The sequence below is a fragment of the Callospermophilus lateralis genome, chromosome 8 (genome assembly GCF_048772815.1).
Source record: "Callospermophilus lateralis isolate mCalLat2 chromosome 8, mCalLat2.hap1, whole genome shotgun sequence".
NCBI lineage: Eukaryota > Metazoa > Chordata > Mammalia > Rodentia > Sciuridae > Callospermophilus > Callospermophilus lateralis.
The window spans coordinates 80,192,230-80,264,318 of NC_135312.1; the positions used below are offsets into that span (position 1 = coordinate 80,192,230).

Sequence of the window (72,089 nt, forward strand, 5' to 3'; positions counted from 1 at the left end):
GAGAATACAGATAACAGAAAGATAATTACTGAAGTAAATGATCAAATAATTCACAATAGACTAAAAAGAGGAGAGGAACAATTGAATCTGTAAAGAGTTGTCCAGCAAATGCCCAGGTGGGAGGGAAATGACCTAGTATGTGAGAAACAGAAAGAACAGTGTGTAAGAACCAAGTACTGTTATGAAGGGTATAAATGTTTGAGTTCACCTTCAAAATTTGAGTTGAAATATGCAAAGTATTTATTTCCATAGATCTCCAAATCTTTTTCTATGGTGCTGATAATAATGCAAATGGATATCTAACATACCATGAAATAAAGAGCCTTCTAGGAGAAGAGACACCAGAACAAGAACAATTGGAGCTGTTTGATGCTGATCACAACCGGATGTACTCCTATGCTGAACTAATAAGAGCATTTGGACTGACTGGTAAGAGGGTTCTAGGGCTGGAACATAGGTATGGTCTAGAACAATGTTCTGTGTTAGAGCCAAAACCCAACAACCCAGTTTTAAATTTTCCCTTTAAATATACTTAGTCTTCCTTTCTACTTGCTATAAGACTTTCAAAATGACACTCTTACACAGTGTAACATTAAAGCTTTAATATTATAAAGGGATAATGTAAGAATGAACTAGAAGGCTACTATTTATTTCGTAGAAATAAGAAGTTCGAGCAATATACATTGCAAGACATCTTAAATACCCTTTGAAACTGAACAGTTTCCTTCATTGCTTTTTTATCTGTTTAGTTTTCATATAATCTATCATGTGAATAATTTGAAAACATTTCCCATAAATATCTAAGAGTGGTTTCTCAATCAGTGATATGAGGAATGACAGACTAATACTAGAGCTGGCATCTGAAAGCTGGTAGAGTAATAGAACACACTTGGCATAAAATAGAATTCCATGTAGCCAAATGCTAATTTACTTTAAAATTGGAGAATGAAGCTGGGCACAGTGGCACACACCTGTAATCCCAACAACTCAGGAGGATTGCAAGTTTGAGGCCAGCCTCAGAAACTTAGTGAGGCCTCAAGCAATTTAGTGAGAACCTATCTCAAATTCAAATTAAAAAAAGAAAAAAGAACAATGAAAATGTATTAAATTGCTATTATTTCCCTCTGACTTAAGGAAACCCAAGCAAAGATGAGCTAAGTACTTCTATTTTGGCAGATGTGACTCTACCTACCCTTCCACTGATGTAACTACATTCTCAGGGATGGCATCCATGTATACTGAAAAGCGCATCACCAGAACATCCACTATGTAATAGGGCCCATATGCCTATACATGCCTGGACACTGCCAATATCTTACATTTGCCAATCCCTTTGACTGCTCTGGATACTACATTCAAGATCTTTAAAGGTCTCTGCTTGATCTTGCTCCTTCCTAAGATATATCAGAGGCATTCTGAGGTGGATTTTGATCTAAACATCTTATCTCTGCCTCCTTCCCAGGCAGACCCTGTATTTCTTATACCTTTCTTCTGCTACATGGAAGATGATTCTGCTGCCGTCCTAGGTTGAGATGTTTTTGAATGCCTACCACCTGTCCATCTGGGGCTTTTCTTTGACTCTATTAAGCAGCTGTCCACATTTCCAGCATGTTCTGTCAACATTGGGAATATGAACTATGCTAAATAAATGGAGTAACAGAATCAATGACTTACACATTTAACACATGCTAAAGGATCCTGTTAGTAACATCAACAATGTATGAGGCAGGCATCCACTGTGGACAAGCAGAGTTTTTCCTGGTACAAGTGAGCTGTGTAAGAATTTTACTTGACCAGTGGGAGGTAAAAAGAGGTACATGTGGCATGACAGTTTAGAGATCACTGAGCTATGCCCCAGAAAATTCACCCAGTGTCATATCCAGAGAGTCACACATCGAGTGCCCCAAGGGAACAAAATGAGCACTCACTGGTAGGGCTCTTTCAGTACCCACTAGAAGCACGGTCTGCACATTCATTGTTTTCAACGAACCTTACAACGTACGTGATATTCAATTGGCACAGATAACAGGTTTTAAAAACAAAATAAACAAACAAACAAAAAAAATGCAGGACATGTTCTCAGTTTAGCATTCTGTACTTTTGGATACTTGCGCTCCAGTGGTTTCCACATTCTGTTAATAACAAAATGCATTACTAAATAGACAGGCACAATCTACGCAACATAAATAGGAAATGGGAATCCAATTTAGTAAATGCCTAACAAAGATAAGAGAAAGCTTGGAAGCAGGACCATGGATGAGAGAACGGGTGGTGCAGAAAAGCAGAGGGACTTGAGTGAATTTCTCCATTGTCTTCATCCTTTTTGAGACCCCAGAAAGAGAAATTGTCATTATCAACTGAATTGATTATGAGAAATGTTATTTATACCTAGAATTTACATGTAGTTTAAATTTCTAAACCTAAAAATGTTTTTATTCTAGGATAAGTAAGAAGATGGAAGTACAAGAAGGAAGAATATATTCAAAGCAGTGGATTAAGTTTATTTTATATCATGTTCTTTCTATATTCTCTCATTTTGGCAAGATGTATTAGGAAAGGTACTTCTGACCAAGTTTCTAAAACTTGTTAGTTCTTTTGAATTTTCTTCAGTTTAAAATAGACAGCTTTTATTTTGTGAAACTCTTTAAAAATTCCATATTACTTCCAGTCTTCACTAAAAAAAAAACCAATATTTTTATTTTGAACTTTTAAAATAAATAATTTCTAAAAATACTACATACACATAAATATATATAAAATTTTATTGATATATATTTTCTCCCATTAATATAAATATCATTAGCATTTTTTTTTCTTTTTCCTTTTTGTTATTGGGGATCAAACCCAGGAGCGCTTAAACACGTAGCCACATACCCACCCATTTTTAGATTTTGAGACAGGGTCTCACCAAGTTGCTTAGGGCCTTGCTTAAACTGCTGGGGCTGGCTTTGAACTTGTGCTTAGTCTCCTGTGCAGGAATTACAGGTGTGTGCCACTATGCCCAGCAGCATTTGCTTTTTCTGATGAAACTTAACTAATTGCCAATGTTGGTATTTTTAAGCATTCATGCCCTGTCACATTCATAAGTTGAATCTATGCTATAGCCAGAAGGCAGACTTGGGCTTGAAAGCAGAACTGATGATTTTTAAGCTATTCATCACCAGTTCCTTTGGTTTGTGAATAAAATGCATAGGCCACTTCAAGATATCACAGCACACGCACACATATCATTGCTAATGTGAAATTTAATGTTACATGAAATTTACCAACGTATGTATATTCGAAAGTTTCCATTTTCAGCTCCAAGTAAAGAATATTCATGAATCTCCTTCAGAGTTCTAACAGGGTGATTAAACCAGAATTGTCATGAACATATGAAATTCACCTTTTCAACATATTATACTTTAATGTAGTTCTGTTCTAAGTACAAGAGTAACAGATCTCTCATTTTAAAAATTAAATCTATGTGAATGAAGTATATTGATAACAAAACTTTTCTTGGTTGCTTGTTTTTTTAATTTAATTTCGATCTAAATGGAAATCTGATCTTGAACATTAGGACTAAGGAATCTGATTTTAGGAGAAATGATCTCTTGAAGTATGGATGACTCTATAGATTCAGTGAAACTCAAATTAGTCCCTCTCTCTGAAGTAGGGAATTATCACTTATTACACAAGATAGGATTACTGAAAAAGCTTAAATTAACTGTGGGAAGTAGCACAGGAATATAATACTTCTAATTCTATAAAATTCAGTGAGAAATTCATGTTTTACTGGTTAATACATAAAAGCACTTTGTAATACCTGAGATATTGTATTACCTGAGATTAATGTTGGTGTTGGACTTCTTTGATAGACAGACATTTTAGCCATCATATTTGAATAACAGTATTTTACATGGAGTTCAGATTTTTCACTCTGAATTCTGATTATACTCTATTGAAAAAAAATCTGGACTTACCACACCACCTATGCAGAGTGTCAGAAATTTTGCAGATTATTATAAGAATTATCTCTTAAATTATGTCTTAATTACCCCAAAGAAAGAGTAGGAATGATACAATTATTGCATGCCTCTTGATTTCCCTATTTTAAAAACTAAGATTATCATTATTTATGTCACTCATCCCCTGGTATAATCACCCCTAATTCAGGAATACAAACACCCAAGTGATTTGGGACCTGTGATGCTTTGCAGGATTTATAGGAAAATGAAAACATGAGTATTTTAATTGTGTGAACTTCTAAGCACGTTTTATTAAAATTTGTCAGAAAAATTATTTTGCTATCTGCCAAAAATATGAATAGCATTTTTTGCAGGAAATATATGTCTTTAAAAGCTAGTTAAAACTCGTACCATCTCAGAAGCAGGACAAGATGTTCTCTAACACATTTAGAGAGGTTTCAACAACAGAATTCCTATGATTCTCAAACTTCATTATATAAGATTTAAAAATTCTCCATTTCAAGTTGTTTTTGATTATACCAAAAGGAAACAGACATTCTCAAATGTGATTTTACATTTACAAACTAGCTGAATTACTTAGCAGCAAGAATAAAAATGAATTAATTGTACTTTTTCAATAAAAGAGATCACTGGATTATCACTTGAAGTCATTCTTCAAATTAGTTGGGTCGTTTTGAAACATTTTCTCTTCAGAGTGAAGACATAGAATTTTAGTTGTATTTTGGGATTTGGTAAGTAGCTGAGTTTTGGAGAGTTTCTAGCTTTCTCCAACCTCAATCATAAATCAATGCTTTAACCCAAACATTAGCTTTTTCCTACCCCTGTGCTTATGTGGTGGAATACTAGAAGTTAAGCTCTAGAGGCAAAGTGTCTTAATTCTCATTTGTGTTGAACATCATAGTCAGCTATGGAGATATTTAAAAAGCTGCAAAAAATCTTTCTAAAAAATAAATGAATAAATCCCTTCTTGAAAATTTTACTTTATTAGAGAATTTAACCCAAGTGTGGAAAATTTAAAATCACTCTCTCTATGAAAACTGTCTAACAATAAGCTTCCTAAGAAAAAATAAAAATAACAATGATCAGTAAATACCTACACTTAACATTCTTAAATCTGGAATAGAATTTTAATATCCATGTTGATGTACTTTGTCAGGTAAATCCCTCTGTTTAATAAAAATACATTCTCACATTTAATACACTGTTTTCACACCCACATACACATACAAAAATTGGGAGACCTGTCTTAGATACATGTTTATAATGAATGTACATAATATTGTGAAATAAAATCTGAATAAAAATTTTATTCCAACAACATTTCTCTATTTTAAATCATGTTTATTGTTTAAGTTTTTATCACAGTGGAGATTAAGTTATAATCATCCAGTCAGTGCCTATTAACTTCATCAAATTCCAAGAAAGTAAAATCAACTCATTCATACACTCTAAGCCCTGTTACCATCCCACCATTCATTGCCTGTGTATTCTTTTGTGCCTTTTAACGGCAACATTATTATAAGATTGTGAAAAGGTATAATAGGCTTATATGTGTAATACCATTTCTTCAAGTATTCAGAGAGCAGTACGTTTGTCTGTATTGTACATTAGAAAACTACTTGTGACATTATTTCTAAGTACGGGAAAGTGGCTCCTGGTGGGAGTGTAATGAAGTTGTATGTCATAGTGTATGACAAGGATTTACAGCATTCTAGAATTTTCATAACTCTTCTGTTAGTGAATGACATTAGGTAAATGTTGCATTTTTCAGATGTCAGTCATAGGATTTCAAACTACAAATAAATAAAGCATACACTCAACAGGTGTAGTGCAAATACTAAGTAAACAGAATGACATGGAAAAAATAATAGTAAATGGTCCAGCAGGGAGGTCCTGATTTTATGATGTCTGTGACTTGCATCCCTGTTCTACATGAATACTGTCACTATTCCATGTCAGTCACAATGACTGGAAAAAGGCTGCCAAAGTGAGGCTGAAGGACCAAGGAGGGAAAGAAGAACTTATCTTTACAAACAAGTGGCTCTATTTCTGTCACCTCTGTATGCCAGCAAATTCTACAACTTCTGCAGACAAAGCAGGTACCAATAATGAGAACCGTTTAATGTTCTGTTTAAAAGAAATAACTGTTGGCACCTATGTACAAGAGAGTGTGGCCCAGAAAAATAAAAGGGATAAAGATGATGTTTCAAAATTAGAACTTTGGGTTTGTAACATCTAAATATTCAAAACTTACATCACAGAAAAGCCATCAGTCACATAAACATTCAAGCAATGGCCTTATTTTAAAATGCCATATACGCAATAATCTCTAGTATTCTGAACAAAAGTCAGAGTTTGCTGCTTTGTCTTCATTATGCATTGAACAAAATGTTACTTGTTAAAATAAAAATAGGAAAAATATAATAAAATTCTTCCAGAGGAAAATTATTAGTAGGGGGAAAATGTGACAACTAATTTATACATTTTTTAATTACACGTTTTCCCCCAGAAGGGTCCATAGTTGGTAAGAAAAGGAAAACAAAACAAAACAAAAAAAGGAAACAAAAAGGACAAAAAACTGTGCCATTTATCTTTTCATTTACTTCCTCTGTATTCAGTTTTGAGTGTTCTCTGATGTAGTGTTCTGAGTTCACACGTCAATGCTACAGGAAAAGCTACAAGAGAGACATCTGGATCCTGACTGTCTTATTACTTCATTCATGAATGTGTTGTACCCTCAACAAATGTAGCAAGCAGCCAGATAAAATTCTCTGAATTAGGACAGGGACATACATACACACACACATACACACACACACACACCCCTCTTAGTAAGAGAAAAGAAACCATTCTTTATCTGTGACACACACATATCAACATTTAAAACTAAGGTCTGATACAGTCACTTAATTAATTTAAATAATTAAGGCTTCTAAAAGGTTCAGTGCCAAAACTTTCTGCATCAGTATTTGAACCAAATACATTTTCGCATTTTTAGGTTTGTGCTTTGTACAGCCATCTTAATTCCACAGAAATTCATTAGTAATATCTGATAAGGAAGTGTTAGAATTGTTTGCTGACATTTTACTTTTAGTAGCTGTTAAACTAATTTCTAGCAATAAAAATTCAATGACTGAACAGATTTGTTTCCATCACCTGAGCTGCTGGCTCATTTCACCTTCTTTTCATGTTTAATATGACCATTTCTTTTGTATTTGCCATTGAGGAGTCCATTGTGGTAATGTCCATTAACAGTGCTATGCTTATTTTTAGGCCACAGACTGGTGATTTTTCTGTAGGTAAATTTGGTCACCCAGGACAAGAGGAAGTAAAACAAGGCAGCACCAAGCAAAAGCACAAAGGCAATATCCAGTAAAAAATACTGACAGAAAGAAATTTGATGGACAGCGGCACGTAGGTGATGGGCTCCATTGTGACGAAGAATGTAATCTATCCAGTAGACAGTCCGATTGACAGGGTGACCTGGTTGATCCTTGTGAATTTCTGAAAGCTTCTGAGCCCTCCGACGGTAGCTGTGGAGTGGGTTAAAAATGCAGAATAATTACGTATATTGAAGGTTCTGTATTTATGGATCTCTCAAATTAAAAATGGGGGAAATAATGAAATTACTATCCTTCAGTGGGTACTTCGTATGTTCCAGGCACTGAATAAGTACTTTAAACACATTATCTTATGCTAACCTGATAAAATACATTTAAACTGGTGAGGCAAATGAAAACCACACACAAAGTAACCTGAATAGGACTATAAACTTGAGATTCCCGTTCAAGTTTTTCTGACTCCTAACCCTATGCTCTTTCCACATTAGAGGCTTTTAATTACTACTAATCAATCAGTGGGTCTGAACCAGCAAGGGCAATATTTACTAGATTCTAAAAGTAAAGGACAGGAAAAAAAATGCAGAACTTGTTGCATCAATTTTTAAGCAATGACTTTCTTTTTTTCTTTAAAGCAATACTGAATGATACTATAAGAATATTATTAAACATATAAAAAGGTTGAAAAATACTACTAATTGCAAAGTCACATATGTATATGTGTGAATATATGTGAGCATGTATGTATGTTTAAAGAAAACACTCTCAAAAGAGTTAATTTTAAAAACAAGCTACAATGGTAAATATAAATATATTTTATATTAATTTAAAAATATGTAACTGCAATAAAATGCATTTCATTCTAATTTAAAAATATCTGAACACAATAAAGTGCATTTTATTTTAACTTAAAAATATGTAAATAAATAGTGACAATCAATGACAAATGGCCAGAGTCCCTTTGTATATGGATCCCTGATTAAAGTTGATATTGTTTTGACATAAGAAATAAAAATTCTGCCTAGAGAGATTAAGAATATATATAATAGAGTATATGGTTCAAGTTGTGCTTTACAGAGAAACAAAAATTTGTACATACATGAAGACCTGATAGGTCAAGAGAAGAGTATGAACTAAATCATAAAGGTGGGAGGCAAGAATATGGCCAAAGTCATTTGGAAAAGGGCATCTAGTACTAGGGATGTTCAGTTGAGTTAGACTTGCTTAACAGTAATCATAATGACAAAATATGTAGCTTAATATGAAAAAAATTCAAAAATGTATTCCAATAAGAATATGAAGATTGCAAAATTAAAACAAAAAACAAAAAAAGCAAATACTGTGATTAAAATGGTCATTCAAGCCAGCATTGAACTATTCCAAGGAATATCTTCGATAAGGCCCTTTGGGAAAAAGGAATTACCTTGTAATTACAGCTCATTACTTTACAAAGTATGTCTTCCGTTAAAAGATGGCCACAGATTAAAGATGCAATTTTAATAGTGATTAACTCCCACCTTTCTTTATAACTTGCCTTAAAATAATAAAAATCACCAGATTCAAAACAAACAAACAAAAATCCCTCAAAACAAGAGAAGCAATGAGTTCATTAAATAAACCCTAAAGACTAGTTAGGGAAGAAGTAAAATATATAATGTCATTTAAATATGATATGCTATAATATCACTTAATTATAAGTAAAAGAAATAAGAAATACTTCTTCAGCAATATTGGTTACTTGGTTTAAAGTAGAATACCTTGGATATGATATTGGTGAAGACCTCTCAATAATTATTGCACATTAAATGTGGTACATGGTCATGTATTTGAAAACAAGAAAGATAATGAATTCAGTTTATATAACGACTTTTAGCAAAGGAAAATACTTTATAAATTATTGTTATTTTATACAGTAAGATATGTTCAAAATATTTCAGTTAAATATTTAAAAACTTCAAGTTATATGCAATTAACTCATTATTTATTAATATGCATACTTTTCTTGGAATGATACAAATGTATTCACTATACAAAATTTAAAATTCTAAAATTGAGCTTCTATGCATACTTTGATATTTTGTAACTATTGTTTAATTTTAATGTGACCTGAGATTAAATCCAGCTTTCTCTGTGATTCATCCTGGCTAATACCTCACAGAACACAGCAGGACTGATTTTGGGTTATAGCTTTAGTGGTAGAGCCACACAAAATTCAACAAAACAAAACAAAACAACCCACTGGACTATTCTAAATTACTGAACTTTTTGTTCTTCTCTTTATAATCTAGTATCAGTAATAACTGCCCCATCCAAAACACTCTTAACTTTTGAGCTTCATTTAAAAATTTACATAGAATATAGACACATTTTTTCCATAAGAACATTATGTTTTGAAATTCATTAGACCATAAGAAGAAAAGTACAGGTTATAGAAGACGAATATACTCTGGATCATAAAACATATTGCTCAAATGCCAGAGCAGTGATTAAGACACTGGGTATTTTAAGGGGTCAGAGCCTAAGGGACACCTCTGAGCCCACATGAAGGCTGCATAATGAATCCCAGTCAAATCCAGAATTTTCTATGCAAGTTGCATCACTTTATATGGAGTAATACTTCTTACAGTTGGTATTCCTTAGAATATGGCAAGGCTTCTCATCTCAAAGTTAAGCCCTGGTTATGAACAGAAAAAGTTACACTCTTCAAGTCTAATGTTATTTGAAATATATGATAAATTCAATATCATTACAATGGGGAAAACTGCTCCTTTGTTTTCAAACTGCACAGGCCATTCTCCACCCTCTGAGACTCATTTGCAAAACTCAGGGCACAATGAAAATTTAAAAAAGAAAAAAAAATTGTGATTCATCATTTACAAAGTAAATAAACCTGAGCATTTCAACAATATCTAGTACTACAGAAAGCCAGCAGCAGCAGGCTGATGTTGTAGTTACAAAAAGTTCTGGCCTCAGAATCCAACAGTCCTGGCTTCAAATTTCTACTCTAATAGCTGTGTGACTGGGCAATGACTGAAGCTCTCTGAGTTTCAAGTGCTTCATTTCTACCATGTAGATGATGAAAACTATGATATATTTAGGATTATAAGCTTTACACTGAAATAAAAGACACAACATTTGACGCACTGTAGGGTGGGGTGTGTGTGAAATCTACTTTAATATTAATTGAAACCTTACCTGGGGTTATTGATAACTTTCACCAATGCTTCATAAAGCTCTCCTTCAGTAACTGTCTTCCACTCTAGCAATATTCCCATGCCTTTTGCCTGTACCCGGGTCATAGTGTCATAATGGTCTCCAAAAAGTGGGATGCCCACTACAGGCACACCATGATACATAGTTTCAAAAATACTGTTCAAACCACCATGGCTCAGGAAGGCTTTAATATTTGAATGCCCTAAAGAATTGAAAAAAAAAAAAAACCTTAAATTATCACTCTAGATGTTTCCAGAAAGTTCTTAAACAGCAATACTACAGTAAATATACATTTAAGATATAAGATTTTCAAAGGCATAATTTAACTGATTCCTGTCTTTAGCAATGAAAACGTTTGCTCTTAACAAAATTACCTGGTTTGTATACATCAATCAAAAGCCATTTTTTAGGTAACTGAAATGTATATCTTTAAGCATTAAAATACAGTACAACTTTCAAACACTGACAACATATGCCTAGAAACACAAATTTCAATGGCCAAGAAAGAATAGGAAGCCAATGAAAGGAGAAATGCCAAATGATATCAAGGTACAACCACATTCTACTAAAAATAGGGATTTCCTTTTTGGCTACTCAAGCATTTATCTATATTAAAGTCAAACACACAGTTTAAAAAAAAATGTAAGGCTGCATTCCAGAAGTCAATTAATTATTTAGTGCTTATCCATGAAAGAACACTGTACAATAATCACCATTTATAACACTCAAGTTCTCCCAGAATCCATGTTTTATAGTACTTGTTTATATACCTAAAGTGTAAAATTGAACCAAGCAGAGGAGGATATTTGTACAAAACCAGTACTAAGAGATGCAACATCATCATGTAACATCTAGTTGTCTTGGGAATACAAGAGATGACTTCTCAAAAATTTGAGTGAGATACTTCAAAACCCAGATTTGTTCTCATATATTAAATAGCCTACATATCATAAAAGGGACCAAAAACTTTCAAAAGAAGTTTATAAAAAATAAACTCCACACTTTGGAAATCTGTTGTTGGCAAAAAAAAAAAAAAAAAAAGAAAGAAAGAAAAAATTGCAGCATACAGAAATATCTTTTAGATATATACACAGCATTCAAAGTAGACTGTGTTTGTGCACCTCAGCCTTAATGGGCTCCCAGAATATTGCCGCCCTAAGTCAAATGGAGTTTGGTCAGGCAGTGTCTATCCCTTACTTGCAAAAATGGCTTCTTATACTGTTAGGCTCAACTAAAGGATCCACAGAAATCCACAGAAGTAGTTTTCAAACTTTCTTTTTAGCAGCAGAACCCTATCTTTGACAAAACAATACCACCAAACCTAGCAGCGAAAAATAAAGCAGAATTGGTGTGCAGAAAGGAGGGGAATATTAAGAGGTAACAGGAGGGGAAAGATACTGATTTGGTTCCTACTTCTCACTCTGGAAGAATCTTCTGATCATAGTTAGAATCCATCAAAGAACATGCAAAGATCATGCCTAGAGTGAAAAGGGGCATTTATCTTAGAGAAGTCAGGGAGATGACTGGAGGACCAGAGAAGACATGGATGCTGGGAGGCCTCCAGGCCTGGGCCATTGAATAGTTACACCTTGCTGTAGGTCACACGTGAAAGAAGTTTAGATGTTACTGATAATAGTGTCACACTTGCTCTGAGACAGCTGATTGTCAAGTTATTTAACTTTCTGGCTTTCTATGGAATTTGAGGTCACAGTAGTAAACACAAAAGGAAAAAAGGAAAAAAAAATGCAAGTATTTCTTACAAGAAAAAAATGACTTATGTTTGTGTCTCAATTTCACCATTTACAGGATATTTTAATGAAGTAGATAAAAAGAACTACATGTATAAAACTCTTTTAATAGTTACAAATTCATATTGCTGGTTTTTAAGAGGATTACTGTGTGGCTTTTAGAAACTTTGTATTAAAAGCTTACTTTTAAGAGTATAATTTAAAATTAAATCCACTTTTATATAATGTTAGGTGTTACCATTCTTAAGTAAATGGTGGCTAATATTGTGAACACTAGTAACTTTTTCTTTATGATTTTCTTTATATATATGTTAAGCCTTAATATAATATAATATTTTCCTAGAAACTTAATAACACTTTTACTATCTGTGCTTATTAAACATAGAATTAAATTATTTAGATTCATATATACCTCAAAGATATGAATAAAATTATTATATTTTAATTTTGAGTTGAGGATCAGAAGCCCAAGAAATAAATAAAACAAAAAAACAAAGTGTTTTACAATGAATCCCACTTTCATGTATAACTATGCCCGTTAAAAAAATAAATAAATGGAAAGGAAACTAGTAGAATAGAGGAAGGGGATTGGGGGAGAAAGGAGATGAGGGAAAGGGTGAGTAATGGGGAAATAAATTAAGCAAACTGTGTTGTATGCAAGTACAAATATGTCACAATTAACCTCCACTATTATGTACAACTATAATGCACCAATAAAAACACTTAAAAATAAAGTGTTTCCAAAATGCCTACTGATTTAAGAAGAAATTCAGACTGATGACCCAATACTGAAATTAAAACAAATCTATTTCTCTAGCTTTCTGCTTCTTTTTGGTTTCACACAAATGAATAATTTTTTAATTTCTCTGAGTTAACAGAGACATCTATAATAAAACTGTAACACCAGTTTGTATTATTTTCATTAGTTTAATTTTACTACTTTTATCTGGCTATCCAAATCAGGTATAGCTTCATTCACTGGTAATTTATGTAGCTTATGAAGTATATTTTCCAGACAATTAAAATTGATGACTGGTCTAAAATTTTAAATTAAAGACCATAGTGATTACATTTCACGTATCATTTTCCAATAAAGGTTTGAAATGTTGGTCTGAAATTTAAGAATTGAGAGACTGGATAAAAACATAATGACTTCATCATAAACTATACGTGTATTTTACAAATTGCTTAAGCATAAAAATTAAACTCTTAACATCCAAGTAAGTACCCACATGTCACTCACCAAGCAGGTCGTTTTGCGGTAACCACTCTATTAGTTTTGTGTTGTTTCCTAGATTCTTTGGTTTAGTTCCAGAAAACCTAAAATGTATACCAGACAATGAATCTCTCAAAAATCAAACCTTACTCATGGTACAGTGTCTCTGGTTAAACTTTAAAGTAAATGTTTCATGATTATTTGTTGATATTTTTATGAATGAAATCATCCAACAGCATCAACAAAAAATTGATTAAGTTTCTTTTTTAACATCTTTCACTGATTGAGGGACAGGTAAGAAATAATTTGGTTCTATAAAGATCTATTTTCCATTGGCTTTTCTCACCTATGTACAGAGATGGTGGGGGAAAACCAACCAAATGATCCTTTACTAGAAGTCATTCCACACTAGTTAGTACTCAGAAGCTGAAAAAAGGAAGAATCACCAGGGGTAGTCACCAGCTCTCATCCTGGACACCCTGAGCCCAAGGGGAAAGGGGCAGGAACTGGAAGAAAGCATAAAGCGCCCCAGGGAAAGGAGGTCTGGAGACCAAAGAATATTAGTAGGCTGTTCCTAATCTGATTTTTTTTTAAAGATAAATCATAAAGGTGCTTAATAACCAGAAAAAAGACAAGAGTCTGAAAAGAACAGGTAAAACTATCCTAAATAAAGAGGCAGCAAGTTTTCTGGGTGAAAACTAATAGAATAAACAATGGTACTGGAATCTGAAAGGAAAAGTTCTGAATAGTTAGAATACAACATGTGTCCATCTCATAGCTCAGCCAGGAGAAGCTGGAAGTCATTCCTACAGAGTTATTATCAATCAAAGGGGAAACCTACATGACTCAGAGTATTTGGAATGACTTGAGACACTTTCTTCTAATTGTGGTTGAAACCATGGGATAGACCATGTTCATTACTATATCTCTATAACCCCACAGCAGTGGCACATCCTAAATAAATATGTGCCAAATAAAGTGTTCAAGTCTGATTTTTAAACATCAGGTTGGGAATTCCAGAGACAGATACCTGTTATCAGGGCCTGCACAAGAAGCTGGAGTTGATCTAGGGGGTTATCTTTTTGTTGTTGTTGTTTATTGAACCCAAGGACACTTAAACACTGAGCCACATCCCTAGCCCATTTTTAAAATTTTATTTAGAGACAGGATCTCACCAAGTTGCTGAGGCTGGCTTTGGTTTGTGATCCTCCTGCCTCAGCCTCCCAATCTGCTGCATTACAGGCGTGTGCCACATCTGATGGTTTGCAGTTCTATCTTAACCAGTATTAACTAGTAAGTTCCTGAGTCTTTAGAGGCCTGGTCTCTTGGATTAAGAAATCAAAAGCATCTATAAAGTGGGAGCCCAAAGGAGTCCAAAAGTCCCTGAAATATTTTATCTATTTAATCAATCATTCTTTTCTGCCTCATTTCAAAACTGATTTGAAGGAGTACATACAGGTATACATGACTAAATTTTAAAATATCATAGAAGAGTAATCGAGGGTAGAAATCTAAGAGAGACATACAAATTAATCTAACCCTCCATAAATCATTACAAATCATATAGGGTAAAACATTATAGACCAGAGGTCTCTTTGTCTATAATAGTCTTATGAATTAATTCTTAAATTTCAATAACCAAGAAACAAAATGAAAACTCAGGAGTTTTCTACTAATCTTGCCAGTGAATCAAATGTAATATGTTTTATGGGATCTGCAGGCCAAATAAGTGGGTACTGAAAATCAACAGCAAAGAAAGAAAATGAATCATTACCTTACCTCCAAATCACTTTTTGAGGCAATCTTCCCAGAGCTCCTGCCAGTTTGTTAGCAATGTCTTCTGACAAATACTTGACACCAGCTCCAAAAGACACCAGGACAAAGCCATGTTCATTAGCACCATTTACCCACCTTTGGAGATCCTGTAAATCAAAACAGGACAGTTAGTTTTATGAAGACCAGTATCATTCTCAGTCAGGGTCATCAATACTTCGGTTTAGAAAAGAGGAAGGTAAAATATATCTTGGAGAAAAGACAGCCTTTTTAACAAATGGTGCTAGGAAAACTCAATAGACTTACATAGAAAAATGAATTTAGATCCCTCTATTTCACCCTGCACAAGACTCAAATTGAAAAGGATCAAAGATTTAGGAAATAGAGCAGAAACTGCACAACTAGTAGAAGATAACATAAGGTCAACACTGCATCATATAGGTACTGATACTGACTTCCTTAACAAGACCCCTAAAGTGTAAGAAACAAAACCAATGATCAATAATGGGATGCCATCAAACTAAAAAGCTTCTGCACAACAAAGGAAGTAATTAAGAGCATGAAGAAAGAGCCTACAGAATGGGAAAAAATCTTGACCAGTTACTTCTCCAATAGGGGATTAATATCCAGAATACATAAAGAACTCAAACCACTTAACACCAAATAAATAAATAAATAGCACAACCAATAACTGGGCAAAAGAACTAAACAGAAACCCCTCAAAGAAAAAAAAAACACAAATGGTCAACAACTATATAAAAAAATATTCAACCTCTCTAGCAATCAGGGAAATGCAAATCAAAATACACTAAGATTTCATCTCATTCCGGTCAAATGGCAATGATCAAGAAAAGGAATAACAGAAATATTAGTCAGTTTGTGGGGGGAAAAGGAACACTAATACATTTTTGTTGAGATTGCAGTCTAATACGACCACTCTGGAAAGTGGTATGGAGATTCCTCAAAAAACTAGTAATGGGAGCTGGGGTTAGGGCTCAGTGGTAAAGAGCTTGCCTAGCGTGTGTGAAGCACTGAGTTCGATTCTCAGCACCACATGGAAATAAATTAATAAAATAAAGGTCCATCAACAACTAAAAGTATATGTAAAACATATTTAAAAATAACTAGGAATGGCACCACCATATGACACAGATATGGCATATATCCAAAAGTCTATTCAGCATTCTATAGGAACACAGCCACACTAATATTTGTAGCAGCACAGTTCACAATAGCTAAATTATGGTATCAACCTAGATGCCTGTCAGTAGATGAATGGATTGAGAAACTGTGATACATACACACACACACACACACACACACACACACATGCACACACACACAATGGAGTTTTACTCAGCCATAAAAAAGAATGAAATTATGGCATTTGCCAGTAAGTAGATGGAAATGGAGAACGGATTTTATGCTAAGTGAAATTAATCAAACTGAGAAATTAGAAAAAACTGTTTTCTCTGACATACAGCAGCTAGAGTGAAATAAGGAAAGTGGGAGGGAAGGATAAGATTACATAAAGAACAAATCAAATACAAATTAATAGATGAGCAAAAGGAAGTCTAGTAGAGTAGAGAAAGGAGAATGGGAGGGGGAGGGAAGACAGGAGAGAAAGAGAGGGGGAAAGTGGGAGAATCATGAACTGAAATCAATTTCAATGCATGTGTGAATTGTCGGGATGCACCCAAGTATTATGTATAACTATAAATTTCTAATAATAAAAAAAAGCTGAAGGTAATTTTCTAAAACAATTAGAAAGTAAAGAAGAGCATATGTTATTTTCCTCTGAGTAATTTCCTTCGCTTAAAATATTTCATCTGACAACACTAACTGAAATAAGGCATACTTTTTTAGCGGGTGGAGGGCGGAGAACCATAAATAATAACAGTTGGAAGTGGTGGCACATGCCCCTAACCACAATGACTTGGGAGGATCATAAGTTTCAAGTGAGCCTCAGCAATTTATTGAAACTCTTTCTCAAAATAAAAAGTAAAAAGGGAATGTGGGCTGGGGTTGTGACTCAGTGGTAGAGTGCTTGCCTAGCATGCATGAGGCACCGGGTTCCATCCCCTGCATCAAATTAAAAAAAAAAAAAAAAAAAACACAAAAAACACTAAATAAACAAATTAAAGGTATTGTGTCCATCTACAACTAAAAATTAAAAAAAAAAAAAATGGATTGGGAATGTGACTTAGTGGTAAAGGGCCCTTGAGTTCAATCCCAGTACCAAAAAACAAAACTAACAAACAAATAAAACAACCTTCCAAACAAAAAAAAAAAATCAGTAGCTAATGACCTAAGATCTCAGAAAATTGAAACTGATATTTGATACATAGTCAGAGACAAATTTTATATTAGGTTATGAAAAAAAGACTTGGATTGAACATGACAAATCAATCATATTGGCAAAAAAATTTAATGCAGCTTTGACATATGCTTTATTTATATTGAAAAAGAAAGCATTTTATTTTATGGGATACCACTTGCTGTATTTCATTCCAGAGGCACCAGCTTATTTTTAAAGACAAGTCATCCTTTTGAATAAATTTTGCCTAAGACATCAAGTCTCAATTCCCCATATAAAAACCAACAGTGCTATAGCACTTTGAAGAATACACAATTCCCCTATAAAGACAACACATCTGCTGTCCACTGACACCACCTAGGCCACACATAGTTAGGAAAACAGGGGCCTGACCCATCTGTGCTCATGTGTGCAGTGAGCTGTCAGTTATCTCTCATGCAGCCTATAGTTGTCCTGCTCTGGATCACGAGTCATTGCATTGGCCCTGTCACCCAGAGTTTACATCTCTTATCATTTTCCAGCATAACTAAACATGTAGCTGAGGAGTACTACTCAATAAAAAGTATTATCACAAAGTAAAATGGAAAGTTAGGCCTAAGTTTTCTTTTTTTTTTTTTTTTCCCTTTTCCTCTGATCACTTAATGGTATTTGCTTTACCTGGCTCTACTACACTCATTCTAAGTAGGAGAAGGGCGAGACCACCTTCTAAGCTCCAGTGGATTAGTGAATACTGTCACTACTGGACTGAAAGTGAAGATGGAAAGGAGGAATAATATCCTAGCTACTGAGAAAGTAAAACAGATTACACTTATTTGGTAGGAAACTTTACTCATTTATAAATATATAAAAGAAATAGAGGCTCTATCAACTTTAGATTAGAGCTATTAACTGCTGCCTCTACCAAGCATATCACATGTACTGAAAATTCAATGGTGTTATCTGTGGATTCAAAGTAAGAAACAAGAACAAATTGATTTAAAAATTTAATTTTATGTACAGTCCTAAGCCAGATGTACTTAAAACACATATAAATGCTTCCTGAAAGAATGATTTGAACACAAATAGTCCTTTATTCCTATGGTTTGTCTTCAAATAATTTATCACCTATGATCTAGTTGTCTAAAGAAGAAACTTTTAGGGTCAATGTTATTTACAAAAAATTTACATTCAAATTTAGTAAGGCTTATGATAATGCTATTTAAATTTTGCTTTACAAAGACTTAAAAAGTCTCTTGAGTTTCAACAAATTCCTCATAAAAGACTTCTTCATTTTTTTTGTTCTTTGTTTTGCATGATATAAGACAAAATCCAAGTGCTTATTTTTCCTCTCATAATCATTAGTCATTACATGAAAATATTTAAGTATTTGGCCTTCGTTGCTATGTAAGGGAACAGAAAAAAAAATGTATTCATCATGGTTTTCTTCAGGAAACATACTCAGTATTTTTAGAAGATGCTAACCTACTTATTTCCTAGGCTGGAGGGAGAAGAGATGAAGGGAAAGGACAGAATAGGGACTCCTAGTTAGTCTGGCTAACACCTGTCTACTCCTGGACACACACCTCTTTCCCTCCATAATCTCATTTCCAACCTAAACACACAAAATCTTAATGTGACAAATGTTTTATGGGAACATTGAAGCGGGTGAGTTTTGGATGTGACTGACAAGGGTGATATTAGGAGGCATTAACAGCTGAGGCTGAGGGGGTCTTAAATTTCCAGAACTCATGGCAAAGGCTTTGGAATTGAAACTTCATTAAAAGTATGTCCTTATCTCTGATGGGCTGGGAGGCCCTAGGTGCCTTCTCTACTATGTATATGTATACAGGATTTTCTGAACTTTAAGACCCCATCAAAATATGTGCCAAAATGTGTTCAATATAAACAAAATAATCTCAGAAATTTAACACTGTTAAATAATAAAGCACTTTAGAATCCCCCGGTCCCCACCCCTCAGAAAGTGTCATATTACAAAAACTGGACTAAATTACTTCATCCATTTACGATATCAACGAATCTGTAAATACTCAAGAAGAAATATGAAATATAAAAAAGCACATGAAAAAATGAACACTTTATTAAAAGAAGGAAACCGGAATAAATGGGAGGGATGTAACACACTCCTGAATAGGAAGTATTAATATTATGAAGATGCTAATATTTTATAAAATTTTTGTAAAATTAAATTTAATACAGTCTCAGCATACACTCCACAATGATGAGTAAAAAATTCATTTAGAAAAGATAACATACAAGAAAGGCCAAGAAATTTTTTGAATGGCCTCTGGGTTTACTATCTAATTTAGCATGTCCCATGATTATTACCTTTTAAATGGCCAATATTTTTTTTTTAGTGATTTTTTTTTAATACTGGGGATTGAAGCCAGGGGCACTCTACCACTAAGCTACATTTGCACCCAGCCCTTTTTATTTTTTGTTTTCAGACAGAGTCTCATCAAATTGCTGAAGTTAGCCTTGAATTTGAGATCTTCCTGCCTCCACTTCCAGAGTCCCTAGGCAGGTGTGCACTACCATTCCCAGCTCTTTCAGTAATTTAACTGTTTCATTTCTTTAGTGTTTTAACCTTTCATGCATCTCGAATTTATTTTAAAGAAAACAAATGATGCTGAGATTCATCTGTTTTCAGCCACTGTTAGCCAGTCCTCTCAGCACCATTTTGTAATATCTCATCCTATCCTCAGCAATGGGAAATGCTACCCTCTCCTTGATTTCTGAGCTTTCTTCTGTTCCACTGATTTACATATCCTTTTATTAATGGTCTAAGTTTTATCTGCTGTTATTTTATAATATATTTTAATATTTGCAGTGTTAGATTTCTCTAGTAGGTATTTATTCTTGCATTTAATACATCTTTTTAAGGATTCTAACTGACCAACTGCCACTTATTAGCAGTATTACTTCCTATGTATATTATGGACATTTTTGTATATACATACCCAGCAAACATTTCATTCAAGAGATGAACTTAGAAATTGCATCCAGTTCTTAAATTTAGCTGTTAGCACTGCATGTACACTGCTCCACTAGATGGCATAGCAGGCACAGAGCAGGGAGGCCTGGGCTTCAACCATCACCAGTCCAAACTCAAAGCACATATCTATGGGTTCAAGGAAAGGATTCTTTCAAAATATAAGTGAAAGCCAAGTGATCAAAGTAATGGGTCAAACTCTGATCAATAAATCATCAACATTCATAAGTATTCTCCCCACTTTGAGACTGAATAATCCCATTCCTATGCTACTTATCACTTCAGATAGCCACCTATACTTTCCTGTAGAGTTCTCTCTCTCTCTCTCTCTCTCTCTCACACACACACACACACACCTATATACATACATACATATATAACAACCTCACAATATGAATGACACCTTCACAATAAAAATACTCATTTTATCTCCTCGTAGGATTAAATGACTTAAGTTCTTTGAAGGAAAAGGTACTACAATAAGGAAACACGGATAATATATATTATATGTATCATAATCAGATACATATATAAAGCATTTGCCTTTTTTTAATGATCATGACCTATATAGAAAATGATTTGTTCTCTAGTGTTGCCAGATGTCTTTTCATAAAATAATAATATGCCCAATATTTTGACTGGGTCACAGGATGAATAAAAACAATGAGAAATACACTATCCTCCCATTGCCCACTACCCTACACATAGCATCATGAAGTACGACAAGGAACTTTACATGCAGAAGGCAAATACTCCAAAAGGGTAAAACTTTCAGGTAAATCTTTGACATGAGGAATGTAAAGAAAGGGAAGATCGGAAAACACAATAAAAGACAGAGTATAAAGTTAGTTCTTGAGACTTTTACAGAGAACCATCATTGGGTGACTCTTTTCTTTTATATACTCAGCCTCTATCCAAACACAGAGACCTCCTATTAATTATGGCTAATGTAAAACACATCCCAATGCCAAAAACGTAAAAACCGCCTTTTAAGAAAAGTACTACAGAACCAATAATGTAATAACTAAAAGCTGGATGGTGAAGGCCCCCACCTCTGTCTTCACTAGACTTAATTCTGAGGACACGAGAATTTTCTAGACGTCACATCTTCAACAGGTGTGAAGCCTGTGGGCAGGCTGGACATCAGTAGTTAGACCCAGATATGTCCTGAGGGCACCCTGTGACCCAAGTCTACTCCTTTCTCTCCCCCCAGAATGGGAACATTGAGAGGGGACCAGCCAGACAAGAAATCAAAAACACTGCATCCTTTGTCAGCCCCATCATTCTGAGGGAAAGAATGCCTGGACTGTGACAGAATCCTACACAGAGGCAGCGATGGCAGAGAAGGGGGCAGGGTGCTGGGGCTGCTTTCCTTGTTCTTAACACAACATCTATGGGCCTCTTTTCCCATTTTAAGTTGTCTGATAAAAAATGTTCTGCTTAGGTTAGGTGAAAAATTTATTTTCATTCTGCAAAATCCAGTAGTTGAGATAACAACATTTTGACATAAAATATTTTTAAAACATCTTGGGATATCAAACGTGATCTTTGACTACTACAAAGATAATTAAGACTTATTAAACAAACACACAAACAAAAATCCTACAGAGAATGTAAAAGTTGCCAATCAAAAGGATCATTATTTTCACCAAAATTTGTTTGACAAGAGAGTTTCCTCAAACCCCAAATCCACAATTTGTTGTGATCACAATGAAGATGGCCTAATCTCTGAGGCCCAGCCTCCTCATCTCTATAACTAAAAATTAGCCTATTCTTTTCCCTAGCTAGGATATCTGATAAACAATATCTGATAAACAATAAATGGGCTAAAATGCTATACACACTGAGAAAAGTAAAAAAAAAGAAAAGTCATATTACACCAAGATATTTTATCTATTATTCTTTCTTTGCCATATTTTAAATTCTTCAGAACAAAGCTGCTTGCAATACAGAAACAAAAAGCAGTAAATACAATGTTTTTATATGTAATATCAAGTCTAGTTGTCAGATTTCCAGAAAATTATTTCTAAGATTATCCAAAGGGTTAAACTATAGCTAACCCAAGAAAGCAATAGAGATCAATGTCAAGGTGATTTCTATTGAGATTCTGCAGTATCTTTTTTCTTTCTCATAGGCTTTTACCTTCTGCCAGTACAGTTACAATTAGAAGAAGTAAGCAAAATTTGAAACCTGCACAAGACTTTGAAGAGAATGAAATTTTCAAGGTTCTTAAGACCTTCAAGACACTGCATACAAGCGGTCAGGATGACCCAAAGACATGGGTATGCAAGGTATTGAGGTACTATGAAAAGTACCCATGGGATGTAAAAAAAAAAAAAAAAAAAAAAAAAAGATAGAAATATTAAATAGAGAAACTTTCACTGGAAAATAAAAAAAAAATTCTATTCGAAAATGAGAGTAAATGAAAATGGAGAGTATGGGGGGGTATTTGCACGTTTACTTAAAATAAGAATAGGGGAGGCAGGGGGAGAGATAAAGATGAAGAAGGAGGAGATCCACATTTCTACAAAGATCCTGGAACATTCTTTACTTAATATACCATCAGGCTAACTGTCAAAGTTCTATCAAATGATCACTTATCAAATAGTGCCCCAGAAAAGTCGGTGGGTTTCTAATTTCATTCATTAATTTAACACTAAACATCTGCTGTGCATAATACTGGATACTCTTCCAAGTACATGGAGCAAAACAAATAATAAATGACTAAAACTTCCTGTCTTTGAAGAGTTCACATCCTTTTTTAGGGGTAGGGGGGAGACATTGGGAATTTAACCCAGGGTTGCTTTACTGAGTTATATACCTGGTCCTTTCTATTTTTTCTTTCGAGACAGGTTCTCACTAAGTTGCTGAGGCTGGTCTTAAACTTATGATCCTCCTATTTCAGCCTCCTGAATTGCTGGGATTACAGGTGTGTACCACCATACCCAGCAAAGTTCACATTCTTAGCAATGTGGCCATACCTATATTTCCACCTGGAGTACACTGGGTTCTGGCATTTTATTCTTCATTCCCAAGATACAGCCTGTCTGGATGTGCCTAACACTTCCTCTTCACATCACAGCTCTTTACCAGAGGCCCTTGGTTCTCCCTGTAGACCTACCCTCTCACAGGATTTTGAACTTACTATCTTGCTGTAGTAATGCTAGCATATAGATATAATGTACAAGACCCACCCACGCCCAGCTTATGAGACTCAGTACTTATTTCTTTTAGTAAAACAAGAAAGCTAATAGTAATTTGAATCCTTAAACAAAATAAAAACAATAAGTCTATTGCTGTAATTTTCCATTCAGTGAATTGGATTAATAAGACTATCTTTCCCTTAGAATTTAAGAGCAATTATTGGTACACTTAAAACAAGTTTCCTTTTAAAATGCAAGTTTAGCTAATAAATTATGTGACCTGACTATAAGAAGACAGGCCAATCTTTCTGCCTTCCTTCTTTTCTTCTAGGGGAAAAAAAAAACTGACACATTTTCCCTAATCATCATAATGTAAAGTCACAGGGACATAAAGATTAATGAAGAATATTTGCATAGCTTCAAATTTTGAGTAATTAGCAAAGTAAAATTAGTAACTCAACAGAGAGTAAGCCTAGTGTCATAACACCTTAGTCAAAATGGACATTCTCAATAATGAATCAAGTCAAGACCATCGACCCCCTGATCAGATGCATGCCTTCTGTAGTATTCCTGCCAAGAACACATAACCTGAATCCAATCATGAGGAATGGAAGATAAGTCCAAACGGAAGGACATTCTATCAAATAATAGTCCATACTCTGGAATCCAAAGTGTCAAAGTCATGAGAATCAAAAAAAAGCAACGAATAAACATTTATGAAGAAAGGGCTGAAAGACACACACCTGGTTCTGAACTGAAGTCTTTCCTTATAAAGGACATTATTTAAAAATGGCAAAATTCCAATGAGGTGTGAGAGTTAGGTGGTAGGTATGTACCATAGTTAATTTCCTTATTTCGATATCCCATATTGTGGTTATGTACAAAAACATTCTTGTGTGTACAAAACGCATACTAATGTGTTTGAGGGGTATAAGACCTCATATAGGAAAATTACTTTCAGATGATTCAGGTAAAAATAATAATAATAACTATATGGGCACGGTAGTTCACATCTATAATCCCAACAACTCAGGAGCTAAGGCGGGAGAATTTCAAGTTCGAGGCCAGCCTCCACAATTTATTGAGACCCTCAGCAACAGGATGAAATCTTGTCACAAAATAGAAAAACTGGGGATGTAGTTTAAAAGCACCCCAGGGTTCAATCCCCAGCACCAAAAATCAAAACAAACGTAAAGAATACTTAAATTATATTTGCAAATTTTCTGTATATTTCATATTGCTTAATAATCTATTTTGCAGATTGCTATATTTTATAGCTTACAAAGATCTATGTACCTTATAAAGAGAAAATAAAAGAAATACAGCTTTTTATTTTTTTGTAGATATATATAATAACTTTATCTTATTTATTTTTTTATGTGGTGCTGAGGATTAAACCTAGTGTCTCACACATGCTAGGCAAGTGCTCAATCCCAGCTCAGAAATACAGTTTCTAATGACAATTCCATGCATTACCATTGATTTAAAAACCAAATACTCAGGATTTGGGACAAAAAATAAAATTTTATTTCACTGCAGAAAATATTTCTAGGTAATCTATTTTTATTTATTTTTAGATTTAAACTTCATCTACACTTCAGCATCTGAGTAACACATTTAACTAACTGCACTTTTTTTTTTTTAACAGTCTAGATACAGGAAACTGATAAGTAGTCTTTGGTAAAAGCAATGTAGGATACATATATTACTAATCATTCCTGAAAATTACAAAAGCCATAGCAAAAGACACAGGAATTACATTGTATAGCAGACTATTTTCCCCAAAAATAGCTAAGGCATATTTCCAGTCCCTCATGTGCTTTTAGAACGTCTGCATCAGGAGGGGCTGCTACATCCATACCTGGGCAAGCTGGTGACTTCTCTGAGCAACAGAGAACAGCAGGAGTAACAAAGGATACAGCTGCCACCTGTTTCTGTTGTTCTTGGAACATCCACCCTAGGGAGCCAACTACCATGCTGCCAGCAAATCTAAGCCACATGGAAAGGCAAAGAATAGGTGTAAAAGCCCTGGCCAGGGTCTCAGCCAACAGCTTGTGTCAGCCACCAACCACATGACTGAAGGAGCCTGATGATGATCCCACCCTACAGTTGTTGAGCCCCAGATGATGTGGAATTCAAAAAAAATCTTTCCCCTGTTCCCTGTTGGAATTTCTCACCTATGGGCATGATAAATGGTTGTTTAAATATCATTTGGGTTTTTACAGCTCTAGGAACTGAGAGTCTCAATGTATCTTCATTTGGATCCTTTCTCAAGAGTCACAAATGTATTTTAAAAGCAGGGCTAAGAGCAACCATTCTTGCTCACAAGAGATAAGGGAGAATAGGAAGTAACTAACAGTAGCTGAACATATTACTTTGTGACTTTAAACTCATTTATGTTATATCTTCTAAGAGGAAAAAAAAAAAGAGTGGATAACAGTGAGGCCCATTGATACCAAAAAAACTAGTTCTAAGGCATGTACCTGTGGTCCTGAACAATACTTCAATAAACAAAATGCAAAAACCTGGTATTTTTCCAAAATAATGCTGGAACAACATTCCCTTTTGAAGTCTACTGATATTGCCAACAGGGAGAGAGTACAGTGCCCTTTTAATCTGTTGGCATATTCATTTTCATCAATAATCCAATCACAGTTGAACAAAGCTTATTGTCCACCTTCTATGTGCCAGGCACTAGACGCCAGGCAAATAAAAGAACAAGATATGGTTTCCTGCCCAGAAGTTCATAGTCCAATTCAGACTCCTGCCCACATAAACACTGTCTTTTCTCCACTCACTGCTTGCATGTGGGGAAATGGAGACCCTGGAAATAAGTAATAAACTTTAAATAGCACATTTACATTAAATATCTGGATATGTTATCTTTTTTTTTTAACTTCAGGGTGGCATTCTCAAAGAGTTTGACAAAAAGCAACAAAAGGTTGTACACTAATATTTTCAAAACCAATTAGAAAAATATTGATAATCAGCTCAATGAAATAAATTGTCAAAATTCTTTGGCAACTAAAGAAGCCTTTCATAAATAAAAACAATTCTCTTTTTTCTAATATTATAATCTAGCTATTTGGAGTTTCTAGATTATAAACCTGTATAGAGAAAAATAGTAAGTGCAGAATTTGGCTAAAGCTAGTCAAATTCATATGATTTGCAAGGTAAAGTACTCAAATAGATCTTTCCAGGTGAATGACAGTCCCTGAGTCAGATTATCCCAAATGCCTAATAATGTATAATGTTAGGTAAAGATCCAAATCCATAAAAACATATCTTAAGACCTCATGAATATTCCATTAGCTCTAGTGTTCCTATCTGACCAACTTGAATAGTGTATGTAGGCAAGAAGGCAGGAGAAGTCTCATTCACTTTCTTGAGGTGAGTGACTACACAGATCAGAACACTAGGAATGTTCTGCCCTTTCTCTTCCATCTCCCTCCCCCTGTAAATAGCCTATTTCTACAATGATTGATTCAGGAAGTAAACTTCTACTATGCAGCAAGGTCAATGACCCAGAAGGGCATGGCCAGTGGTGCATTAATCCTGGGATGAGTATCTGATCATCCAGGGAAAGCATTCCTACCTTGGGCAGAAACTTGCAAAGCCCTGGTAACAGCCTGCGAGGCTGTACACGTCCATCTTCTACCTTACATAAAGACAACTTAAAAATAAATCTCTCTTTCTGCTTGGACAGACAACAGACAGATGAAAACTAGAGAAAAATCCCAGTGCAATTCAGCAATGGCTATATAAATGAAGAATAAACATCAGTTACAAAACCCAGTTAGCTGGGCGTGGTGGTGCACACCTGTAATCAGAGGTTTGGAAGGCTGAGGCAGGAGGATTGTGAGTTCAAAGTCAGCCTCAGCAACTTTATGAGGCCCTGAGAAACTTGGCAAGATGCTATCTCTAGCTAAAAAAATAAATAAATAAAAATAAAGGGCTGGGGTTGTGGCTTAGTGGTTAAGTGTCCCTGGTTCCATCCTCTGTACAAAAAAAAAAAAAAAAAACAGAGCTGTTTGGGGTTGCTGTGCCCCTGAGAATCCCATCCAGGAACCACTGGAATAATACTTCTTCATCACATGGTGTACTGTAGAGCCAATTCTATAGAACCAAAAATTTTGATTTATCTATTTTTCTTATATTTCAATACCATGCCTTCTTTCTATTGATACAATTAACCACTATGCACTAAGAAAAGTCTGTGTAGTCCTATAGTTTTGAATAAGCAGCCAAAAAAAATGTTTTTTTTTTCTCACTAAAATTACCTTTTACCTTAGTTCTTGGTCCATCTCAAAGTTCACTTCCCAATCCTAATCACCATATTCTAAAAGTCGAATTCAGGTACTCTCGCCTCAAGGTCAAATGTTCAAGTTCTCAATACTAATCCCCCCCCCTGCCTTTTTTTAAACTTTACTCATGAAAAAAAAACTTTTGGGCTGGGATTGTGGCTTAGGGGTGGGGCACTTGAATGTGTGGGTCCCTGGGTTCGATCCTCAGCACCACATAAAAATAAACAAATAAAATAAAAATATTTTGTCCATGTATAACTAAAAAAAAAAGAACTCTTATTGGTTTAATTGCCAAATGATATCCAAGGCCCATCTGTTTTTCACTGACTACTCTGATGCACACCATGTCATTTGACATTCTCTGAGCTTATCCATCCATGCCCACTCTGTGACTCTGTTTACTCCTCACATGAAGTTCCTTCCACCTATCCAAATTCAACAGAACCTTCATGGTCAGCTCACATGCCATCTACTCTATCAATCTTTGTCTGATCTTGCCAAGTTTAATAATTTATTCTTTATCCTTCCTTAATAGTACTTTATATCTCTCTATGAAACTATTCACATTTGAACTTGTTATAATATTATTTGTATAAATATGTCACTTCTTCTAGCATACTACAAATTCCTTGAATTTCAAGATAATACATTCAATAAACATTCATTGAATATGTATAATATGTACTATAGTCTCACCATTTTCTTACTAAATTTCTTTATTTTTTACAAACCTTTGCAACTTACAAATGAACTTATTCCAAGAGCTCACTTTTAAAACTAATTTTCAGAAGTATATATGTATTTTCCAAAATGAATGCTGCTAAACATGGTAATTTAGGATAACTAAAACTATACTTCAGTACTTCAGGTATATTATGGATTCATTATTAATTTAAAAGACATCTGAAATAAGCATTAAGAACTATGGAACATCAAATTCTCTCTACTCCCATTCCAGGCAACAAAGACTGATGTACTAACTATCATTCAGAAAACTCCTCTCTTGCACATGCTGAAAAGTGAGCAGAGATTCAGGAAAGACATTCAATCAGAAGATTTCAGAGAACAGAAATGAGGTATATATGGAAAACCAGTTAGTATTTGTTCTTAATCTTGAAAATGTCATAAATTTTCCATGAAATTAAAACGGGATCTGAGATTGATTGATTGACTGATTGATAGATAATGGGGATTGAACCCAGGAGTCATTTACCACTGAGATATATCCTCAGCCCTTTTTATTTTTTTATTTTGAGACATGGTCTTGTTAAATTGCTGAGGCTGGCCTTGAACTTATGATCCTTCTGTTTCAGCCATCCAAACTGCTGGCATTGGAGTGTACCATAATGTCTGGCTAGACTTTTATATTTATGAAAGAGAAATATGGCTAAAGGAAAAGGCTTCAGTAACACTTCCAAGGAAAGGGCACTTTAAGTATTCTTAACTGAGAAAAAGAATGGAGTCATTTGTAACATGCCAAAACTTTTCAAGTCAAGTTGTTTGCAAATTTCATGATATACTTTATATTATCACCTAAGTAAAATTAATTAGGAAAAAAGATCCACTAGAAGAAAAAACTGAGCAGAAAAAAAAGTAAGCAATTTTTCCCCTCTAAGTCAACAACAAGGGAAAAAATATGCTGGCAAAGATGTCAATCTCATCAAGTTCTGAAAATTTGAGTCTGGGAAATCTCAGAACCAAGGTCTAGAAAGAATGCCTAGTAAAGGAAGGATCCGATTTTTTTCCAGCATCAACAAAGAAGTTTTCAGAGAAGTGAGTTTCATGTAAGAAATTTTATTATATCATAGATAAAAAATGTAGGAGTAAAAAGGGCTTTTCAGGCAAAAGGAATAGTAAGTTCAAGGGAAAACAGTTTAAAGACATTGCACAATAAAGAAATCTTAACTATTCTATGGAAAAGCAAGAAATGAACACAATTGATTAAAGAAAAAGAGGATACTAGAGGGGCTCAAAGGTTAAAAGCAAAACCCTGAATTAATAATAAATTCATCTTATATTCTTGTTACATGATAGTTGATTCCATACAACTGAATAAGCCTCCAGATTAAAAACCAATAACCAAAATTTAAAAAAAATACCACAATTATTTTTTTTATTTTAAGATAGAGTCTCAAAATTGCTGAGTCTGGCCTCACACTTGGGATCCTCTGCCTCAGCATTCTGAGTTGCTGGGATTGCACCACCACAACTGGGAGCAATTCTTTTAACAGAACCGGAAAATGTAGTCTTAATATTGACTAAGTATTTCATCTTCATAACTATGTAAGAACTCATATTTAAATATCACTTTTAAGTAGAAGCTGATAAATTGATTGTAATATATTTGCAAGTTGCAGTACACATAGATTGCTTTGAAGAATATTAGCCTTTAAAAAACATAGCTTAGGGACTGGGGTCACGGCTCAGCAGTAGAGCACTCACCTAGCACGTGTGAGGCACTGGGTTCGGTCCTCAGAACCACATAAAAATAAAGAAAGAAAGGAAGGAAGGAAGGAAGAAAGGAAGGAAGGAAATAAAAGTATTGTGTCCAACTACAACTAAAAAAAAAAAATCTAAGTCTTCCCTTTAAAAAAAAAAACAAAACATAGCTTATACAACAGAGAGATGTGAACATGGAAAAATTCAAGTGCTATTTGTAATGTTCCAGGAGAACATGCAGATAGAATGAGTAGAAAAAGGATTCCAAGGCCAACCAACTGTCGGCATTTTGGAATAAAGCAACACCAAAGGCAATAAATGTGACTATGCAGCTGAAGTCACTGCAAAGAATTTAGCACCAGGGCAGAAGGGACTCAGTGATCCTAATACTCTTCAGGTCCCCGGGGCGAATGCAGACTGTCCATTTAAGCTCAGCTTGGGAAAATCTCTGCATACCAATCAAGTGTGGTTAAAAAACTCACTGGTCCAAAACACTGCTGCTTTTAATTAACAGTTCACATACAATTCTAAATCACTGTTCATTGAATATAAGTACATATAAATCGTTACTTCTCAAAGTGGAGAAAATAGAAGATATACCAGGGAATACATATCATAAAGCCATAATATCAATACATTTTCCTGGAATGTTCATTTTAATCCACAAATAAAGTTTAAGTCTCTTTTTAAAATAATAAAACAAACCAAGGTATATCATTGTGAGAGAGATTGCTAGTTGTCTAGCAGTAGTCACTTCTACTTTCTTAATAAGAGCTCCAAATTTTAGCTGGACATACTACAGCTTAGGTAAAGACCACACTTTTCAGAGCTGGTGTTAATGTGCCTAGCCAATGTTCTAGCCAATAAGATGCAAGCTAAGGTGAGCATTCTAGTAAAAGATGGTGAACACCTCCTCCTTAAATAAAAAAAAGGGAGAAAAAAGTACTGGAATTGGACTGACGCTTGAACCATCATTTTGATACACCAGGGATGGTAGAGTGTTGAAGAACCAAGAGTTTCTATTGACTTCTCAAATCTCTCATATCACTTTCGACCTCTCTCAGACATTCCTTGATGTGACACAAAAATAAACTTTCATTGTTGTACAGCTACTTATTTTCAGTTCTGCTCATTAAAACATATTTTTAATGTGATCATAAGAATATAAAACAGGAGAGACTTCAAATACAAGTCAATTCTAATGGTTTTATCAGTATATGGTTTTATATATGGTTTTATCAGTATCACCCAGGTGAGCAGAATTCCTTGCTTTGTGGCGTGTAGGTTAAAAAAAGTACTGTAATGTAAATTATTAATATAAGACTATCTTCTAGGTCATGTGAGTTGTTTTAAAACTAGAATATCCATGCTATATTAGCAACTTCCAGTACCAAAGAGACCAAAAGCTGCATCTAAAACTCTAACATCATCCCCAGCATCATTAATTTGAAAAAAAAAAAAACCTAAAATTATATTGGCCTAGTCATTTATTTCACTGCCAAAGAAATTGAGGCAAGACATTGACTGACAGGAGGTAATCTGAAGGAGAGCTAGAATTGAATTCCAATTCTAAGTTCCAGTCCACTGCTGCCATTTCTAAAATGCTGGCATGGCTGGAAATCTCTATGAAATAATGCAAAGGCTATTTTAAGTTCCTCAGAAGTATAAACCTGTATAAACTGAAGCAATTCATAAGCTTTTTAAATTTTTCTTAATGAAAAGAAATTGTTCTATATTCTCCAGGGCTAGACTTCTCCTTCCTCTTGGCAGTGCACTTTTAGAGGAAAAAAAAAAAGATACACATAAAGAAATCTGAACCAATGTTTCAAATAATAAATGCATTCTGTTTCCTAAATAGGATTCTTTTATTTCCTTTAAACAAAAACAAAATTAAAAAAGGGAGAAAAGTTCATAGATATTACTCCACCTTAATTAGTGCCACTGGAGTTTAAAAATGTGATAACTTCTTTTTCATAAGGATATTCTTAATTATGATTCATGACAAAATTAGACTAAATTGTACAGACCATAAATCTCATTTTGTGTCCTCATGGCAAGATTTTTTTTTTTAAAAAAATGTCTCTTCCAAAAATTATTATTTATAGCCTGAATATTAAGTTTTCTGGAGCTGATATGACTAAATAAAGAATAAAATACTACTGAACATACATGTATATATATGTGTGTGTGTGTGTGTGTATGTGCGTGTGTTTATATACTCTATTTCCTCATCATAGGCAAGAAATGAATACTCTTTCTCTTATACTTTGAGTGCTGTTAAAGCAAATATTATCATATCCTGATTTGCTCGGAGTAGGCTCAAATATGCGGCTATGGCATTCCATCCTATGCAAAGAGAAGGAATAAAATGGACTCAAACAAGGAATCTTTTTCATTACTTATGAATAGTACAGACCAGGCAAAGGACCTTAGAAGAAAAAGGCTGAATTAATTAGAATTTATATTCCTCAGGGAAGAGAAAACACCCACCCGAAAGTTGGCAAACAAGACATTTCATTGACACCAACTACTTATAATCAGAAGAAAGTACACTCCATTAACCATGAGCTGAAATATCCACAAAATGTCTTCCACAGTTCTGTCAATTAACATATAAGAACAAGAAAACAGCAATGAAAGGCTACAAAGGACACAGCTGGGGTGGTACCTAAGAGCTGGCAGCCTGAGTTCAAATTCTGTCTTCTGCCATCATGGGCTGTGCAACTTTGGGCAAGTTAGTTAGACCACTTGGACCTCAAGTTACTCATCTGTAAAATGAAGATAAAAGTAGTCCTTATCCACATCAGGATTCACATCAAGGACAGCCCCCTCAAATATGTCTCTATGCCATCTGGTGCTAATTCTTGGGGTGTTTTGTGAAATGCCCAGAAATTAAAGTATTTCTTGTTTCAGGTAAATTAGTCAAATTGTTTTTTAGGCCATTGCCAGCTTTATGTCACAGTCATAGCCCTGCAAAAAAAAAAAAAAAAGTGTGTGTGTGTGTGTGTGTGCATGTGTGTGTGTGTGTGTGTGTGTGTGTGTGTGTTTTCCAAATCATTGGGAACAGCCTTTTGCAAAAGTTTCAGAGTTTGAGACAGAGCATTCTCCTTTGGAGTTCAGAAGGAGCATTTTATTGTCTCAGGGATTTAGGGACTTCATGAGGCTTAAATTAGCTAATTGATATAAATTGCTTGGAAGGGTAAAAGGTACAGAAAAGCCTTCAATGAAGCTGGGTATAGTGGCATATGTCCATAATCCCAGCAAAACCGGAGGCTGAGATAGGAGGATCACAAGTTTGGGGCCAGCCTCAGCAACTTAGTGAGACCCTAAGTTAGTGAGACCCTGATCCCCCCTAAAAAAATGACGGACGGACGGACGGAAGGAAGGAAGGAAGGAAGGAAGGAAGGAAGGAAGGAAAATAAAAAGGGCTGGGATGTAGCTCAGTTGTAAAGCACCCCTGGGTTCAATCCTGAATGCCAAAAGAAAAAAAAAAAAGCCCTCAATGAGCATTAGCTATTATTAGTACTTGACTTATTGAAAGTGCTGAGTAAAAGAAAATCGTAAGTTCTTACTATAGATCCTCAAGAAGGAAGGAGTTTGCACAAATTTTATAACATTTAGGCAGCTCCTCTGGAAACTACTTGTAGATTAAAACTATCATTGATATATTTTAAAAACTCTCTACAGGTGTCAATATTACTTTACAAAAGGATAAAATTTTTGCCACTGAAATTGACAATCTGTTTCTAGTTGTGTATTTTTTCCCAACCATAATCAAGTACTCTAGAATGAAGGGTTCAGAATAAATCCCAGGGACGGTACTTTTCCCCACATCAGTAGTCAGGCTTCTGAATTCCAATGGATTTTGCTCTGTCTCAGTCTATGAAACTTTTGCAAAAGCCTGTTCCCAATGATGTGGGAATGCATTTCTGCAGGGCCATGACTGTGACATGAAGCTGGCAATGGCCCAAATAATTTGATCAAATTTAGAAGAAATACTTTCATTTCTGGGGACTTAAAAAAAAAAAAAAAAAAAACCTACAAGAATTACAGGTAGTACATGGCATGGTGACCTATTTCAAGGGGTTGACCTTGGTATGAACCCTGATTGGGATCCTTTCTTTCCCCAGGTTTTGAGAGAATTAAGCCTAATACCCCATCCATGTCATCCTCGATGGATAATGGATTGATTAACTGCTTTTGAAGGCAGCTGGAATGGTACCAGCTCTGCACCATCATTAGAACTGAGAAAATAATCATTCACATCATTTTTTGTAGGCCTTCCTTGTGGGACCTCAGCTGAGAAATATCACTTCTGGGAAATAATTTCTTTCATTAAAATAGAAATTATGTCTCCTGTACTGTTGATGCTGCTGCTGATGATGACAACAACTCCACTGTTTCCAACCCTGTTTCTATCACACTGATTGATGTTAAAGTGTTTTATATGCTCATCTAATGTACTTAAATTAGCAGTTATCTTTTTCACAGTGAATTTCAAACAGATAAATAATTTATGTTGTGCTTGTTTTCAACAAAAGATATCTGATTCCAAGTTCTCTTAGTTAGCAATAAAAAAAAAAATGGAAGGCTTGTTTTTTCTTCCTAAGAGGAGAAATTGTTTTGTTACTAATAAATTCCATAGGAATCATTCTTTAAATACCTCGTGACATATAAATTTTGTAAAACACCATAACTGAGCACATCTGTCAGAAGTACTTCTGAACTAATTCACTTTTAAAGATCAAATGTGAATAGATAGCCTAAAATACTTCTTATTATATGCCACATATGATGATTATATCTGACTCCCTCCTTTAAAATGTACATTCTTGACAGAATTTTATTCATTCTATCTTCTTCCCCAAAAACCTTGAAAAGCTTTAGTTCTTAGGAAGTATTTAATAAATACTTGCTAAAGTAATGGTGTCCTGAAGGACTTAAAGTCTACCTATTTCACTAATCTATCCCTGCATAACTCGGACAAATAAGAAGCATTTTATAGATCACATTAAGTCCCAAAACATAACAAGTCTATTTTTGTAGAACTATTTAACTTGAGTCCACTGGTATACAAAATTGCTAATTTCTTTAATGAAAGCAGGTTTCCCTATGACAATCATAAGAAAACTTTCATTCCTCATCTCTATTTTTCCTTAATCCTGTATAAATCATTATGCAGGATTTCACTGTAGTATTTAGTTACCATTTGTAAGTCTTTTTCTGTTTCCAACATTGTGATATATGAGCAAATCTATTATGTGTTTACTTAACATGGTGTAATCAAATAAGTAGAACCATACTATGTGCAAGGGTCCAGAAGATACAAAACACTACTCATTTTGTACTAGTTTTGTTTAATGGTTCAGCCTATTTGATACCAAATTAACTTCACAGAGGCCACAAATAGTGGTTACGAACAAAGGCCTTCAAAGAGACCTGAGGCTGATATTTTACTATGTGACTTGAAAAGAGGTACTGATTTTTAAAAATGAGGTAACCAATAGTTCTTGCACCTCACAGGTATAAGAGGATATCATGGGGATAAAAGAAATGGCACATAAAATGCCCTTCACAGTGGATCCTCACAGTAAGCACTCAACAAATGGTAACCACTGGTGTTATTTTAATGGATACTGTGTAGTGAAATTCTTTTTTTTTTTTTTCTTTTTTCCAGTACCAGGGCACTTAACTACCAAGCCACATTCCCAACCCTTTTTTTTTAGTTGCTTAGTGCCTTGCTAAATTGCTGAGACTGCCTTTGAACTCTGCCTGCCTCAGCTTCCAAGCTGCTGGGATTACAGGTGCCTGGCCTGAATGTGAAATTCTTAATGTTTCTATAGCTTGGAAACAATTTTTCACCAATATTTAGACCAGTTAATTTGCTCACTGAATTTTTTCCACTATAAACAATCTGAATTCCCTTCCATAATTTTTTCTAATCCTTGAAGATGATCAGAACATCTGTATCTCTGGGTCTTGCAAATAGTAGGTGTGATAATTATTTAATTATCATAGTTAGAAAAATTAAGATATAAAGACTCCAATAAATATCTAGCCATGTGATAAGTTCCAGCAAAGTAGTACATAAAAATGAGAACCTAAGAGGCAAGCGAGCCATTTTCAGCTGTAGAATGACTATCCAGAGGAGCATGTTTACCACTATACACTCAGCACACCCTGCAGATAATAGAACATTAATTGAATGTCAACGGGCATTAACTGCATGAACAGAAGAGGATGTGGAATTCTTGTAGGCATAAAGCAAAGGACAGAACATTTTAGGAAGGGAAAGATTTGAAAATGCATAGACCTCAAACTATGATTTATGGTCACATATTAATTCAGTGTTTATGGAAGACCTACAATACTCTTCAGGGGCACAAAGATGATGGAATAAGAGGTCCAGTCAAGGAACCAATGGTCATCACAGAACAAGGAGGAAAAGATGAATAAATAAATCATTACAATTCAATGAAATGGGCTAAAACAGATTATGGGATTTAGATTTTTAAAAAAATCAAAACTTTTGAGGCTGAGGTTGTAGCTCAGTGGTAGAGTACTTGCCTATCATATGTGAGGCCCTAGGTTCGATTCTCAGGACCACATAAAAATAAATAAATAAAAGGTCTATCAACAACTAATATATGTGTGTGTGTGTGTGTGTGTGTGTGTGTGTGTGTATCAAAGCTTCTTTTCAAATAAAATTATATTAAAAATGGAGAACAGATCAGTTGACCTGTAAGGCGTAATCCTGAAGAACAAAATCAGAAATTTATGATGAATAAGCAAGCAGATCTGATAGCTGCAAGTCTCGGTTTAAGAGACTTGAAGATCATTTAAGTGGGAGCACACAAAAGGAGATAAATAACAAGCACTGCTTTGTTTGAAGGTCAATCAATAATTGTTTTTAGAGAAGATTAAATTCATGGAATAGGGTTTGAGACTGGATGAAGCCTGGAAAACGGGTTGGTGGGCTCTATGCTCTATCATTGCTCACAAATGAAGTGTTAAAATTTTGCAGAAAATGGGAGTGGAAATAAAATGGGACAGAAAAGAATGAATGACATTTCCAAAGAAGAACCACCCACCCTTGCTGAAACCAGAAAGAATGAATCATGAAAAGAATTCAAGGAACATGTATTTCATTTTTGATGTGTCATGGCTTTCAAGAGATTTTAACAGAATATTAAATAAGAAAGCCTGTTAACCAAAGTGATTCCTTTTCTATATGTTTATTAATATGCTTAAAGTCTTATTTCTCCACCATCTGAGAAACTGATATATAATTTACAAATGCATTCATTAATCCAACAGAGATTCACTGAGTACCTACCATGGATAGTACCAATGACTGAGCTCAGCACCATCAGAAGGAGATACAGTGATTGATCTTTTATTTGTGAAGTAGGGCTCTACTATAAACTAATGCCCTGAACCTACTTAAAGGCTGGATATTGCTAACCTCTCTCAGAAATGTGATAATAAAACATTTTTTTTCTAACTCCCAAAAAGTTCCTCTTTATCAGAAATCACTTTTTTTGGAGCTTTGAAAGAAAAGCTAATAGCTTAAAGATGTAAATGGCTACAAAAAATAAAAAATTCATCCAAAGTTAATGTAAGCATAAAAGCTCAAGGTCCTTCAGCCACCAAACCTATGAACAACTTCTTGATTCCTCAGGGCTCAGTCCTAATGTTTTACAAGCTTAACTGTCCCAACTATTTCTGCTTAATTGTCCCCACAGTAACTCAAATGACTTTTAAGGTATTTTATTATTCCCCAAAACTAGGTAACTTAAAATGTAAACTTTTTACAACATTTCTTTCCATCCCCCTGAATATGAAGATATAATTGCCTAGGAGCCAATGTACTTCTAGGTTTTCATCCTTTAATATAAGCAAAAAAAGCTTATATTAAAAAAGCTTTAATATAAGCAAAAAAAATCAGAGAGAATTGATTGTCCCTCTTAAGTCCTGAGAGAGACCTATTCATGGTTTTTATCTTGAACTTTAATCCCAAATTATACAAACTAAAATCCCACTGAAGTAACAAGAACTCAAAAGGGCTTTGGTTCTTGTTTTCCAAAGGTGACTGTCTTCCTTATAGGGATGTTTTGCAGTTTGAATAGGATAATGCCACACCCAGTGCATTAAATCATTAGCAATTACTTAGTTCCCAGCAAGATGAATGCATGATTATAATTTCTTGGTTAGAATTTTATCAATGTGTTCTTTCTAAGAGGCTGTTCTGCGAAACCTGTTCTTTTTACCAACTTCTTGGGCTGTCAATATTTTGCTTCCGTAATTCTGCTATTGTATTTTCACTTGAATGAGCCTGTGCATACTGAGTCACTCGGCATAGACAGCTGAATAAACTGCACTCATTGCTTTGTTTATAAACTTCCTTTTATTTATTTTACCTTTCTCTTTCATAGCTATTTTAGTTTGTGAGCAATTGGATTTAAGTTAGCTGTTTGACTTTCGGTTGACAAGTGATAAAAACGTCTTGATTTCAAAAACATTGTTTTAAAGGCTCTTTAGAGGGATAAGTCATAAAAAAAATAAACAGAGTGGAAATATTTAAAGACTACTTTTCATCTTGCATTTAGAGAAATGCCTTATAATACAGAATAAGGTGCTTTTATCTTGTGAATTATGATCTGCGAGCCCCTCAGATAGGTTGTGTGATCTCTGATCAATACTATGCCTCAATCATAACACAATCAGATACAGCTACTTTGTTAATTTTTCTTCAAAATGTAAAATCACTTTTCTGGAGCTTTGAAAGAAAAGCTAATAGCTTAAAGATGTAAATGGCTACAAAAAAATAAAAAATTCAACCAAAGTTAATGTAAGCAAAAAAGCTCAAGGTCCTTCAGCCAGAAATTGCTGCATCTGACCTTACAATTCTATTAACACATGAGGGTTATGTTAACAATTTTAAAAAGAAGAGAATTACTCAGCATATGGGTAATACTGACATCCCCTCCCACACCTTACAAGGATAATGGGGCCCCTTTTTTCCTTTTATTGATGTTTATTTTTGTCTCTCTACTATGAATTTCCATGCACTTAAAAACTACTAAATTTCAACTTACAACTTTCAAATTCACTTTTAAAACCATCAGTATTGTTAGCGTTATTTTCAGAGCACAGATGAAACAAAAAAATATAAAACTACAAATATAAGCCATCTACAAACTTTCCCTTTTTTTGCCAAAGTACAAAAGAAGATGAGAAGGCTAATTCAGTCATGGAGAAATACATAAAATTCTTTCAAGTTTAACTGTTTCTATTTTAGATTCTGAAATCCAATATATATATTTTTTCTTTACCATCTATTTCCCTACAGTTTGCTCCAATAGTTTATTACATCAGTTACTGCAATCACTTTACTAAAATGGTCAATCATTCATCTTAAGAATCAATAAATATCATCAGTACCCCAAGGGTCTTAATATCACCATAACTCTGGTCAGATAAATAACTCGGCTGGGTGTACTGGTACACGTCTGTAATCCCAGCTATTCAGGATGCTGAGGCAGAAAGATCATAAGTTCAAGGCCAGTATGGGTGCTTGCCAAGCATGTACAAGGTCCTGGTTCAAGTCTCAGTCTGACTAAATAAATAAGTAAATCTGTACTAACATACACTGAGGCTTATATAGACACCATATATTATTTTTATTTCTTTTACTTTTTTAAACTGGTATATCATGGAAGTTTTGTTGGTGTAACATTCTAAATTATAAAATAACTTTGTTACTTCTGTAAATTGCAATTTATGATTGGGTCATTTAGGGCAGTCACTAGACTCAAGTTTAATATAATCCAAGTACTTTGATTATAAAACAAAGTGAAACTGATCCAAGAGGGACAAATCTCTCACATGGCTGGAGGAAAGGGAAGAAATAAACTAATAATGATAGTGTATTTTAAGGTAACATCACTTAAAAAGATAGCAATGCCTCCCCTAGCTACCATCCAAAATGAATAGAAGATTTTTTTCAAAGAAAGTTAATACATATATGTTATACACCTATATATATGTGTGTATATATAGGTGTATAATATATCACAAAAATTCAGAAATATTTATACATTTTTAACTTTCTTTGAAAAAAATATTTTATTCATTTCGGATGGCTGCTAGGATCCCCTTGAGTCAATAACTATAAATTTATTTCTCCTGAAAAATATTACATAAGTAGAAACTGAAAATGTTTCTCTTCTAAGAAATATCCCTTTCAGTGAAATTTATCAACCTGTGAGATCTCAACAGTGAAAAGAAAAATGCACTAACTATCACTCTAAACTAACTGGTCAAAAACTGGTCTTTTGTGAACCCAGAAAAGCATCCATCATCCCCACTCCAGTTCATTGCTTCCATGTGATCCCTTTTTCCTCCTACCATGCTATGTGAGGAAGACACTTGAAGCAATCAAGGGAAAGTACTCCCCTGTGAGCCAAGATACTTATTATCTTGCTTATTTTCATAAGGGGATTATTTTCTGTTTTCATGAAGTTAAGATTCAAAGCAATTACATCATTTGCCCAATGACCTACAACCCATAATACTAAAACCACAATTAAAAATTAAAACTCAGGCTTGCTGTATCAAAACCTATGCTCATTCTAATACTAAGCAGCCTCCTTAAATTTAGTTCAAAGTTGGTTTCTTAAAAAAAAAAAATACTAAGATACTCAGATGATATCAAAAAAAGTCAAATGATAGCATAAAAGAAGAAAAGGGATTACATAAGACAGAGATTCATTCTAAATTAACTCAAGCTCAGTGGAGCCACCTTTCTTGATATCAGTCTCTGGACACATAATCCCATTCCAGCCCTCTGCCTCAATTGTGCCTAGATTTAATGGGTATGTGAATGTGATTATGTTAAACAAGAGACCCAGGGACATCCGAATAAACAGGCTTGGAGATGGCAGGTTCTTCCAGTCCTTTATAGGAGGGCATGGTTAATATACAATTTAACCATAACATTGAGAATAGATTCTAACACTGAATGAGTATTTGCTGGTGGTTACTGAATGAATGAAATGAATGATTGGAGTCTGGTAAAGAGGATAGAAGAGATGTTAGATCGCTGTCCTTTATTTCCTCTTGAGGTTTTCTTTCAAGAGTGAAATCAGCTATTAGAATCCCAAGGTTAAGAAAAGTACAGACTGCACGTGAGACCTTTGAGAGTATTAAGGACTATAGCATTTTATGCTGCAACCACAGCACCTAACAAAAGGGAAGTACTCAAAAATACTGCTAAATAAGTAACTGAATATAACAAGAATATAGGTGTGAATAACTGGGCATTTTTTTAAAAGAATGAAATAATATTCTTAGTCAAAATCCTAATCAGCTAAGGGAGTCTCTGAGACCAAGAAAGTATGAATTGCACGTAGGATAGAAGCTAGAAAATCTATAGCAAGAGATATGTAATGATGACAGTTGGACCCAAGTATGAATGGACCAGTGCCAACCTATAAAATCTCATGGAATCACAAAATGACAGAGTGTATTCATCACTCAAACAAGCAGCTATTGCAAGGGATTAACTTTCTAATAAAACAGAGATTATGCAGAATGAACAAATATTAAAACAACCTACAAGTCAGCCTATACAGTAGCAAAAGAAGGTCCTTGATCCATGTCACAGGAGTGAGCTTAAAAATATATGTATAATGTGGGGGGGGGGTGCTAAAAGAAGCAAGGAAGTATGTACCGATAAAAGGGTCAATTTTTCAATAAGATATAATAATTACAAACTTATATGAATCAAACAAACAAAGGCCCAATATATAGAAAAGAAACAACATAGAACTGAAAGGAAGAAATCATAGTTCCGCAAATAATTGTAGATTTCAATGACCAAGTGTCAATAATGAATAGAACCACCAGAAAGAAGATAACAAAGGAAACAGTAGATATGAGCCAAGCTAGACTCCACCCAATCATAGAATACACATTTTCCTTAAGGGCACCTGGAACATTCTCCAGGATAGATGGACCTATGTTAGGCCATCCTGCCGCAGTCTGGCTGGGCACAAATCACGAGCCACTGAAGCAGAACAAACTCTATTTCTGAACTCCACCAGCACACTCCACACACGCTCCCCGGGAACTCTCCCCAACGCCAAGTGGCTCCTCCAGGAACCACCAACCGGAAATCCCTCCTCTGGCACTTCCCCAACCAATGCAAACTCTTCAGGAATCCCCATGAGAGCTCAACCGGAACTCAATGGGAACTCCTGGAGAACTTAAAAGTCATTATCTTAATGGCTCGCTGGCGTCACCTCTCAACCTACTACTTCTGGCAAAAACGCCATGCGTCATCCGGACTCGGCTGTGGCCCTCAACACCATCCAATAAATCTTAACTTTCAAAAGATTAAAATCACAGAGTAACTTTTCCAATCACCATGGAATGAAGCTACAAAACCATAACAAGAAAAAAACTGGAAAATTACAAATGTATAGCAATTTTAAAATGCACTCAATACAATGGATAAAAAGAGAAATATGGAAAAACAGAAAATACTCTGAGACAATGGGAAATGAAAACATAACAAACCTTACTTCACTGATAAAGTCTACCAAATATTTAAAGAATTAACACTAAGTTGGGGTTGTGGCTCAGCAGTAGAGAGCTTGCCTGGCATGTGCAAGGCACTGGGTTTGATCTTCAGCACCACATAAAAATAAATAAAATATAATAAAGATACTATGTCCAACTACAACTAAAAAAAAAAAAAAAAAAAAAAAAAAGAATTAACACTAAGTATTTTGCAATTCTTTCAAGAACCAAAAAGGAGGAATTACTTCCTGACTTACTCTGTCAGGCCAGCACTGCCCTGATTTCAAAGCCAAGACATCACAAGAAAACTACATGTTACAGTTTATAAAATGTGAATGGAGGCAAAAAAATGTTCAACAAAATACTAGAATACAGCAACATATAAAAAAGATGACACACCAGGTCCAAGAGGGCATATAAAAACCTATCAATGTTATACACCATATTGATAAAATAAGTCTGGGATAAAGCCACATGACCAATCTTATTAGAAACAGATAAAGCACTTAACAAAATTTAAATACTTTCCTAATTAAAAAAAAAATCACGCTCAAAAAACTACAAAGAAAAACTTCTATTAAACATGAAGGCCTTGTATGAAGAATCCATAACTAACATCATATTTAATGGTTAAAAGACTGAAAGCTTTTCCCTGAGATCAACAACTTTTACATTATGTATATTTTACTGTAATTTTTATTTTTAAATATAGTTACTATGAATCTGAAATAAGAAGTTTTATCAGAATAGAAGGGATGAACACCAGCTTATAGTGGGCAGGAAAGTTAACAGCCAATAGAAATGATAAATATTAAAATCTTGCATGATTTAGGATATAAGTTCAATGGAATATCTTTAGGAAAAAGATGTATTTTTATGGAAGGTAAGTGAGCAAGGGTTTCAAAAAATGTTAAATAAGACAGAAGTACAAAGTTGAGTAATTAACTTATAAGGTAGAAGAAAAATACTTCTATAAAAAGGGTACAATGTAAAAAGGACAGGGAATCATATTCCAAGCTAACATTAAATGGTCATGTGACTTGGAGCAAGTTATTTAATCTTTACCATCTCAATGTCTATAAAATGAGAATAATTACTACATAGGACTGTTGTAAAATAAATAATGCTGTATTCTAAAAAGAAAAAATATATATATGTATAATGTATCACACATGGTGACCTTCAATAAAGTTCTATATAAAGGATGGAAAAGTACGGAAAAAAGAGGAGAGAGGGAAGACAGATGAATGCCCCTAACATTTGTCTAGGATAGAGATTTCTTTATTATTTTTTTTCAAGGAACTTTAGTTACTGGGTTCCCCAGAGGGTCTTATTATAAGGCATTGGTCTAACTCAGTAGAAATAGCACGGATTAAAAGTCATGGATGGTCAAACTACAGTAGAGCACCGTTGGAACTCTCAGGTGAAAAGCTGGTACTGGTCAGGCTTGGTAGTGCAAGCCTGTAATCCCAGCAGCTTGGGAAGCTGAGTCAGGCCAATAGTGAATTCAGCCTCAGCAAATTAGCAAGGCCCTAAGCCACTTAGTGAGACCCTGTCTCTAAATAAAATACAAAGGTGAGGAGTGGGAGGGGATGTGGCTCAGTGGTTGAGTGCCCCTGGGTTCAATCCCCAGTACCAAACAAAAACAAAAACCTGGTCCCTGTTCCTTTAGCCCAGGCCTTCATGACATTCTCCCTGTTTTCCTTCACAGCACTTCTAAATGTCAATTACTAAGCCTAGCAGTTTAATGTTCATATCTCTCATTAGACTTAAGCTCCTTGAGGACAAAAATCAAGTTTGTTTTGCTAGGTCCTATTCTCAGGAGCTAACACAGTCTCTGAAGTTAGGAAATTTTCAATGCATAATAGATAAATAAAATTTATAAAGAACAGAGTAGGGAAGAAGAGCATGAGAAGAAGATTAACATTAAACAGGGATGAGAGGTGGGAGGGAAAGGGAGAGAGAAGGGAAATTGCATGTAAATGGAAGGAGACCCTCAGGGGTATACAAAATTACATACAAGAGGAAGTGAGGGGAAAGGAGGGAAAATATAAGGTGGAGAAATGAATTACAGTAGAGGGGGTAGAGAGAGAAGAGGGGAGGGGAGGGGGGAGGGGGGATAGTAGAGGATAGGAAAGGCAGCAGAATACAACAGACTCCAGAATGGCAATATGTAAATCAATGGTTGTGCAACTGATGTGATTCTGCAATCTATATATGGGGTAAAAATGGGAGCTCATATCCCACTTGAATCAAAGTGTGAAATATGATATATCAAGAACTATGTAATGTTTTGAACAACCTACAATAAAAATTAATTAAAAAAAAATTTATAGATAAATAAAATTTTCTATTATATTCTGACCTCATCATCATAATAAAATAACTTTGAGGAGGCTGTTTTTAAGTAACTAAAGCAAGTTTCATCTGTCATTCTATACAATAGTATATTCTATGTAACTGATTTCAAGAAGTCTGCTAGAAGTTTTAATATACATTATTAATAAGATGTAGATTTTATTAATCTGGAATGAGGTATATATGAGGTTACAAATTTTAACCGGTGGTTCTAAAGATTTAATTTAGCCCAAACTCTTCAATTTGCAATGAATAATTTGGGGCTATTTTAATGAAATAGTTCCGAATTGCTTACCCTAGGTACAAATGCAGTTATCTGAAACCTGCTGTGAACTGAGTCTTTCTAGAACATTCAGTTTGCACAACAGCTGCAGTCCACTGCTGATGGAAGCTCCTAAAAGAGGTGCCCTAAACTTCTTTCCTTGTTCACACTGAGTATGTACAACATATGAACTTAATTATGACTTGCGTACTGTGACAGAGAGCCGTCCTCAGGCTCTGTGACACCAAATGGCCCAAGAAGGCCAAACCTTAAGAGAAACTGATATTCTTTATATTGTTGCCATTCTGGAAGGGTCTACTCCTTCTCTTACAGTTAAACAATTAAACCACAGTTGTCAGTTTCCACTTGGCTTTCAGCACACCTGCTTTAAAAATTAATTTCTGTTTTATTCTTCCATGGATTGTGAAATAAGATAATTAAGCTCTATAGAAGGTAAACAATTGGAGTAAATTAATGCAGGGTGAAAAAGGCCTGAAGGTGACTACTGTGAACAAGCATATGAACTTTAGTTCCTGGACATTTTAACATTTATTTTGGCTTCTGAATGTCTTTTTGACTTTCTAGCTTTCTGGTTGTCATCCAGATTAGTGAGATCGCCAAAATACTTTGCTTATTATTGGAGTTGTAGGAAAAATTAAACTGAAATTCCAAATCTTTGCATCTCTACTAAATATTCTCTTAAAAATAACAGCTTACCTTAGTGAATGATGTGTTTTATATGATGTGCGATGGCAGACATGAGACTCAAACTCTGAACTCTAGAGGCCAGGGACTTTTATTACTTCAGGTACATAGGGTGTACACTACATGAATTGGTGAAGCAGAACTAGTCAACAAAGGTTAGGACTAATTGTGTACCTGGTGACTTCCAGACAATCAGAAAGACTTGCTTATTTCCCAAAATGCATTTTTCAAAACAAGGATAGTTTCAACAAAATCTGTACAGCTCACACATTTTCAACGCACTGAAGTATTTTCTTCACATCTTGACTTCTCAATATGGCTTGTGTCCAGTCTATTTTATTCTTAAGCCTAAAAGAGAAAGTCAAATCTATAGGACAATGTTAAGTGCCCATTATATTAGCACCATGTCAGATTTTATTTTTTTTGGGGGGGGGGTGGTGGTAGTGGTGTTGGGGATTGAATCCAGGGCCTTGTGCATGAGAGGCAAACACTCTACCAACTGAGCTGTACGCCCAGCCCAACCAGGTCAGAAATTTAACATTGGCTATTACTTTTGAAGTCACAGTGACTTTGACATCTGGGGCTATAAAAAGCTGAAAATGCCGCACTACTTCCTTTCTCAAACAAGTTCAAAACTTTGAGACTAATAATGCCCCCATGCAAGTGAGCCACAAAGACTGATATCAGGGATATCGGGGATACCCAGAGCATGCCCTCAAATCCTTTGGAATCACTGTATTTCTGCCATTTACTAACCAAACTACTTATGTTGCTAGTATTGATTCTTCTGACTTAATGCGAGACCTTTGATTTCAGTATAAAATATTCACTACTCCTAAAAAGGTAATGGGTTAAACTGCTCTCAGCCATTAATACATATCACTGAATGAATTTTTTCGTCCTCATTCTTTGCTGCACCTTACCACATAGTGTGTGTGTGTGTGTGTGTGTGTGTCTGAGGATTGTACCTAGCACCTTATGCATGCTAGGCAATCACTCTACCACTGAGCTACATCCCAAGCCCTTTTTAAAATTCCATTTTGAGGCAGAGTCTCACTAAGTTGCCCAGACTGACTGGAACTTCTGACTCAGCCTCCCAAGTAGCTGGGATTACAGGTGTGTGCCACAGTGGGCTGCAAGAAACAAGATGGTTTTTATTAAAGTAAAGTAGAAAGGGATTTTTGGAACATCAGGCAGACTGAACCACAGTAAGGTCAACTGAGGATGCTCTAGAGTGATTCTTGGCCACAGAGTTCCAATTAGGGGTAACACAAAGTGCAGGGGAGAGAGCAGTAGAATGTTTATGCCTATGAGGTGGAGGGAGCTGTTGAAAAGAGTAGAACAGAAGAAAATGAGACAATAGAAAGAAGTTGAAAGGCCAAGTGTAAATTTAGCAATTTTGACTAAGGCTTGCCTTATTTTAAAGAGATTATGGATTTCTGTGAAAGGAGAATATTGACAAATTATTCCTAGTGGGTTAAGACATTTTATTTAAAGACTGCCTGCTTACATATTCAGCACAAATGCTTATTAATGAAACCACTAATGTATAAAGATTATTTATCTGTTTCTTAAACAAAAATGGTATTGTATCAGCTTCACTGAGTATGCTTTGTGTGGTTTGATTTTCTAATTAGCAATTCTTAGCATGATTAAATGCTAAATACACAGCTGTGTAAAGCTTCAGCTGGTAGTAACCAGTAGTGCCTAATACTGACTTTTTAAAGAGAATAACAAAAGTACTCAAATACTGGATATAAAACTTTTGAGGCCCTATTCAAATGAAAGAAATAAAGTTATCAATATAAGCATTGATTGTATACAATAGGTGAATAAAGCTAATAGTTATGTAGTATTCATCACTTCTCTTGAAAAGCTATGTGGACTAGAGAGAAAACAGCCCTAGCTTAAGTAGCATATCCAGCTGAAATCACATATGCATACATATGATTTCCATTAAATTATAATTTTTTAAAAAATTAAAATTTATTACTAAGCAAGCTTATGAAGAATACACTGCACCATCTACATTAAACCACTATCAGAGGCCCATACATGATTTGAAAACACACAAAAAATGGATTTTGCATTCAACTGAAAATAAGCTGTACATAATCTATTACATAAGTAAATTCTTTTTATTTTTACCTTTCTTGTAACATCTAACAATCCTAAATAGTTAAAAATAATGGAGACTTTTGTATCTTCATAACAGAAAACAACCATATTACACATCAGCATAAACATCTTTAAATCTATAAAGATCTAATAGACAAGCCTCATTTTGAAGATTTATTTATAAAACAAGTTGCTTAAAATTTATCTGAAATAACTGTTAGGGAAAAAAATGAAAAGTATTTGAAGTTTACCAAAATTAAATCAAAATTTGCAAAGAGTTGAAGCATTTTCCTGTACTTTCAACTTTTGCCTTTTATAAAAAACATTTTCAATATTTCATAATTTCTGTATTATAAAAAAATCAAAACATTTAAATTTCAAAAAGGATTAACTAATATATACACAAACATATATATACATATGTATATGTTAGTTTATCCTTAAAGATATATACATATATGTATATATAGATGTGTGTGTATGTATACGTATGTATGTATGCATGTGTATGTGTGTGTGTGTGTGTATGTATATGTATGTATGTGATGTTTAATGTGCCCTAAAATTCTCTTTAAGGTTACAGTTCAAGAAAAAATATTTTCATAACAATGGTAATTTAATTCTATTCTCTGAAAGAAAATGCGGTTTACGAATTATACAAAATGAAATCGGGGATTGAATTTTTAATCATTAGTTTTTAAAAATGCTATTTCTAATTATCGTTTCTGATTTACTAGAAAAGTCAAAGTTTCCATAGTACATTGCAAAATCAGTCCTTTTGTAGGCCTCCCCCTTGTCCACCTCCAAAAGGCCCCACCTTTATGAAATACTGTACATCTGCTTGACTTTGCTTCCGTCAACATAACTTTACCAAATATAAGAATGTTTCAAGTTAAGAATAGAAGTCTGCATTTTAATATATGAATGGTGCTCAAAAACATTATCTTTCACATCATCACTGAAGTGGAAGAAACTTTAAACAGACCGAGCCTCACCATTCACCTGTCCATAATTCATATGAGCAAGGTGATCTTCCCCAGGACCTGCAATGAGAGGCTGAATGTATTCACTTGGTTCCTAGTGGGTGCTCTGCCAACTTCGGCAATCAGATAGACACACAGATCTAACTGGATTGTCAAAGGAAAGTGTGGATTATTATAGAGTGTAGTTGTTTATTGTTATTTATCTGCTTTACATTTAAGATTGTCCAGAGATATAACCAATGCAAACACACTGGGAAACATCAGATTCAGCAGCAATCATAATAGCTGGGCCCAAAACACCACTTGTTCTGGTCACCCTTTACTTCTTAAGTCATGACTTCTCAGAACCTTGGAGGCTCGCCCCACTACCCTACCCCTTGACTTAATTTCTACACAGTAGAACACTAGAGACTGTACATCTCTATGTAAATGATATCACTTATGTCCATGGTATTAGTACAATATTTTGGGAGTCCCATATTTGAATAACTATCTCTGACTTTTCCTATCAACACTATGTTTACAGTTTGCAATGTCAATTTGACATCTGCACTTGTATATCCACAGGCTTCTCAAATTCAACATGCCTCAAACTAAATACAGAATTTCCTGCCAACATATGTTCATCCTTCAGTCTGTCTCTTCAAGGAAATGCCATTGCTCAAGCAGGTTTGGCCTGTTTTCTTAAAATCCCCTGTACTTGACTCCAGCTCAGTCAATTCTACCTCCCAAATAGTCTTAGAATCACTCTACTTCTCACCACCTCTGAAGCCATCAAACCACGTCTGAGCTACTGCAACTTCCACTCACTTAATCCTCCCTGTCTCCTTTCTTCCCTTCTTACTTTCTTCACAAAACAACCAGCATAACCCTTTTAAAAGTAAATCCAAGCATGAGCTAGCCCACTTAAAACCTCAGTATGAATTCCAAACTCTTTACAATGTTTAAGAACTAATCTCTGCTCACCTCTCCAAACTGAGTAGAGCCACCTTCCCTCACCTCATGCCATCAACTCTTCAGCACCTGGATCTCTGCCAGGTCTTCAAAGCACTGGGACCTTCCCACTTCCCCTCTTAGGTATGGGTGCACTCTCTCTCCAGTGACTACCTTCCCTAGAGGCACTACCATGATCACCTGGGAAAGCAGTGTGTGTTTTGTTTGTTTTTTGTTTTGTATTTTACTCTACAAGAACAGATGTGACACAAAGAAACTATAACTTGTATTTAACATTGTTAGCTTAGTGCCTGGCCCATATTGGGATCCAATGATCTTCACTGAATGTGAAAGAAAATGGCTATCCCTTATTTGAGCAGTCATTCCTTTGTGGTTGGCAAATCTTTTCACTACCACACATGTGAAAAAGTTCTAAAAGGACTTTGCAGCGAAAAAGCAAATGTCAAATCAGCTTAGTTGATCCTTGCCATGTGGTGGTAGGAGATTTAATTAGCCTCAAAGTTTTAATATTTATCAAGTTACTTGGGCTGTTTTCACTGATAAAGCGTTATAGTGTAAAAAAATCTTATCCCTTTTTTTGAAAAATGAATATAATTAATTCATTCATTGCAAATTAAATTAATTAATTTTTGCAAAATGAATTAATGTAGCTTCAAGTTACAAACACTGCAGGAATCAACATGAGAGTGGGTGGGATGTAAAGAATGACTCAGATCTCAAAGAGTTTTGCTTCCTCCATTACTCTTTCTGGAAGATTTAAAATTTGATAGAACCTAGAGTTTTTCTTAAAGATCTATGCAAATTAAATCTTTTCAACTGCTATAAAAGACCAATTTCTGTAAATCTAATTGAGTATAAAACAATTCAATTCAACAGACATTTATTAAGCAGTTGCTATATTCAATGAAGTATAAAATCAGCTCAACTTTGGTAAGTTTATTTTTACTATATTATAGATCCTGGGGCTTGGGGAAGCAGAAGCAAACTGAGGATAAATAAATAACATCTACAACATGGCGTTAGGCTTCCCTCTTGCATCTGAACGACATAATTCTCCTGAAAAGCCACCCTATCGAAAATCACCCACATGAAATACTACAGGCGAAAGTTAATGACCACTTTAATAGGAAGTCTCTGAAGTAGAAAAACATTTCAGAGAAAAGCAAGATCTGCCTTTTGATTTTCTTCTCTCATATTTCATTGCACTCTTAACCTCTCAGAGTACTTTCTAGAATGGATGCTCTGTGAACCAACTAATTAACTGACTATATTTATGTTAATATAATCAGAATTCTTAAATCTACTAAACATGGTTCCTACAAAGAGCAATAAAGGCTGCTTTACAAAAATATACCTTGACACAGAGCAAAAAAAAAAAAAAAAAACCAGTAGAAATGAATGAAAAGAGAGAGAAGAGTTTGAAAGAATTAGTTCTGAGGTCTATACCTCCTTCAAACAGGACTGCAAATGGACACTGTATTTAGATCTACATCTTAAAGCAAGGGTTGGGTAATTCTGCAGAAATTTTGTCTGATTTCACAAAATAAAATTCTAAGGTAATGAACTGACCAAATGTGCAACAAAATCCAGAGTTTTTCTAGTTCTTAAAATCAATGTACATACACATTTTCTTTGGTACAATTTACACTGAAAATAATTCTCTAAAGCAGAGGAAAATTTGTAATTAACATGAAAAAAAAAAGGTGTTTCTCACAAAACACATTATAACACAATTAAAATTTCTGGATCACAAGATTCAGATTATGGTTGAGTTTAAAGCAATGGCTCTCAAAGAGTAGACCCAATGGTATCACATCACCAGAGAACTTGTACAAATTATTAGGCCCACACTGGACCTACTAAGTGACCCACAATCAAGACTTAACATGTACACCATAGAATTCTGATCTAAACAATACTGAGGAAAGGAAATGAGAGTACAAATTATACGAAGGGATATATCATACATATATACAGGAAAATATAAGGATGAAGATTGGGGTTGGTTGCTGGGTCTGTACCCTCAGTTTTAGAAAATATTCAACTTACTTTTAAGGTTTCTACGTTATGTAGTCCAGGCTCATTGAAGTTTGACTATGGAACTGAGCCTGGGCAGGAAATCAGACTAGAAGGACAGATGTCATCAATTTGCCTGGAGTTTCCCCTCAGTTCCCTGAGGAATAAGAAACACAAAAATAGAATGGACAGGGGTACAGGCAGCAAAGAGAGGCTGGAATTCCAGCTGTCTGGCTCCTCCATTTAAAGGCCCGAAAAATCACAGACATACCCCTAAGTCTAAAGAGGCCAGCATCTGGAGACCCTCAGAGCTACTCCTTTAATTCTTTCTGCCCTTGAGAAGACATATCCATCAATTTCTGCTCATTTAAAAGACACTCATGAGGGCCTAAGACCACATCTTTCACTTGTCAGATTCCTTCTACTTCTACGAGAAAAATAATGTAGGAAAGATAAATAAAAATCCCAAAGCAGTACCAGAGTCAAGTGCTAGAACAAAGATGAATGCCTCCCCTACATCCATCCTACACCTCTACCCAGAAACTATTCTTCTATGTGCTAGGTGGGAAACAGGAAGTGATCCATGACTCAGTAATTATAGATTATCATAAACTGCAAGAGTTACTACAGCAATAATAACAGCAGCAACTACCACCACCTGATCTAGCCACAACTGTTATCCACCAAAATCCTCTTGGGTGAGTACCCTCATGTTAATAGGGCTGATTCCTTTATCCAAGAATTGCATGAAGACCAAGATTCAAAGTCACAATCACTTGGCTAAAGAAAAAAAAAAAAATAACATGTTTTTTTCTCTTTGCAAAATACTGTCCAGTGTCTGGAAAGCTGGTATAAAATATTCCATAAACAAAACCAGGAAGTAGGTAGTTTGTTTTCAGTATCACTGATTCTTCATAAACCTATGCTCACTTCATCCTCTCTGTCGAAATCTGCACTCAGGAATAGATCCAGCAAACTCATTGGCAGTAGCAACTTTAATTTCCAAAATAGAACTATTTGAATTGGAATGAGAAGTATTTATTGAAAATATCATACCAAAAATATTGGTGCCAACAGTAATTTATTTGCAAAAATTGTCATTTGTAGAAATGATCTGTTAAAAAATATTTCACTTACCATTGCCAGTATTTGAATTAATATGTAAATGAACAATTCTCTGGGGCATATTAAAACTTTAAGACTTAGCAGAGGGGAAAAGGTGTTTAAAAATCATGCCAGGCCCTTAAATATCAATTATCAACATGTTTAATTTGAATTTGGTTGTATATTTTGTTCTCATATTAGAAAATGCTTTTATACTCATAAAGCCTACAGAAACAATAGATAAACTGTTTAAAACTACAATGCTACTCAGAAAATTATGGTATCAGTGAACTGAACAGTAAGTTATTGATGGTTTCAACAGTGCCTGATTTACTTCCTGGGTAGATTCACGTAACAAGGCAATCTAGTTTCTTACTACAAAATAAAGACAAAAATGTATAAGCTACAAAACTATTGCAAATACATCTGCAAGAACATCTTACGTTAATGAGTTCCCATAGGGAATCTATTATTTCTGCTCAACTATCATGTTGTATTGAATATCTGAACTCAGAGTTAGTAAATAGAATTAAATTATTAGTCTCTTCCAAACACTGTAGTCCTCAATTTTCTGATCCCCAAATAGCTACCAACATAGTATAATATTACTATACAGATGAAGACATTCTATAAAAACTATATGTGAATGATGGGATCCAAATTAGGAACCCAACTATATAGGATACATATTTTGATTAAATAATACTTATTTTAAAACTAGCACTTTAATCAATATGGTATAATAGCTATAATGCTGTCTCAGATTTTAAATATCATGAGATAATATGTTAGAAATGTAAATGTAAAATATTATTAAAATGGCCTTGATTTTCCATAACTGCTGCAACCCTGCATCAGCCTCACAGCACTAAGGACTCTAGTCCCACATCCCAGCCTAGGAACTCCATTCCTTAGCCTTCAAATACCACATGGACAGTAAATAATGGCTTCCATGTGAATTTCCACGTGAATCAATGAATGCTGAAGACACACAGGAAGGCACTGTTGTCACAGGAAGGCACTGTTGTTTATTTCTTGGTTTTATTCTTCTCACAATCTTATCTCCTCACAAGGGGCTTATCTATTCAATCTGTTGTTTTTTCTTTCATTTTCTAGGTAGTCTGGCCAATGACAAAATGACAAACAGTTGTTATTTCATGGTCCTCACCTTGATCTCCTGCTATTTCTTATCTTTGTTTTCTCCCTTTATATACATTTATTTATTTATTTTTGGCACCGGAGATTGAACCCAGGGGTGCTTACCCTCTGAGCCACATCTCCAGCTCTTTTTATGTTTTATTCTGTGACAGGGTCTCACTAAGTTGATGAGACTGGCTTTGGCCTCCTAAGCTGCTGAGATTATACACCTGGACTCATCTCTTTTCTTGTTTTTTTGTTTTTATTTTTAACCTTTTAATATTTATTTATTTTTTATTATTTATTGTTCAAAACATTACAAAGCTCTTGACATATCATATTTCATACATTAGATTCAAGTGGGTTATGAACTCCCATTTTTACCCCAAATACAGATTGCAGAATCACATGGGTTACACATCCACATTTTTACATAATGCCATACTAGTGTCTGTTGTATTCTGCTACCTTTCCTATCCTCTACTATCCCCCCTCCCCTCCCCTCCCATCTTCTCTCTCTACCCCATCTACTGTAATTCATTTCCCTCCTTGTTTTTTTCCCATTCCCCTCACTTCCTCTTATATGTAATTTTTTATAACAATGAGGGTCTCCTTCCATTTCCATGCAATTTCCCTTTTCTCTCCCTTTCTCTCCCACCTTGTGTCTCTGTTTAATGTTAATCTTTTCCTCCTGCTCTTCCTCCCTGCTCTGTTCTTAGTTGTTCTCATTATATCAAAGAAGACATTTGGCATTTGTTTTTTAGGGATTGGCTAGCTTCACTTAGCATAATCTGCTCTAATGCCATCCATTTCCCTGCAAATTCCATGATTTTGTCATTTTTTAGTGCAGAATAATACTCCATTGTGTATAAATGCCACTTTTTTTATCCATTCATCTATTGAAGGGCATCTGGGTTGGTTTATCTCTCTGCTCAAGGCTATGCTTCCTTCAATTAAAAATTCCCAGAACAGGAAAATGACGATGCCCTTATCACTCCTTACCTGGCATTAAAGCATCACGGAAGAGCACCTAAGGAGTGCCATGCCATCTAAAATCTTCCTTCAATACAGAAATAGCTGCTCTGTCATTCATTACTCTCCCTGTTTACATGCATATTTGGAACAGAGTAGAGATTATTTTAGTTTACCAATTGAGTAATGTCTGGCTCTCTCTTTTCTAAGTATCAATAACATTAAAATAGGTATAACAGTTCATTAAAATAACTTAGCATGGAATTTTTTTATTGCTTTATGGCTGGGATGGTATAAGGACCTCCATTTGGAACAAACAGATAACAATGGTTATAATAACAATATTATTGCACTAGCCAAATCATCTAATTTTTTGGCAACTATTTCTACTTGATATAGTTCACTTAATATTAAATATTTATTGAATGCAAACTTTTTTGCAGGCACTCAGTGTGCAAAAGTGAACAACGAGGGTATCTGCCTTCAAGATGGCCACGTTCTGGTCAGAAAGAGTATGGTATAGAAAACCAACAGTGAAGGCAAAATGGTTCAGTACTGTAACAGCTGAAAAGTGGCAAAGATCCAACTACCTGACAGGGTCAAAGCACAGGCCAATGGGAAATCACCCAGAAAACATCACGTGAAATGTTTTCATTTTAATAACTGAAAGTTTCCTGAAGTGAACTTGTAATACAATACACTGGTATTACTGTTATTACCCTACAATAAAACTACCAAAAGCTACAGTCACTTTCTATTAGATTTCATTCACTTTTAATATTTGAAGGACCTACTCAAAATAAGGACCTATTTAAAGGTCTTTGTCTTGGTCAAAGCAAAGTTTATTTATTTATTTTGCATCCATGTTCTCTACTGACCTGCCACGGCATAGCACATAAAACACTGTACTGATATGGTCCAATCTCAACCTCTTCCCCTTTATCCACATCTTTTGGGACTCCTTCCACGGGTACCCAAGTAGTTGATACTACACCGAGAGGATTCCTCCAGGAACAATTCCAACGTGCATTTTAAAATGATTCTATCATCAAAACACTGTTTCATCACTTTATACCAACACAACACTTTGGAATCAAAAACATTTGGATTCAGTTGATTTCTATTACCAAATTCTTAAAGAACTAAAGTCCCAAAAAGTAAGAGAATCATCTAATGCTTACTTTAAGCACTAACAATCTTTTAAAATATAAAAAAAATAGCAAAACTGCTCTCTCTGTATAATTTTGTACACAATTATGATTGGTTTAATGACAAGAAAAAATGAGTGTGACAAGAGGGATGGGCATCTTGACAAACTAATATACAGCAAAACAATCCACATCACACAGGCTGTTTGGCAGGAACATTAAATGAATGAAGCTGATCTAGATACTCTCTATAAAGGTTCTTAAGACTCAACCCTTATGAAAGCTTCTAAAAAATGTCTTTTAGAAATTTTCTCTACCTTTTCATTCCAGGTGGTGAAATTCAAATCCCTCTGGTCAAATCATCTCCAGACATCTGGAAAACTCAATCCATTCCCAGTGTAAGATAGTAAGGCCATTAACAAGTAAGCCATTATTAGTGAACTGTGTGTTCTCTGTGGCTACTTGCTGCACCCTCTTGTTTAGTGTCAAACCATGCCTTGTAAATAATACAGGCATTTGAAAAACTCATTAACTTTTAGAACCCCATGGTATAGTTTATCATCTCACATAAATCAACTCGAGAAATCTCAGTAGGAACACAAGTGTTCCCAACCACATAAAACCTCAACAAAGTAAGGAATATCTAAAAGACATATCATTTTTCAAATACTCCCTGCTGAAGAGCTATAAATGGTCTACTGAAATGAAAACAGCCTTTCAAACTTAGAATCCAAAACTTTCAATGCTAATAATATACTTATCCATGTCCTTAAATTACATATAACATACATGCCATACATGCATGTCTGTGTGTGACCCAACTACAAAGCAATTGTTGCAAACAGAAAACACACCTGAATAAAATCACTACAGAAAGCCTGAACAGGAAAAAAGAGCAGCAAAGTCCACAAAGTAGGCTAAAGCCCATGTCAAACAAGACATTATGGCAAATCAAAAAACTTTTGAGCGTTACCTCATGTGACCATACAAAGAAAACGCAAATGATTTTGTTTTTAAAGTAAAACAAATAGTGAAGCTAGTCAGGGCATCAGGATGCATGGGAAGCAAGATAGGCTTCGACCATAAGGGGAAAATGCTCACATGCTATGCATCTTAATGAAGAACAAAGTATAAAAAATGACATAAACAATTATCTGGACTTAAACTGTGACATTCAAGTTGCTGCAAGAAGTAGATTCCTTTTCATAGTGATTCCTTCTTCAATAAGGTGATAAAAGACGAAAGAAGGCATCCAAATCACACCAAAATGAGCTGAGGGCACTGTTCTCAGTGGAAGAGAGAAAGACCTGGAGAGAATGAGGCTGATCTGTATAACATTATAAATGACTCCATTACAGTCAAGACAGACTTGCTTACCAAATCTTTTAGAAGGTACTTCTAAAATCTGATTTTAGCTACCTTTAATTAGGAGAGTGATGTATCACAAGGTGACTCTGGTAGAGAATATTTTAAGGATTCACATTGGACTTGGATAAATACATGAGTGGCTGAGATAAACTGGGGTTAATCCCTATCCTTTATAGTTGTCAGAGAACTAAACAGTGACACTAGCTTTGGTGGCTGTATCAATTCAAAATGCTAGCACTGAACAGGATACAGATCTGGCTACTTCCATGTTTCTATGCTACATGAAATATATCAAGGTATTTCTTCTCAAGTATAATTCTAATGGTTGTATTAGAAAGACTATAGGTCATATATTCCAAACACCTTATTAACTCATAAAAAATTCTGCCCAGTGATTGTCATTATCTGATACCTATAGGAGAAAATCTGAATTTACTATTCAGCAAAGCTCTGATAGATTTGTTTGCATAGAGTACCCAGAGCTGGGGAACAACAATTTAGCAGAGTTGTTTTGAGTAATGATTTTCAGAGATTAAGAGTAGAAATAGTTTCAATAAAGAAAATTCTGGAACAAGTCCTATGTTTCCTGGTAAATGGCATCAAATGTTGAGACAGCCTGAGATTAGAAAACCCACAACAGACATGTGTTTGGCTCCTGCTGGTTTAGGATACCTAATTAAAAGCAAACTAGGATGGAGAACAGAACATTCAGGGATTCACTGATAGCTCAGCCAAAAAAAAAAAAAAACGGAGGTTTGGCAGTGAACAAAAAGACTGTCTTGAAGTGGCATTAATTCTGTCCTTGAAATGAAATTGCACTAGAGCATGATTTCCTTACTAACTTAAATTAGTTGGTTGTCCACTTTGATGGAAGTCAGTGCCTCATTTCCATTGTAGGAGATAAACTTTCTAGTGATTCTGACTTTCCCAAGAACCTTTATGCCATCAGTTTATGTCAATTTGAGTTGACTAAACATAGAGACCTGTGATTGTGCTATTTGAGGAAAACAAATAGTTTAATAGCTTAATGTAATTGTTTAATTTAAACAAATAGTTTAATTAAAAACAAAAATTACACTCATTAAAACTAACCATCTCACTAAATTCTCTTCATATACTATAGTTATTACTAAACAAAAATCTATTTCCTAGACAGTCTATTGACCATGTGGCAGAGAGGCCTTTTGATAATATGGAAATGCTCATTCAGAGCAGGAATGTGTCCAGGGGAAGTGGTGGATCAGCAAATTAAGGCACTTTTGTATCCTAACTGCTTTTTCAAGTAGCCTTAGTTAGGGAACAACCCTATCTCTTCTGGAAATCAAAAGTGACCTTTACATTAAAAAAAAAAAAAAAAAAAAAAAACAATTACCAAGAAGTTCAGCAAACCTTACTTCTGGCAGTGGGCTGGCCGGTTTGGTGAGGATTCCTCCTACATAAACAACGTTAGGCAGAGTGGGTCTTGGAAACTCCAGTGCCACGTCAGTACACAGCATCCACAGGCTGGACCCATGAACCAAATCATACATGGACTTCTCCGGCAGCAGGTTGTACTTCTGCATTATCCTTTCATATTTGGGAAGAACCAGAAAGCTGACCCCTAATCTGGAAATGAGGTAAACGCCGGTATTTTTCATCCTTTGCAGCAAGTTCATGCGGTCTGTGAGGAGTGAGTTAAACTCTGGGACATAAGCTAATGGAGCAGGAGCTCCCACTTCAGCAGGATACCAAAGGCCAGTTGAAAATACAGCATATTTAACCCCTAAAAGATGGGCTATCACAAATCCACACATATCATTTGGGTCTACCAGCAGCAAATCAAACTTTTCGTTTTTCAGACTCTGGATTAGGGCTTGGTTGCCAACTATCATGTCACAGTTCTTAGTATAATGATCCAGTATGTCAAACAGTTCGATTGCTGTCAATCTCCCAGAGAAAATATTCCGCATTTTGGACTGCAGGAAAGCGTCCGAGGTGGTACTGTTGAAGATCCCTGGGTAGCGCTGGAGGCTGTAATGATTAGATGGGGCGATGTCTCTGCCTTCAGAAAGGAGGAACACTGTGCGGTGGCCCCTCTCATGCAAGGCTGAGGCTAGCGTCTTGAAAATGTACATATGGCTTTCAAACATAATTGGCGGCACGATGATGATTTTGGCAGCCCTCGCTATCCCAACAGCGCTCCACAGGAGCATGAAATACAGAGTGTAAGACTTCATAGCTGTAATGACAACCAGAGAACAACTTAAAACAGAATACAAGGTTTACTATACAAAACAATGTACAAAGTCTATGTTTTTCAAACTATCTGATGATCCAGTACTTTGAGAAATTATGCTAATATTTTTTCTAATTAAGCCTTCACTTTAAAATGCTAGACTGTTTAAGTACAGAATTGGAAACAACGTTGATACATATTTAAAATGGGCCAGTCTGAATGCATATAATTTCATGAATAACCTAGGATTTTATAATTTTAAATAAAACATAAAGTTGAATGACATGTGATATTTCTTCTTTGAATATAACCTATGAAACCGTATGAAACCACTTATGTTTATCTCCTAATTGAACATTAATGTTAATTCCAAGAAGAACAATCAAAATTTTTTATTTCCAGGTATATCAGCATACATGTTTCTTACTTAAATCATCTAAATCAGAAGTCACATTCCCAATTATGACCAAAGCATACCAAATACAGCAAGCTTTAGAAAACAATTCTTTTAAATAGCAGTTCAGTAACTCTGTAGAAAAAACTTTTCTCCCACGGAAAAAAAATTACCTTTAGCATATATTTCCCTTCTACTAAACATCATTAAATATCCTAGAAGACTGCATTTGTGTAAGTTATATCAATTTGCTGATGCATGCTAAGGGTGTTATCTAGGAGAGAAAATTTTTAGAAACGTTCAAGAAGTACTGCATATCAGAGAAGGGACTGATGAGTGAACATGTCCCAGATCACACTTCTTATGTTCTACCTTTAACTTGGATGCAGATGGCAAGTCAGATAATGGCTGTACATCCCAAGGCTAGCACTTCTACTCTTTAATGCCAACAGATTTTGTGTAAAGCCATCCTCTATGGTTCTTTAGAAATGAACACATTACACATAGGGTCCACATAGAGTGAAAATACTTCCAACCTTATTCACCATAATTTATACTTGGACTCTAAATAGAGAAAAGGTCTAAGCAATTGAACATGCAAACTAACATTTTTATATCAAGGAACAATTTGGAATGGATTTTTACATACATCAGCAAATCTACTCCTATTCATATTCATTTTCACTTAACAATACTATTTTAAAAAAGTCACACCTAACTACAGTTTTAAATAACTATGCCTTCTCAAATACTTCCAGAGACCTAAAAAAAAAACAAAACAAACAAAAAACAATGGGCAAATCTTGGATTCTTCCAAAACTGAACTATAAGTTAAATTTCTAGATGCTTTTTCCCTCCCATTGGCAGAAGAAATAAAAATAATAAATGTATAATGTTAAATGTTGCTTGCATACAGGGCTTTAAAAATACACAAATTTGGGGGCTGGGATTGTGGCTCAGCAGTAGAGCACTCACCTAGAAACATGCGAGGCAATGGGTTCAATCCTCAGTACCACATAAATAAGTAAATAAATTAAAGGTATCCTGCCCAACTACAACTATATATATATTTTAAAGTATACAAATTTGGACAAGATGTTTTTATAGCAAAGTTGTCAATTACAAAGATCAATGAGAAAGAAGCAGAAAATCATGGAAAAAAATTTCTAGGTAATTATTCTACTGTATTGCCTCATGGATGTGTCTCTCTGATCTTGTCTTCTTCCAATTCTAGGGAAGAAAAAAAAAATAGAGATTTTACATGCTCATGTTATGAATTTCAGGAGTGAGATTTACACAAAAACAGGTATTTCAGGTCCTTTGCTGTCACTGTCTGCATGTCGCAGAAGATGTACTTAATGGTGGACAAATGATAGACAACTCTTCTCCCCACGGGGATTTGAACCTTGCTGAGCAGACAGCAGGCACACTCTGTTCAGTCACAAACAACATCATAACTAAAAACAAAGAAAAAAATAATAGTAAAGGAACAAGTCTTTTCATTGTTTCTTATCTTGTTCTTTCTCCTTTTGTATTAATATTTGATTTCAGTAATTATTACAAAGTAAAAATAAATCACCAAAATGGTGATTCTTGTTTTAGTGAACTATGGCTTATGACCTATAATAATGCTGTCCAACAGAACTGTCTGTGATGATGAAAATGTATATCCTTGCCATCCAATATGGTAAACCCTACTCAACATGTGACTACTAAATGTGGCTAGTGTGACAGGGGAAGTGAAACACAAATTTTACTTAATTTAATTACATATGGTTTGTGACTACCATACCATAGATTCCATACCTAGATTCTGAAAGTCAACTACTCAGAAGTACCAATCATGTGGCAAAATACTTATAAAAACTACCTCCTTCATATGTCTTCAAGAAACAATATCAACTGCCAAAGAAGCATCATGCTATTCCACTACGTAAATACAAAATTAATTATGGAAGATTACAACAGCAGTTTAATATAAACATCAGAAAGATAACTGCAGTAAATAAGAAAATGACTAACAAAACTATCAACAAATGTTGAGATTTTGCTAGTCCAGAATGATCTGAGTATGTCTCCTGGAAAGATGATCTTCAGACATATTATACTGTATCAGACCCCAATTTTAACACTGCTTTTTATCTTTATAGTAAGTGATTTTAGTTACAACATAGGATGTGGCACCAAAATTTCTTACCCAATATAAACATTAATTATCATCAAAACACCCAAATAAGAACTAATTGATTCATACAATGATGATTCCAGATACCACATTGTCAATTTTTAAAAATAATGACTCATTATTTTCAATATATGACATAAGACTACACTTGACATTTTAAAATGCCAAGGATATGCCTTTTTATTACATGAGGTAAAAAAAATTAGTAATAATGCTATCTCTTTAGTTCCTTGCATAATTTCACTAGCATAGGCTTCGGTGGGGCTTTAAATGCAATATCATACAAGAAATCAAAAGCATGAATCCACTCCTACTAATGGTTTTCAAAACTAGAAGGTTGGTGATAACTTAAGAATTCCCTATTATTTCTACTATTTAACATAATTCTGATGTTCAAGCATATAACGGAAAATAAATTAGGTACAAAAATTAGAAAGCAGGAAACAAACTTTATATTTGCTGAGATTAATAAGATTTTCTTCATGGAAAACTTGTAAAAAACATGAGTCAGCTGATATCAAGGCAAATTGATAAGAAAAATCAATTCCCATTTACCATGAACACACACACATACACACACACACTCCAAAAGTTTTAACCACTAGCAATAATTACTTATTCATATGATAAACAATTTATTTCCTAGAAAACAATGAGAATTATTCAAAAATAATAATTTTCAGAAATACAGAAATCCCTACCATTAAGGAAGCCTGTATTTTATGGAAGAAAAGTAAAAATTCAAGAAAAAACAAAAATACATGCTATATAACAATTTAGGAAATATTACCAAATAGTAAAATAGTAAATAGTAAAAAAACAAAACAAACATGCAATACAAAAATCTTCTACAATCACTTTCTAAAAACAAATGTTAAAACCTTTGATTTTTATGGAATTAACCTGAGAATCTGAGTACTAAACATACTATTTGGTTTGAGACTGATTTTGTCTTTCAGTTTTAAAGAACTGTTCTTGTATTTTCAGGAAACTTAAGAATTTTGTCAACTGTTTATTTTTTTGCATCTTAAGTTCATAGTTTTTCTCTGGAAAAAAAAAACAAACAGAATAGTAAAGGGAAAACAGAATTATATACATCATTCATTAATTCATTATTTCATACTTATTTAAATAATATACCTTATGTATAAATTTTAAAACTGCTCAGAAACATTAAAGAAAATGACCAACTGAGAACCAAATAATGTAAGGATCAAAAAATTTCTCTAAAGTATAGATTTATAAAAACCATAATCAAATTTCTAGTAACATGTGCCCCCAAAGTTAACAAAATGATTCTGAAATCTACTTGAAAAGTGAAATTGTAAAAGCAAAAAAATTAAACATTAAATGGAAGAAAAATGAAGAGGCTTGCATTTTCAGCTATTAAAACATACTACAAGCCAGACACAGTGGCCCATAACTGTAATCCTAGGGGCTCAGGAGGCTGAGGCAGGAGGATTGAGAGTTCAAAGCCAGTTTCAGCAATGATGAGGCACTAAGCAACTTAGTGACACCATGTCTCTAAGTAAAATACAAAATAGGGCTGGGGATGTGACTCTATGGTCAAGTGTCCCTGAGTTTAATACCCAGTACCCCCCCCCCCAAAAATACTATAATGTTACACTAAAATAATGTTACAGTAAAAATAATGCAGTAATAGAGAGAGAGAGAGAGAGAGAGAGAGAGAGACAGAGAGAGAGCGAGCAAGCGCTGGGTTAATATGAAAGAAAAAAGGACCCAAACATGTCTTTATATAAATATGTTACACTAATGTAATGTAATGTAAATATGTTACACATAAATATGTTACACTAAACTTGAACATTTAAATTCAGTAGGAAAAGAATCAATCTCTAAAATAACAGGATCACTCTTTAAATAACTAGAAGTTAGAATCATATTTAAAACTTTAAAGATAAAACCAATTTCAGATAAGTTCAAGAAAAAAGTATACAAATATATAAGGAAATAAATAATCAAAATTTTAAAATGGGCAAAAGACCTGAACAGAACTTCTACTTAACCAAAGAAGGTATACAGATTGCAAATAAGCAAGTGAAAAGATATTCAACATCACATGTCACTAGGGAACTGTAAATTTAAACAATGAGATACCACTACACACCAATCAGAATAGCCCAAATCCAAAACACAATCATCATTAAAGCTAGGGAGGATGTGGGCCAGTAAGAACTGCGGTTCAATCTGATGAGAATGCAAAATGGTATAGACACAGTGGAAAGAAGATACACTCTTACCATATGATCCTGCAGTCAGACTTCTTGAAATATACCCAAAGGAGTTGAAAACATGCCTACCTACAGATCTGCACACAGACGTTACTGACAAACCTTGAGAGCAATCAAGATGTCCTCCAGGAAGGCAGTGTATAAACTGTGGTACATCCAGAACTGAAATATTTTCCACCACTAAAGCAGAAATGAGCTATCACGCCAAATTAAAAAAAAAAAAAAAAAAAAGAAGGAAGAAATCTTAAATATATATTATTAAGTGAAAGAAGCCAATCTAAAAAGTCAACCATAATGACCTTCTGGAAAAATCAAAACTAGAAACAGTAAAAAGATCAATGGTTGCCAGGGGTTTGGGGTAAGGAAAAGATGTCTAGGCAGAGTATAGGGAATTTTTAGGGTAGTAAAGGAACTCTAGTATTATATTGGTGGGCACATGACATTATACATTCTTTAAAATCCATTCAGTGCCCAGCACCTGTTGGTGCACCTTAATGTAAACTATGGGCTTTGAAGGATGGTGATGTGTCAGTGTAGGTTCACTGATTGTAATAAATGTAGCACTATGACACAGCATGTCCACAGAGTAGGAATATGGGAAATCTCCATTCTTTCTGTTCAACTTTGCTGTAAACTTAAACTTGCATTAACAATAAAAGTTTATTAATTTTTAAATGGTTCTATGCAAGGAGTCCATAATATTTATCTTATAGTTTAATATAATTATATAAGATATTATAGTTTTATTGTAACTATCTTATATTTTAATATGATCATAATGTCATTATAATAGTTGATAATATTATTTATATTTTAAGCTACCTAAAAGAAAAACTTAATAAAAAGAAAATAAACTTTGTATAAAAAAAGTGAATTGGGCTAACTAGAAAAAACGAAGTGGATTAATTAATCCAAAACAGATTATGGAGTCTGGCTAGCTGATTAGCCAAGTTATCAAGTCATTTAAGTCTTCCTGGAGTTGAGTATTATATTTACAATAAGATGAGCAAATATTCCAGTTATAACTGCCACCAGAGGTCAATTTTGGCACTACACCAAACAGAGAAACTTAACCTCTCTTCAAACACAAGTAAGCCTTGGAAAATACCATCCAGCAAAATAAAGATTTTTTTTAATAAATATTTTTTTAGTTATAGTTGGACACAATACCTTTATTTTATTTATTTATTTTTATGTGGTGCTGAGGATCGAACCTGGCACCTCAAACGTGCCAGGTGAGCGCTGCACCACTGAGCCTCAACCACAGCCCCGCAAAATAAACATTAAATACATAAAGATTCAGTAAAATAAACTGACTGGACATCAATACTATTTTAATAATTTTTCTCTCTTCCCCTAGCACAAATTAAGCTCCATAAGTGTAGGGATGCTAGTAAAATGTGATAATTGTCATTCTCATTGTCTACCCAAGGTATTAGTGCTCAGTAAATGATAATATTTGAATAAATGACTGCAGGCGGGACTGCACACCAGGACCACATGGACCACCATTAAGAGACCCATTTTTTTCGCCTTAATTTTAATGACCAAATCTTCTAAACACATCCACTGCCTGACTTTGGAACAAAATTCGAAGTCAAAAGCTTTTGCCTGAGGCACTGGAATTAGTTACACATATCACCTCAACTACAGAGAACTTTCTGGGTTAAAAGGACAAAGCAGGTGGAGGAAGAAAGTAGCAAGTCCAAGTGCAGATCTTACTACAGTCCTGAATTCAGGGATCTTTTTTCATCTCATTAGCTAACTTCAATATTCATAACAATATTATAAATGACTATGAGAATTACCATTATTTTCAAAGATAACCACAAAATCCTGAAAGGAAACTGGAATATCTTGGGTGGCAAACAGAGGCACATAATAGGACACAGCTGTGCCATCTATTTTTTTTTTTTTTTTTTCCCAAGAATGGAATCCTCTAGCTTGGCTGGTAGACAAAAAGACAACAACATATCCAAGCCTTCCTAACAGGAAGTTGTAGTCATATATATAAGTTCTAGTGCATGAAAATGAGATGGAAGAAGTGCTACTTGCAATTTCTAATTTATGCCTTTACAGGTTTCACATTTCACCTTCCTACCAGTTGGAATGAGAATGTGGTAATGATTAACAACCTGGACCAGGCAGACAGGAAAGGTGTAACAACAAAGCACTTGAGCACCAGCACTATAGAACCAGAACACCAGTAAACCCTGTTTAAACCCAGAATATTGTTTGTGAAGCAACTGAACTACCTTTCACTGTCTCTGCTGATTGCCCTAGGGTGACTAACCATCCTGGTTTGCCCAGAATAGAAGGAGCGCCCAGGGTGGGACTTTCAGTGCTGAAGCTGGGAAAGTCCTGGGCAAACCAGGGCAAGTCAGTCCCCAGAGGTCTCACCCTGTCTGTACCTTTCCTGCATTACAGACTTGATCAGAATTATTTAAAGAACATACAAGGGCAAGAAGGGTTGTTCCAATTTTATAGATAATAAAACAGAAGATAAAAACTTGACAAAGATGTAGTTTCTAGTAAATTAATCCATTTATATTCTACCATGTGAAAAGAGGAAGAACATTAAAAGAAAATATTGTAACTGTGGGCAAGCTTCAGGGAAAGTTAACTCTTTTGCTACATAGTTGTTAAACAGCCCAGGTTTTAAAAATTCATCTTTCCAGCTATAAATATAGAGATATAATTCAGTGGATAGAGTGCTTGCCTTGCATGCAGAAGGCCCTGGGTTCTATCCACAGCATCACAAAACAAAAACAAATAAATTTATCTTTCAAACATAGGCAATATCTGACTTTTTAAAGGTAAATTATGACTGGCTTTCTGGAAGTAAACTACTAAAAGCAAGGAATCCCCTAAAATCATATTAGAGAATGAGAACCTCTTGGTTTGGGGTAGAGAGAGAGAAGAAATAATTGATAAAATGAAGGTCATCTGCTGTTGTTGACTCCAACCCTGCCCCCCCCCCAAAAAAAGAAGCTCTAATCTGGGTGAATATTTTACACTGGGAGAATTCAGTTGGCTATCAGCAATTAATAGATGAAGATAGATAGTGCTAGATCTGCAAATCCACCTGTTTACTACAAACTTATTTGTTTGTATGGCTATGTACAGTTTAACTGCAGAGATAAAACTGGAGAATGACACATATAAAAGAAAAAATATTTGGTTCCATTTCACAAATAAATTTGGGTCCCCTAGAAGAGAAGTTTTTGGTCGAACTTCTAACACAATCACTTTTCTTTTTTTAAAAAACTGGTTAATCTCAATTATAAGAATGGTGGGTTTCATTGTGACATATTAACACATACATAAAAACACAAGCCAAAGGCTGAGGTGGTGGCTCAGTGGTAAAGCACTTGCCTAGCATGTGTGAGGCACTGGGTTCAATCCTCAGCACCACATTAAAAATAAATAAAAATAAAGGGAATGTATCCATATACAACTAAGAACATATATATTAAAAAAAAAAAAAGCCAGTAAGTTCCCATGCTCCCTTCTTCCCTCCTCAGGCCCCTTCCTAGTCCACTCCCTACCCCAATGATCACCCTTCTTCTTTTATGACATCCACTTTTTTCCTTGTTGGCCCCCCTTCTGGTTTCTACATATGAAGAAAAACATATGATACTTCTCTGAATTTGGCTTATTTCACTCCACTTTCATCCATTTTCCTGCAAATAACACAATTTTGTTCTTCTTTATGGCTAAATAAAACTCTCATTCTAACACAATCACTTTTTCTTTTTAAAAACAATTTTGTCTAAAAACAAAAATCATTTGAAAGGGCATGATGGGAAATATTTTATTCATATGACTTACAATCCTCATACTAACATGTCCCATGAAAGAAGATGAAAATTAATATATCTCCAGAAGCACTATACAGGCATATCTTTATGGAAGGAACAGACCATTAGCAGTACCATTCAAAAAATCCCATTGTGAACCTGGGACTCAGATGAATGCCAAGGGTGTCCAAACCCTATCCTTGGAGAAGAGGTTATAAAGAAAGCTGTTGCTTTTGTAGCATCCCAAGCCAGCTGCACTTAGCACTTCTCCTGGCTACAATGATCTGCAGTTATCTCCTTTCAGACATCAACAGTACAGGTGGTGAAGCTGTAATGAGAAACTCAACCCCTTTCCCTTATCAGTGATAGCTGGTTCCCGCCCACCTGGGGAGCTTCACCACAACCATCAGGTGGGAAGTGAGGTAAAAAAGGAGACCATGGAGAGGAAAGGAAAATAAGATAGTATGAATAGCAACAGACACTGTACCCAGAACCTTGTATCCAGTTAACACTTGAAAATAGTGCCTAAGATTCATCACTTAAAACTCACAAATTGAATCACTTAAAATAGTGATCCTCAAATTGTAGAGTACAGAAGACTCACCTGAGGCACTTACTAAAAATGCAAATCCCAGGTCTCTTCAGCAGATAGGCTGTTACTTGGGGAAAAACCCCAAGAATGTGCTTTTTTAATAAGCAGCTGCAGATTTTTATGCAATTATCTACCAGAATAATGGAAAAGGATCTAGTACTTACCATCTAGAATGTGGCTCTAGCGCTCAGTGGTAGAGCGCTTGCATGTGTGAGGCACTGCATTCAATTCTCAAACCGCATATAAATAAATAAAATAAAGGTCCATTGACAACTAAAAAGAATGCTTTTTTAAAAAAAGATGTGGATCTAAAATGGAAAATATGAGTTAAAGCCTAATTGTTTGGTTAATTCAGAAAAATATAATGCATAGCCCCAGAACAAGGGATAAACAACTAAAAATATCACAAAACAATTTTTTTAATTTCCTTTTAAAAAATACCTAGTCTTTCAAGAGCACATGAATAGCTTTTGTATTTTAAACACAGAAAAAAGACATGACAGTTCCTTTCATTTTCATTCAGTTTAATATCCACTTTCCCCATTATCAATTATTACACAAATTCTAAACCAATTTGAACTATTAGTGTGTTAGTAAAATATTATTATCAAGATCAATTTAAAAACAAACGTCAATTTTAAATTAGGGGGTTTGGGGAAATGCATCATACTTGGTAAGCTAAGACTGTCTTTCAGTTAGCTCACATTTCAAGTTCTTTAAATTATAAAAATAAAATTTTAAATGATCTATAAATAAAGGAAAAATTAAGATGAAAGTAAAGTACATCTATGGATCCCAAAAGTCTAATTTTTCTGAACCTAATTTTCTTGACCAGCGAAGTGAGGATATCAAATTAGATGGTTTTGAAGATCTTGTTTGCTAAAACCTACTGAAAACTGGGTGTAAGTGTATGTTTAAAGCCAGGTGTATTAGCACAGATGTGTAATCTCAGCTATTTGGGAGACTGAGGAAGGAGGATCACAAATTCAAGGCCAGGAAGTTAGTGAGATCCTGTCCCCAAAAATAAAAAGGATGGAAGAAAGTTTTAATGAGGATTGGGGAAATTAGCTTTAGCTTGCTGTTGGGCACTTCCCTAGCAAGCAAGAGGCCCTGGGGGTAGAAACCCTGGGGGTGGGGGGAAGGATGAATATTAGTGTAAAGAGACTGATAAGAAAGAGACTGAATTTGGAAATTCAGACCCTCTGAAATTATGAACAACTTTCTCATTATGAGATTGAAAGCTGAGGGGCCTTGCCCCACCACCACCACTGGTTGATATGCTCCAAAGAAGCTAAGAATGGAGACTGCCCCCTCCCCAGGCTGTCTAGCACAGACTAACTAAATCGGCTTATATACTAAATCTGCATATGTACCTTTCCTGTTTTTTGTCTCTTTACTGCCTCTTCTGATTTAAAAGATTTGCTCACCTTCAGAAATTTCGAAGATGGAACTTTTGAAACAACAAGTTTCTTCTATTTTCCTTCAAACTTGACTTTGAATAAAACATTTTTTCCTACCATTTTGACTCCAAATAATTCTGGAGCATTGTAGCCTAATCTCTTTTCCAGACAAGTACTGATGCGAATGGTAACAACATGATTTGGTTTACAAAAGTAATTAATACCAGGATCAAAGGGGTACTAAGGAGAAAAATTAAGAGATTCAGTATTCACCTTGTTTTTCAACTTTACAGAAAAATCTTTAATGTGAGCACAAATTTCATAGGGTTACTGTTAAAAATATAAATTAAAGTTTAGAAGGTACAGGGTGGGCCCCAAATTATTTCTTCGTAAACAAGCTCTCTGATGATAGGATGGGAAGATGGCTTACTCTTGAGTAAGCCAGGATTTTGTCTTTATATATTTTTAAATTTGTTCTAATTAGTTATACATGACAGTAGTATGCATTCTTGACAAATCATACATAAATAAAGTGTAACTTCTCATTTGTCGGGTTGTTCATGATGTAGAGTTACACAGGTCTTGTAATCATATATGCACATAGGGTAATAATGTCCATTGTACTATCATTCCTACTCCCATCCCCCATCCCCTCCCCTCACTCCCCTCTCTCTACTCCAAAATACATCTATTATTCCCCACACATTATGAATATCAGAGAAAAAATATTTGGCCCTTGGTTCTTTGGGATTGGTAAGCCAGGATTTAGAGTAAAGCCAAAGGTAAAACAAAGAATCATAAAACACCATCAAATGCACAGTAAAGCAGTCAACAATACCAAACCTACTGGAAAATAAATTATTTTTTAGTCACACATAAGCAAAGAGCAATTGGCTTCAAATAATGGAAGGACCTAACGGGCCTAATAAAAATTTGTGTGTGTGTGTGTGTGTGTGTGTGTGTGTGTGTGTGTGTTTAATGCATTGAGAGGTGGCAGATGAGTCAATCTTGAAACATATGGCTATAGTTCAACTCTGGCTGCATGTTATCATCATGTGGGGAGCTTTGAAAAGCTAGAGGTCCCTGAAAAGCT

General features: G+C 34.8%; 1 protein-coding gene across 1 annotated transcript; it reads right to left on the reverse strand.

Moving 5' to 3' along the window:
- Positions 1 to 7,137: 7,137 nt before the first annotated feature.
- On the reverse strand, positions 7,138 to 60,374 carry Ugt8 (UDP glycosyltransferase 8). Its single transcript, XM_076865033.1, has 5 exons — positions 59,553 to 60,374; positions 15,263 to 15,405; positions 13,511 to 13,587; positions 10,502 to 10,721; positions 7,138 to 7,501 (listed from the first exon to the last, which is right to left on the reverse strand). Exons 1-5 carry the CDS (start codon positions 60,372 to 60,374, stop codon positions 7,138 to 7,140), a joined length of 1,626 nt encoding a protein of 541 aa, XP_076721148.1.
- Positions 60,375 to 72,089: the final 11,715 nt, after the last annotated feature.

Bases quoted from the DNA above. Each gene is read 5' to 3' on its own strand.
- Ugt8 (XM_076865033.1), bottom strand. From the start codon at position 60,374: ATGAAGTCTTACACTCTGTATTTCATGCTCCTGTGGAGCGCTGTTGGG. The intron at 15,406-59,552 runs GTAAGGTTTGCT...TTTGATTTACAG, and splicing joins CGGCCAGCCCACTGCCAGAA to GATCTCCAAAGGTGGGTAAA. The intron at 10,722-13,510 runs GTGAGTGACATG...TCAATTCTTTAG, and splicing joins ACCGCAAAACGACCTGCTTG to GGCATTCAAATATTAAAGCC.